This window comes from Lactuca virosa, chromosome 9, assembly GCF_052849685.1.
Source record: "Lactuca virosa cultivar CGN04683 chromosome 9, Lactuca_virosa_CGN04683_v6, whole genome shotgun sequence".
Lineage (NCBI taxonomy): Eukaryota > Viridiplantae > Streptophyta > Magnoliopsida > Asterales > Asteraceae > Lactuca > Lactuca virosa.
The window spans coordinates 49,700,656-49,772,744 of NC_136434.1; the positions used below are offsets into that span (position 1 = coordinate 49,700,656).

At 34.5% G+C, this 72,089-nt stretch overlaps 3 protein-coding genes across 4 annotated transcripts; 2 read left to right on the top strand and 1 right to left on the bottom strand.

Moving 5' to 3' along the window:
- Positions 1-13,956: 13,956 nt before the first annotated feature.
- Positions 13,957-15,673, top strand: LOC145137968 (uncharacterized). Its single transcript, XM_079072109.1, has 6 exons — positions 13,957-14,067; positions 14,656-14,732; positions 14,805-14,900; positions 15,018-15,121; positions 15,207-15,343; positions 15,425-15,673. The coding sequence occupies exons 2-6, from the start codon at positions 14,673-14,675 to the stop codon at positions 15,505-15,507; spliced, it is 480 nt and encodes a 159-aa protein (XP_078928235.1). The 5' UTR covers positions 13,957-14,067; positions 14,656-14,672; the 3' UTR covers positions 15,508-15,673.
- A 15,879-nt stretch (positions 15,674-31,552) lies between these two features.
- On the top strand, positions 31,553-43,684 carry LOC145139122 (neuroblastoma-amplified sequence protein). Its single transcript, XM_079073055.1, has 12 exons — positions 31,553-31,797; positions 31,874-31,922; positions 33,138-33,311; positions 33,454-33,655; positions 33,808-34,031; positions 34,127-35,048; positions 36,358-37,274; positions 37,342-37,424; positions 38,182-38,541; positions 38,736-39,849; positions 40,596-40,861; positions 41,040-43,684. Exons 1-12 carry the CDS (start codon positions 31,693-31,695, stop codon positions 43,572-43,574), a joined length of 6,951 nt encoding a protein of 2,316 aa, XP_078929181.1. The 5' UTR covers positions 31,553-31,692; the 3' UTR covers positions 43,575-43,684.
- Positions 43,685-46,084: 2,400 nt separating this feature from the next.
- Positions 46,085-48,920, bottom strand: LOC145140722 (vacuolar protein sorting-associated protein 26A). 2 transcript variants are annotated; one of them, XM_079074126.1, is made up of 12 exons: positions 48,801-48,920; positions 48,494-48,552; positions 48,315-48,389; positions 48,138-48,212; positions 47,965-48,037; positions 47,838-47,882; positions 47,595-47,706; positions 47,395-47,458; positions 47,263-47,307; positions 47,082-47,137; positions 46,524-46,699; positions 46,085-46,442 (listed from the first exon to the last, which is right to left on the bottom strand). In XM_079074126.1, exons 2-12 carry the CDS (start codon positions 48,494-48,496, stop codon positions 46,261-46,263), a joined length of 906 nt encoding a protein of 301 aa, XP_078930252.1. In that variant the 5' UTR covers positions 48,497-48,552; positions 48,801-48,920; the 3' UTR covers positions 46,085-46,260. The 2 variants fall into 2 exon arrangements, with proteins under 2 accessions (XP_078930252.1, XP_078930253.1); XM_079074127.1 differs by having other exon boundaries at positions 48,494-48,562; positions 48,801-48,908.
- Between the last annotated feature and the right edge of the window lie 23,169 nt (positions 48,921-72,089).

Consider the following 72,089-nt stretch of genomic DNA (forward strand, 5'->3'; position numbering starts at 1 on the left):
CATCTAGTTTTCTTTTTTTACATTTTTGACTATCGGATGGTTGTTTAGACTTCTTCTCTATATTTTTACAAACAATAAATATAATTTGATTCTTTAAACACTTTGGTTTCTGAATTCTGATATTCTGATAAACAATTATACAATAAACATAATCTCATAATTTAATTTCAGTTTCTAATAATCTATTTCAGAATCATTCATTCAGCATTGTTAATCAGTCAATCATATTTCAATCTTATAAACATAATTTGATTCTTTTTTTTTACGTTTTTGACTATCGGATGGTTGTTTAGACTACATCTCTACAATTTTACAAACAATAAACATAATTTGATTCTTTAAACACTTTGGTTTATGAATTCTGAATTTCTGATAAACAGTTATACAATAAACATAATCTCATAATTTAATTTCAGTTTTTAATAATCTATTTCAGAATCATTCATTCCACATTGTGAATCGGTCAATCAGATTTCAATCTCATAATATGACAATATGACATAGTGATAAACAATTAAGCATTCATGAATCTGAAAAATTAAACAATTAAACATACCATGAATCTGAAAAATTGATAATCTATTTATTCTAAATTCATTCAGACATTCAAGTATGCAATTGACAATTATAAACTGATAATCCTCATTCCTCATTCCTTAATTTCTCATAATCTATTACAGTATCCGTATTACCGATTAGCAGGACCAAGAATCAAGAATGAAGAATCATTAATAAAGTGATAACAGGATAATCGACCCTCACCTGTCTCGATGAGTTGTTGACTTGTTGTGGGTGTCTCACTGAGGCCTGATGCCCTGGTCCGCTGATTTGCTGATTGTTGTCACTGGAGTCTAGACGCCTGGAAGTTGCGATCAATTTTTTTTAACGACAACAAACACAACATGATGTATTGATCGTTGTTGGCTTCTGTTTGATGTTGCTTCTTCCGATGATGCTGGATTGCTTGGGCATTTGATCTGAACCGATGCATCATACATACTATTAAAAAAAATTGGGCCCCTTAAAATTATGGGCCCTGTTCCATTGCCCATCTTGCACATGACCTAAACCGGGCCTGAATCCGAACGCGACAAGATGTCATGTTTTTTCTCTAACATGAAAACGACCAAACTAAAAAAACAACAAACACGACAACACGACAAAAATAACATAATCTATGTCTTTTTAATTAAATCATACTAAAAAACGATAAACGCAAGAACGCAACAAAAATGACAAAAAAATGCATTTTATTTATTGAATTCATTCTTAAAAATACAAATACAATATCACCATAAAAATAACATAAAATATTACTCAATGTACTCAGACTTGTGACATAAAATAAAAATGCATTGTTCTCTTTTCATTTTTACATTAATTTCGTTGCCTTTAATTTTAACTTCTGCCTTAACTACATTAACATCTTCAAATTCTTCTTCAAGATCAGTATCCTTAAACAAGATATCAAAACAAGCAGTGGATAAAAAGTAATACCATGTTGAAATACATATAGACCAACAACAACAGAACGTTGGTGTTTGGTATCAAGTTTTGCCCTCTTCATATTATGAGTAATAAACAACAACAAACCAACAAAAACTATCTTCATATTATGAGTAATAAACAACAACAAACCAACAAAAATTAAAGAAACGAGAAACTAGAAAAAAAATGAAAAATAAACAAAGTAGGAAAAACTTAACATTCAACAAACCAACACAAAATCTTTATGTATACGATGTGATGAACAGTAGAATAGGCAACAAACCAATAAAAAAATATTTTAAAAGTTCTCAAGAAACAAATCAGTAAATTAAAATATAAGGCTATTATGTATAAACCAACCACATAGTTGTTGACTTGCCTTTGGATTTGGAAAAAATGGATAAAAAAGGAATTACCAATCGATTCGATTAAGGATTTTAATGGGACACCTATAATGTAATTATAACCTATTTTGATGTTGACATTAATTTTTTATTCATATTAAAATAGATTGATTGAAAGACAACTTGATTTCAAAGTTTCATTTGAATATTTCATGAATAACCCCTTTAATTTGTATAGACGTTTCATATTATACTCATATTTTGATGGGTTTTGATACAAAATATAAATTAGTTTTTCATAAAAACTACAACGGAAACTTTTAAAAATAACAAGTTTATTTTTGACTTTATAACAAAAGTAAACCATATAGGATGCATTTATAGAGGTTAAAATGATATTAAAACAACCATAGAGTGTTTTAGAATGACAACCATTTGAGCATTTGAACCAACTTGGTTTTCGGGTATTGATTAAGATAGAAAGATCAAAGAAGATGATATTATCTACAAGTATACACCATCAATAATAAGGCACTTGGAATGTTAATTCATTCTTGTATTCTTGAGTGTCTTAAGCCTTTAAGCACTTAACTCAAATAAACACTAAATGAGACAACTCAAGGAATCTTTAACACCAAACTAACTTAAAAAAAAAGAGGAAGAGTGTAGAAAATAAGCTACGACTTCTTCATTATGGAGAGAATCCAAGACCAAAAAAACTAGCAAGTTTTCTTCATGAGACTCTCTTATATACTCCATGAATGCAAAAGGTTACTCCTTATTTTATTCTAAATTGATACCCTAGAAAGGAAGGCATGGGAGACAAGGTATGGAGATTGAGAAGCAACCTCCATGCCTTTTGAAAACTTTTAGCCATGTGATCAAAGTAAGAGACAAAAGGCTAGACAAGTTTACTAACCATGATATATTAGCTCATTAACTTAATCATGGATAACTAAGGTGTTCAAAACTTTGTACATGACTTATTATATCATACCATATGATATAATAACTAGTTACACTCTCTTATAACTATTATTTTCACAAAACAATAATTATTCTCTAACTAAATACAAGAATTGATATTATTTATTAATAATCATATTAATAATAAATATACAAAATGTGCCAAATTGATAAAGGTGTGACCCTATAGGATCATATATTATTATCAATATCACTCAAAAATGATTCTTGGGCATATAGATTCAACAATCTCCCACTTACATAAGATTCATTACATACTAACATAGACAGTAGTTGGCGTCTAGCAACAGGCTACTGCCCCTAACAACATATAAATGGTGCCATCTTATCAACAACCAATTCCAAGAGCTTTAAGCTACAATTGTTACTAAAGGTGTGGTATCAGTTATTCATTTGTCTCAGATATCATGTTGAACATGAGATATGGATCACCATCAATCTTATTTAATGTTCAACTTTTAGTAAGACCTTAGATGTCTATCTCTCAACGAATAAGAGGAACAAATCTCATCTTGACTACATACTCCCATCATGTAGTTCATGTTATACTCAATGATGGCCCTTATGACCGCCTTTTACGGAACACCATTAAACCATGTCAAAGTAAAACAATTCCTACACTTCAAGTCCTAAATATGTACCTCGGGTCTAAGAATACAAAGATACAACCTTGATCAAAACATCACTCATGACTAGGATCCATAAAGTGATTTTGATGCGGGTCAGATCCAATACTTATTCTCCAAATCAAGTACCTACGAAGTTGGTAGCAACTCTTGCTATTCTCATTTCCATGAGAATCAACCAATCCACTCATATTAGTCTTACCTCAAAGATGCTCTCACAACTATGAACGACTATGGACATTTAGAATAACCTAGTTATTCAATGATTAAACATGCTAATATAAAACACAACAATTATTTAATTAAAGATTATATCCAATATATCAAATCATTACAATATATGTTGTTTGTATTGTTCCAATATCCAAATATTAAATTTCAATCAAATACATCTACCTTGGACAACAAGGTCTTATAGCACCAACTTGACTTCATGATTTAGATAATGAAGGAGCTTAGTTAAGTTGATTTGTATAAACTTTGCGAATACAAACATTTTCAGTTTTATATATAACTCATATATAGAGAAAACTATTGAGAATGTATTAGATGCTTAAATATGACTTAGATACCAATACTTGCGTAATGAGATTATTCATAGTCATAATGAACTATACATTAAGCATCTTTGTATGTGGTTCCCCGAACAACAATGTACTATAAGTCTGATGTGTAACCGAATTAAAATCTACATAAAACTACTATCCATGCAACTTTCTCATTCATTTAAAATGAGGATACGCCTGATTGAGAAGCATCTCAATTTATTTGCAAGTTTAGCATATGTGCAACAACTTAAACATAGATTCCTTTCAAATACTCCGCAGATTAGGAATATTTTTTAATTCTCGCAATACTTTAAAATGTTCCTATAAGTCATACCATGACTTATTCTCGGATTATACTAGCATCATTCGACATGCTATAAGCATACGACTTATCTGGCCTTCATGCATAATCATGATATATATATATATATATATATATATATATATATATATATATATATATATATATATATATATGATTAATCCAATTGCAACAGTATATGGAATACAATCATATTATTTAGTGCAATGCATTGTTCTAGGATTTTGAGGAGTGCTCAAAATCATGTCATGTGGTATATGAAAGATGACTCTATCATGGTCCTTTATATATATATATATATATATATATATATATATATATATATATATATATATATATATGTGTGTGTGTGTGTGTGTGTGTATGTGTGTGTATTAACAATGAAATATACTCTCTCCGTCCCATATTAATAGTCCATATTTCTTTTTTAGTTTGTCCCAAAATAATAGCATACTTCTAAAAATAAATATCCTTTTTACCACAATACCCATCATTATTAGTTAACCTACCATGGGATTAAAGGCAACAAAAAGGTAAGATTGTCATTTCATTTAATAAAGTTAGTGACAATTAATGTTTTTCTTAATCTGTGTGTTTTTTGTCTTCGGACAATAATTTTGGGACGGAGGGAGTATAATTTAACAAAGTATATTATATCGTAAACCAAGATGAGAGTGAAGGCCGGCGATGAAAGTGTCCCTATCGGTGAGCTGTTGTCGGAGGTCGGAAGACTCTGATTCTAAATCGGGAAACTAGATCTGGTGTTTTGTTGATACAAGATTTGGAAACGAGATCTTATTGTCGGTGAAATGAGATCTGGTGACGGTTTAGGAAGAGGAGAGGCGAATGAGGTGGTTTCCGACAATGGGAGGCAGAGGGAGGTGGCGAACAAGCGATCCAGAGATAGTGAAGAGGCGGCCATCCAATGGTTCCATAGACATTACAGTAGTTCCGACGACTTTACAGTGGTTTTGACGACGGTGTAGTGGTTCCGGTGGCGTATCGATGACCATTATAATTGTCATATTTAAGTTCAAGATGAGAGAGAAAGAGAGAGCGATTGTGAGTGACATATCATGTTTATAAAAAAATGATAAATATATAATTATTTTTTAATAATAATGAAATATTGTCTATTAAAAAATATTTAAAATTTAAACATATAAAAATTATTGGCCCAAATTTATTTTCACGTTCTTAAATTCGATAATTGTTCTCATTTAAACGTGCACATGCACGTGTGCACGCACGCATACACAAATATATATATATATATATATATATATATATATATATATATATATATATATATATATATATATATATATATAGAGAGAGAGAGAGAGAGAGAGGTTCAGGTGTTTAATGTATTTATTGTGTTATTGTATGCATAACTGTAAGTCAATCATTTTTAAGGGGTATTAATGTAATATCACTATATAATTTATATTTTTTCGAGTTAATTAAAGTTTGATTGATATCAATCAAATTCCTAAATATCATACTATTAAATATGAATCTTATCAACGAAAATTTTATATATATATATATATATATATATATATATATATATATATATATATATATATATATATATATACGTTTTATTCGATTGCAGATTCATCGTTCATCATCTTCATATCATTTTTCTTATTCTGATATTTCATTAATGGAGGTATGTTGTTCATGCACGTTTTTATTTTGATAGTGTTGAATAATCGTTTATCATATGCATATAAATTTTGTTCTATTCATAATTCAGAATAATCCTTCATCAGATTCATATCATATTTGTTCTTATGATATTTCATTGATGAAATTCATATTTTGAATTTTATTTTTGTATTTTTCAGAACAAAGATAATATTGATAACAATAACAAGGACTTTTCTGATAACAATGGTCGGAATGTCAAGCAATCCCAAGTGAGTCAAGATCGGAAGAAAATAAGAAGATATGAGATTTGTTTTGGTGTTGGTCATGATAGGAGGAACTGTCCTCAAGCAAGGGTCAAGAGAGAGTATATGTTTATTTCGTCAACATATTTTAGGAATTGAATAATGGTTTCAATTTAGTCTTATCGGATTTTATGGAGTTTTATTTCAGTCTAATAATGATATGAATTCATGAATTTTAGGGGTTTATCCTTGTAAGTTTATGTTTTCATTCAATTAATATTAATAATTTTCATTTTGAGTTTGATTAAAATTCCATACATTTTCTTATTTATCATATGCCTACAGATATGTTGTTGTAAATGTATTTTTGTTATCATATTTTTCTATAAAATAATTCTTCGTAAATTATGTTATACATAATGTTATATGTAAACATTCTGTTAGAATGATGGTTATAAAAAGTATTAGAATGTAAATGTTGATTACAAGATACATAATAAACAAAAACACAATTTAATGTATGTTTTTTAATTCATTTTGTTTTTCTATTCGTATAGAATAAGTGTTCCCAAATTCGTTTTAATTAATGATTAATCAAAGATTCTGTTAGAAATCTTATTATCAAATTTTTCCAGAATGTTAATTTGTATTACAATATACAGATCAAACATGAGCAAAATAAATTTAGTGTAATTCTTATTACATATATTCTTACAGAATAAGACTGTGGTATAATGAGACTGTGGTATAATTATGTCTCTGTTAAGTTGTACGAGAATATACAGAACAAATGTGTGAAAAATATTTTTTTGTAAATCTTGTTTCAAATATTCTCACAGAATAACAGTCTGGTATATTCATTGATTTCTTAGTATATGCGTTTATGCCATAATAAATCAGAAATCATTTGTAAATTCATAATTTTTTTTTTAAAGTTTGCTGAATAAATTAATTAAAAGTCTAATTTAAAACGCATGATGTTTCGAAGTCTTATCTATGGAATTTATTATATTTGGAATATGAATATGTCAAATATTTATAATATCATGATGAATAATACGATTTTGTGTTGATTCTTATCTTTACAATGTTTCTAAAAATTTAAAAAACTAAATAATTGAAAACAATGAATGCAGATATCACGCCTTTTTAGTTACATATCAATTACACGGTTTCTCCTTTTTTAATATATACTGAATTCGCTCAAAATTTGTAATATTGAATTTATTTTGCTTTCTCCAATCAATTGGTGTTCAATCGTGCTGTAAATTATCTTATGGATGATAGAGTATCAGCTGGTGACGATCATATTCATGATCAACATGAATATCCTAAGGATTATGCACATGATTATGAAGATTTCGGGTTAGCTGATCATGATTCTCTACATAATATCGATTTTCAAATATCCGAGAATAGCAATCTAAATTTAGGTGAATTTACTTTATAAGTTTTTATACTTGTTAATTTTTATAATAATAATGTTGAACTTTTATATTGTTTTCTGCAATATGGCGTAACTTGCACTTGCAAAGATGAGGATCCATTAGAACACATTCAAGATCATATATATGACAATTCTGAATATCATTTCGGTGATTGTAGTAATCATAACCCAGGTGATGTATATATATATATATATATATATATATATATATATATATATATATATATATTAAAAATACAACATAATCTACCGCTTTTTTGGTTGATTACAGAAGATATACTTTGATTTTGTGTTACGATACAGAGGGTAGTGGAATCCGGGTTCATGCGAAGTTATAGGGATTATGCAGGAAGTTTTGATAAATAGAGTCAGTTTCCTATTTTAATGGAGATGACAAATGTACACATATACCCTTACTCGTCCGTTAACTTTAAATGTGAAGCCTTTTTCATTTAATGGATATCAAATTAATGTTAATCATTTTCCTTTAAAAATTAAATATTTGATTGACACACATTTATGCATATAATAACACAATAATTACTTTAAACAAAATAACCTAAGCCTATATATATATATATATATATATATATATATATATATATATATATAGAGAGAGAGAGAGAGAGAGAGAGATAGGTTCAAATGTGGATTGACATCTATTGTGCGGACGTGTGGACATTGTTATTCTGTGAGAATAACAAAGAAAATATGTTGTTTGATAATGTGAAGACGTTCAATCTTACATAACTATTGTCATTATCACACATTCTCACTAATTAAATCGTCTATAAGGTTATTATAGATTTTTAATTATTATCCTTATTCTGTCATAATGTTGCTAGAATGTTTATTGAGTCGTATTCTGTAAGAATGAAAATGAGTGAAAAACGATGCGTGAGAACAAAAATGAATAAGAATTAGTGAGAATGCACGAAAATGACGATAGTTGTATGAGGTTGAACGTATTTACATTACTAAACAACATATTATCTTTGTAATTGTCATAGAATAACATTGTCCACACGTCTGCACAATAGTTGTCCATCCACATTATAACCTAGCCTTATATATATATATATATATATATATATATATATATATATATATATATATATATATATATATATATTGTATATTTAAAATGTTCTTATATTTGATGTTTATGATTGATAAGCTTTGATATAAATATTTACCATATTAGTAAAGTTTAAAGTTTTAAACTTATGTTGGTGTGTCCAAATTTCCTCTACCACTTATACTTATAAACTCATAGTAGAAATTAAGAAAATCATTTTGGATCGAATTTTCAATTTCAACCATTATAAAACTTTCATTCACAAAACCCTCATTCAAGTTTCACAATGCTCAAGTAAACGATGATCATCATCCACAAAACCCCCATACATGTTGGTATATACCATTACCAACATGTATCAACCGAACTTATTAGTACCCAAACAATTTGGTACCAACTATACTTGATACGGTAGTGGTAGAAATTTTTTTGTACCAACTATAATTGGTACGGTACATGTTTAGTGAAAAAATGACTGGTATCGTACCAATTCCACCCGTAGTTTAATGTTATATGGTGGGATTAACAATACCAAACACATAAATAAACAACAAAAGAGTGAGATTTAATCGTTGAACCAAACTAACCAAAGCATAGGTGGTGTGATTAGATTAAAACCATATTGATGAAGAAGCAGTGAAAAAACATACCTTATAAAGTTAGGGCTTTATGAAGATGATGACTGAGAGGAGGAGTATCGACTCTTTGATGAAGAAAGATTTCAACGATAACTATAAGCATCGATGAAGAACAAGAGTGCAACGATTTGTTTGAACCGTGATTACCGTAAGAGCTAATCATCGCTTCTGATTATATGGTATATCGTGACCTTCAAGCCTAAGACTAGCAATTAGTGAAGAGTACAGACTATCTACGACTTTCAAGAATCGATTTTAAAGCTATAACATAGGCCCTAACGTTTGGCCCAACAAAAACAAAAATATATAAAACAAAATAAAAAGAGTAAATGCAAAATTGGTCCATATGGTTTTAAAAAAAATACAAAATTATATAAATGATTCATATGGTTTACCAAAGGTTACAACCTTAGTCTCTGCCACTTTTTTTGACAAACATGGTCCATGTGGTTTATAAAACTTGCATGGTTGGTCCTAACTCATGTAAAAAGGCTTCTTTACCCTTTTTATTTTATTTTTTAATTATTTTCGTTTAAATGAAATATACAAAAAAGGAAAATATAAATAAAAAAACACCCACCCCTACCTGATACCCCCACCCACTCATTTCGTAAGTAGTTATCGCGGTCGAAATTTCAATAGCAGTCACATGTCACTGTTTGAAATCACGTTTATCGCGGTGGTATAACGGTGATATAGTGGTTTTTTGATATTATATATAATTTGTATTATATATTTATACAAAATTTATGGATTAGAGTACTAATACTACATATAATTAATATAATAAAAAGTCATATATAAACATAACATAAACCATATATAATATTCTAATATAATAATATTGAAACTAAAAAGTGTTAAAGTGTCATAGCAACTCAAGTCGTTCGTGGTTTTTAAGTACAAAAATAAACGAGAGAGAGAAGTTGTCATTCGTTGCTTTGTAGTTTGTAATTAATTAAATTTGTTATTTGGACTTATTAAAACAAAAAGTGCAGTGGGTTAATTAAAAAAATATAGATTTAATATTGAAATAGTCTAGAATATGTTTTTTCTTTGTCAAAGTAGTCCAATGTGTACGAATTTGTAAAAGCGGGTGTAGCGTCGCCATAGCGCTGATGGAGTTCGCGATAGATTACGGTCAATAGTGCCACCACTATCCGTAAACGCTATTTCAAAATAGCGGTTCAGTACCACCGCAATACGTTATAGCACTGCTATAGCACGCTATTGATAACATTACTCCTCTATCTATCTCTCTCTCTCTCTCTCTCTCTCTCTCTCTTTTGCTTACCTTTTATCCCCTTGTCCTCATTGATCTCAAAATCTAGGGCTTGGTCTAGACGACGAAGTTGGTGATGGTATAAGAGAACTAATGTGCGTCAACGGTGCTCACAACCTCCATCTTCATCTCCATTATTTCCTCTCAATCGAAGATTTTTTGAGAATCCATCATAAGAGTTACGAAATTCTAATCATGGACGGGGACGTTATAGATGGAATCGAAAATAATGGTGACAATAATAAATTAGTGGCCAAAATAGGGGGGGGGGGGGTGTTCTTATTCTATTATTTTTAATAATTAAATTCAGTTTAAGAAAAAAGATAAAAGAAATTAAGAAATGATAAACAAGTCGTTTCATGTAGCTTATAAACTGTTGATGCACGTTTTGGAATTTCAAGCTTTGTTGTCCCTGAAAGCCTCCATTACACCTGGTTTAGCGTTACCTGCGACTCTCGACGTCACGTCACCGCCTTAGAAATCTACGGTCTCAACATCACCGACGTTCTTTCCTCTGATATTGGTAGCCTCCACAACCTCATTAAGGGTGTGTTTGGGATTCATTTTCAAACAACTTTTTGACTTTTAACTTTTTCAAAAAGTTAAAAAATCTCAAAAGTTGTTTGGTAAATACAAAAGTCCTTCTAAAAACAACTTTTAGCTAACAAAGAAAAAGTAGTTGGACAAAAGTCACAAATTCCCATCTTTTTGTAACTTTTGGCTTTTGCCCCTTAAAACCCTTAAAAGCTAATACAAACACATTTTAAAACACTCATTTTGGAAAAAGTTCTTTTACAAAAAGTCCTTTTACAAAAAGGACTTTTAAGCTAAAAAAAGTAATCCCAAACACCCCCTAATCTCATCGTTGCTGCTAACAACTTTTTCGGACCTATCCCACCGGAGATTTCGCTAATCCCACTGAAGATTTCGTTAATCTTTGGTCTTTGTGTTCTTAAACAATGATGATGGTGGATAAGGAAGAGGAGAAATAACATGTTAGAGAAGTGAAATTAGTGGTGTTGGTGATTGTTGCTGCAATTGCGGTGGTGTTCGATGCTTGGTGGCGGTGATTATTTAAGGTTATTTTTCGTTGGTTGAGGAAGAAGATAATTCGTCAGTGGCTCTATGTCTAGGTTTTGGGTCTTGAATCCAAGACGAAACACTCAATCAGCGGAGAAGCAGATCGATGATTTCACTGCAAACCCCTCCCAAACATTGAAGTCGCTGCCCTACTTGTCGGAAGCCTCTCACCCACTCTCTTTATCTAGGTTTCCATCGATTTGGGTTTTTTCTTCAAACACATAAACACACACACACATATATCTATAGAGTTGGGTCAAATGATCTCTATCATCAAGGAAAAAGAATGTGTTGGCGATGATCAGAAAACTGAGATAGGGAGGAGGGTACCGTTGTAAGGATGTTGTGAATGCAGGTGATGGGTGATGATTGATGAAGAAGAATATGGGAAAAAGAGTCAAAGAGAGATGAAGATAGAAAGTGGGTTATGATGGAAAGGGGTGGGATGGGTTCTACTTTTATTATTTAAAATTTTTTTTAATCCTAAAATAAATAAAGGTAATGTAAAAAATAAATGATAAGGGAAAAATAGTCATTTTAAATCCATCAAGGACTAAATTCATAGGAAATTTTTGATTTTGGGATTAAATTTATGAAAAAGTCTTGATTTTGGACCTTAAGTTGAAAATTTTTAAACCTCATCCATTGTTTTTTTACGGACCACAAGGACCAAAAAGTTTTCGGTGTTGTGTTTGGGAAAACTACAATAAAGTCCCTACATATTGGCCTTATAACCGATTTAGTCCCTATATATTTTTTTTATTCAATTAAGTCCCAAATACCGGTAATCGTATTCAATTTAATCATTTGACCCGGTCAACAGGTCATCCAACTTTCAAAAATTACATTTTTGGCCCAGATTTCAAAATTTATTATAAATTTGGTCTAAAATTTACACTTTTGGCCCATATTTTAAATTTTGTTACAAATTTTGTCCAAACTTTACCTTTTTTGCCCAAATTTTAGAATTTTATTATGAATTCATCCTAACTTTAGTTTTCTTTACAACTTTTTTTCTCAAAGAATTGTTTCTAATATGTTTTTTTAATATAAAATCATATTTATACAAAAAAACGTATTTTCACTTAAAAATCTTATATTTTCTATATAAAAACTTTTTTTAAAAAGTTTTTTGTATATGAAACATCTGGTTATAAAAATAAATATTTATTAAGTATATAAATATATAAAAATCGGTTTTCATAAAAAAAATATATACAAAAACGTATTCTACAAAAAAAATGAATACAAACACATATTTTATTTATATTTTTTTTATAAAATCGTGTTTGTTTATATTTTTTTTTTATAAAAACATGTTTGAATAATTTTTTATATAATACGTCTTTGTATACATTTTATAAAATGTATACAAACACGATTTTATAAAATATATACAAGCACGTATTATATAAAAAATTATTCAAATACGTTTTAAAAAGATGTATACAAACACGATTTTATAAAATGTATACAAACACGTATTATATAAAAAATTATTCAAACACGTTTTTTATAAAAAAAAAATATAAACAAACACGATTTTATAAAAAAATATAGATACACACCTATTTGTGTTCATATATATATATATATATATATAGGTGATAGGCGTTTGTATACATATTTTTTGTAAAATACATTTCTGTATACATTTTTTTATAAAAACGGATTTGTATATATTTATATACTTAATAAATATATATTTTTATAACTAGATATTTCATATACAAAAAAATTTTAAATTTTTTTTTATGTAGAAATTATAAGATTTTTATGTGAAAATACGTTTTTTTTTGTATAAACATGATTTTATAAAGAAAAAACATATTTGAAACATTTTTTGAGAAAAAAAAGTTGTAAAAAAATTTAAAGTTAGGATGAATTCATAATAAAATTGTAAAATTTGGGCAAAAATGGTAAATTTTGGACCAAATTTGTAACAAAAATTAAAATCTGGGCCAAAAGTATAAATTTTGGACCAAATTTGTAATAAATTTTGAAATTTGGGCAAAAAATGTAATTTTTGAAAGTTGGATGACCTGTTGACCGGGTCAAATGGTTAAATTGAATACGATTACCGGTATTTAGGACTTAATTAAATAAAAAAAAATATATAGGAAGTAAATCGAATATAAGACCAATTTGTAGGGACTTTATTGCAGGAAGGACCAACTTTGCAGTTTACGCATATAAAAAAGAAAATATAAAATAAAAAGCTTCAAGTGTGGTGGCCGGTGGGTTCCTTCACTATCGCCTCCCTTGAATTTCATCATCTTTCTCGGCCTCTCACTCATCTGCACTAGTCTTTCCGCCTCTCAAGTTTCAGGTAAGTATAACCCAATTCATGTTTTTCTAAATTGTTTGATCTAATTCTTGTGATGTGTATGTTATTGTATATACCCTAAACTATCTAACCTAAGTTTTGGGGTTAATTTAGTTTTATATTATATGTGGTTTTTTACTTTGTGAAATCTAGCCAAGCAATGGTTATCGTTCTATTGTTTTGTCTGAACATATGACAAAACCTTGAATTAATTTGATGACTATAATGCCAAAAACAAAGGGGAAAAGACCTTGAACTCATTTGATGACTAAAAATGGCAGTCTAATTTCAAATGCGAACCTGTTACACTGCTCTTATATTGACCTCAAATCCTTTTTAAGCTATGGAATCAAGTTTGAACATAGCCTAAAACCGTTGAGTGAAACTCCAGCTCAAAAGCCGTGTCAGTTTGCTTACAACCTTAAACCAGACTGCTTGCTATTCAGTTCATAAATATATTTGACCCAAGCATAATAATGAAGATATTAGAAGAATTTTGGGCATGCTTTTATGGTGAAATTGTTGACTTGCTAATAGAAACTTGTAAATAAGTTTTTATTTCAGTAGTAACTTGTTGAATGTTGATTTCAGACTAGCAATAGCACACAATGGGATGGAAAGCAGCTCAGAAGCTCATACATCACTGGAAGATTTTGAGAGGAGATAATGTATAAGAATTAAGAAAACTTGCTTTTTTGCTCATGTGTAAGTGTAAATGATTATTCTTTATTGCATTTCAGGTAATGATTATTAGGGGCAAAGATAGAGGGGAAAGTGGAACAGTTAAACGTGTGATTCGCTCCCAGAATCGTGTTATTGTTGAGGGAAAGAACTTGGTAAATAGTCTCCCAAATCCAATCCCAGTTTCTTTTATCTTTGCTAATAATGATTAATGCATAAATATTAGATATTACATAACCAAACCTTCAATCTGAATTTGGTGTTATTTGCAGGTAAAGAAGCATATAAAGCAAGGGCAAGGGCACGAAGGTGGGATTTTTACTGTAGAAGCTCCTCTACATGTCTCAAATGTTCAAATTGTCGATCCCATGACAAAGTACAAATACTTGCATATTTTTTATTCCATTTAACCCTTATATAAGATGATGATGATGATGATGATGATATATTTTAAATTGTAGGCAGCCATGTAAGGTTGGGATAAGGTATCAAGAAGATGGTAGTAAAGTAAGAGTTTCAAGAGGCATAGGGGCATCAGGGTCAATCATCCCTCGTCCTGAAATTTTGAAAATTAGAGCTACTCCACGCCCAACAATCGGTAATATCTCATTTATTTTGTTTATGTCATAAATCACAATAGCATTTCTTAGAATTTTTCTCATTGTGTTTTTAACAACAGCTGGTCCAAAGGATACTCCTATGGAACTGGTGGTGGAGAAGACGTATGATGCTAAAACCGGGAAGGGCATGCCGGATCTTTAATCACCTCTCACCTTTTTTTTTTTTTTTTATTTATTTATTATAAGATGCCATTTTTGGGCTTTTGTTGGTTAACCAATAAATTCTCTTTGAAGATTCGAGTTCATGGGTTATAGAATGACATCATATATTCATATTTTGCGAGAAATAGAAATTTTATTTTTTAAAATTTTAAGGTTTGGAGACTGTACATGTCCGAATGTGGTATGTGTTTGGGTGAAGTTGTTCCATTGGTGTAAAATCCCTTACCAGGCTTCTCCAAACTATACGTTACAGGTCATAATGGTGTATTTGGAAGGCGAAAAATAATCATGTCTCCAACCGAAGACACTCCTCCCCCTCTTTTATCTTGGATTATATTGTTTCTTTAGTGTTTATATGGTTTAATATGTAGGCATTTGATAAAATTATGATTTTATATGATACAATATAAATTTGAACGTTCTATATGTGTAGTTCTATATGTGTAGTTCTATATGTGTAGACATTTGATAAAATTATGATTTTATATGATACAATATAATTTGAATAGAGTGAAAAAAACACAATCAATCATAGAAATGACATTGTTATACCATAAATTAAAACATACATAAACACAACTCACTAAATTACAAATTAAATGATGAATGGAGTGCGATTTACTTTAAATTAAAAAAATATATATAAAAAATTAAAATATACAAATTGTTTAAAAAATTCTCTATACACAATATTGAAAGGTTTGTTTATAAGTCTACCATCCTTATCTAAAAGGAACAGTTTTAATCATTATCTATTTTAAAATGTAGTTAAGACAACATATGTAAAAACAAAATCTTTGATAGTTACTTGCATGAAAGTCACCAGGTACCACTAATATGTATTTATGATGAATAAATGTGTGAACTTAATGTACGTCTAATTAGTTATTTACTAAATTTATGTAGGACTCACACCGAAAGATATATGAATAAGCGATTGTATATATGTCGTAAATTGTAGTTATTAACTAATTTTATGTAGGACTTGCACCGAAATATACATGATTAAGTGATTGTGTAAATGTCGTATATCGTAGATTTTTTGTTTATGAAATTAGTTACAACATAATGTTTTTTGGTTTTAGTATTGCTAAATATGACATTTATAAAACAACTAAAAAAACCGTATGAAAGATACATGAATAAGCCATTAATAAGCGATTGTGTATATGCCATAAATTGCAGATTTTTTGTTTAAGAAATTAATTACAACATAATATTTTTTGGTTTTAGTATTGCTAAATATGACACTTATAAAACAACTAAAAAAACCATATTAGTTGCCAACGACTATATAATTTATTAACTTTTAATAATTAATTGTTTAAAGTTTTAACTATTATCGGAAAACAACACGTTACTAATGAATCATATAAATTTTCTGAATTAAAATTTATATTTACAAAAAAAAAAAATTATGATTCAAATTAAAATAATATCAATTTACGTTTACAAAGTGAATTAAAGATAAAACAAATTCTAATTAGATTACCATGTGTGTTAAAACTACACGGGCTAATAAGTATCTTTAATTACATCGATGGAAAAAATCCATTATACATTCTGATTTTTTAACAGACAAAAAGAGGGATACTTGTAAGAAGATCGATCTGCGTTCAAATCCTTGGGAAGAAAAAATCGTGCACAGTGGCTGCGTGGTCGTCTAAATTTTTGGTATTACGTGGAGGCACTATTCGGATATGTTGTAAAATACGACGGATCCAAATTGACTTAAATAATATTAGCTCAATGTAGAATAGGATCAAAAATTATCAAAGCGTAATAATCACAACGAAATACGAATAAAATAAATAGAATAGAGACACAGGAATTTACGTGGAAACCCAAATCGGGAAAAAACCACGGGCGGAGGAAGCTGAGAAACAATTCACTATAATTTGCAGTGTTTACAGGGATTATGAAAGAGATTACAAATAGAGTGAGAGAGTTAAAATATACGGTGGTGTATCAATATATATATATATATATATATATATATATATATATATATATATATTTGATTTGGTTCGTGGGGTTATGTTGTAATGAAATGGGTTAGGTTATTTATAGCCAAAGGAATACCAAACGAATTGAACTACATATGCCGTCCAAAGAATTTGCGCCTACCAAATTAGAATAACAAATAGATATATATTACTATTTATGGTCAAAAGGTTGGCAATGTGAGGCGTCTCCATTTATGACCAAAATTGTTGCGCCTCCATCTTCTAATTCATATATATTAGTCAAAGTCTCCGTCCATTATTATTTCACATTTCTTATATATTACTATTCATAGTCAAACTATGAATAGTAAATGATAAGTTACAGAAATAACCCCTGAACTATTTGCCACTTGCTAATTTTGGAGGCAACTTTTCCACAATCTCCACCTTGACATCAAAATTAAGCAAGTCATGCTTTACGATTAGTCAAAACCTATAGCTCATCAAACTCTAAAACTTCCATAAGAACCTGCAATTTTATATAGAGAAAAATTGTTTCCGAAAAATAAATAATACTTCCTCCACCACGAGCCTTCAGGCTCAACTGCGATCAGAAACACCCATCATGTCCAAACATAATTTGAACTTGGCTATAGGAAGACTTTTAGTGAACATATCAGCGGGATTATAATCTGTATGAATCTTGTCCACAACACAATCACCTTTTTCAATGATATCCCGCACAAAATGATAACGAATATCAATATGCTTTGTTCGGTCATGAAACATTTGATCTTTACTCAAGAAGATAGCACTCTGGTTGTCACAGAAAACCGTGGTCACCTTTATTCTATCATCGAGTTCTCCAAATAACCCCTTCAACCAGATATATTCCTTAACTGCTTCTGTAATCGCCATGTACTCTGCCTCGGTAGAAGACAAGGCAACTGTAGACTGTAACTGGGCTTTCCAACTAATAGCACAACCATTTAGAGTAAACACATACCCTGTAATTGATCTTCGTTTATCCAAATCTTTGCCATAATCTGAATCAACATATCCGAACATCCCAGTGTTAGATTTACCAAAACGTAAACACATAGAAGACGTACCGCGTAAATAACGAAAAATCCACTGTACTGCTTTCCAGTGTTCTTTCCCCGGGTTCGCCATGTATCTACTAACCATGCTAACAACATAAGCCAAATCAGGGCGCGTGCAGATCATAGCATACATCAAAGATCCAACAGCACTAGAGTATGGAACACGTGCCATGTAAGCCATATCAGTCTCATTAGTAGGACTCAAAGCGGATGATAGCTTGAAATGACCTGCAAAAGGTGTGTTGACAGACTTTGCTTCGTGCATACTGAAGCGTCTTAGGACTTTCTCAATATAACTTTTCTGAGAAAGATGCAAGATCCTAGACTTCCTGTCACGAATAATTTCCATACCTAAAATCTTTTTGGCAGCTCCTAAGTCCTTCATTTCAAATTCAGCTTTCAACTGGTCTTTTAACTTCTGAATCTCCTTCATATCTTTCGCTGCTGAATTTGTGACTGGTCATGAAAGAATCGAACCTCTTGTACCATTGTCTAGGAGACTGCTTGAGGCCATAAAGAGATTTGTTCAATTGCATACGTAGTTCTCCTTTCCAGGAACTGCAAAACCTTCAGGTTGTTGCATAAAAATCTCTTCCTCAAGCTCACCATTTAGGAAAGCTGTAGTGACATCAAGTTGTTCTAACTCAAAATCGTTAGAAGCAACCAACCCCAACAATGATGGGTTTAGGCCATAAGAACATCCTATGTGCTCATACAAACCCTAATGCTTGGATCTAGGTTTCTCTATTGTACATGCAATTCATCCAAGACTTTAAACCCTAGATCTAGCATGTGATAATCAATATTAACATATGAATTAGGGTTTAGATCATACCTTAATTGTTATGTAGCAATAACAATCTCAAATCCTCCTTGTAATGGCTTTAGAAAGCTTAGAGTCACAAGTGTCACTCCTCTAATGGCTCACAAACACCAAGAGCAAGAGGATGAAGAATGAAGAAAGAGGAGGCTGCCCAAAACGTCCAAAAACCCTAGTGGAACTCTTCACCACGTTTTTGGGGCTTAAGGGTACTATATATACATGTAGGCTATTAGGGTTTTCAACTAGGAAACCCTAATCTGACTGCTTAAGCCCTAAGCAGCCCATGGACCCTTTTAGAATATCCCTTGGGCGATTTCTAATGGGTTTCCCCATAGAATTCGTCCAACCTATTATTCCAAGGTGATCCATAGCCCAAATGCAATTATCTTATAATTACAGTTCCAGTCCCTTAAGTTTAATTAATCTCTTTTAGCCACAAAATTAATTATCAATTAATTATTGACTAATATTAATTAAACAATATGATTTCTCCTTTAATATATTATTCTCATAATATATTAATAAATCATAATTAATCATTTCTCTCCATAGTTTATCCTATCAAGTTGCTTTGGTGAAGGCAACCCAAAAGGACCATGCACCATCGGGTCAAGTACATACCAAAATAGTTATGGACTTAGACACTAATCCAACAGTCTCCCACTTGGATAAGTCTAATAACTATTCTGCGTATGACTTCAGATCCTGATCTGCAATCGTAGCTTTCAAAAACCGCTGTCAACTCTGATCCTATCAGAAGCGTGTCCTTTAGATAAGGGATCATATATTCCTCCATTCTAGATATCGTATAGACTGAGACATGGATTTAAATCATTATCTCTGTCTATGTGTTGTTTCCCGATTTCCGATTTATGACGACTGACAACAGACTACAATTGAACACATCAAATTAGTCCCGGCTTGGCCAAGCGCTTAGGTGTCATCACTAAATCATCGAGGGGCCCACAGATATCGCTTTCATCCTACTTTGGATAAAAGGAACGGATAAACTTTGATTCAATGCTTGCTTGCACTCACTTACCGAATCACACACAACAATATGTTTTATGACACCAAGTTACTGGTGCGTTTACATATTATCAATGTGTAACCGACTCACAAGATACAACTCACACATCTCGGTTTCAAGAATATAAGATATTATCGTCTCACCAGTCACTCGTGATAAAATCCATGAAGTGATCCAAGTGAGCGTGGGTTTAATCCAATGCTCAAATCATATTCATAAGCACTCATGAACGTTGCAGCAAACATTTGCTTATGTCTAATACACTTTAGACAATCTACAAACCAATTCATGACAGTCTTCATTCATACCTACTTCCAACATATGAACGACTGTGGACTATTCGAATAATTTGATTATTCTGAAATAATTTAATTATTCAGGAAGTCAAAACATGCAAAGTGAAACACAAGAATAATACTAATCCCATATGGCCCCAAACTCTGGGTATAAATAAAACATTTTATTAAATCACCATATTGATTACTCATTATTTGTTATTTCGAGTAATCAACTTCTTACTTGAATTATTACTACACTTGTCCCATGCTCTCAGCATGCACACAATGTTTACCTATGGTCCTTTCTTTGTGAAATAGATCAAATGAACACATTTCCAATCATATTCATTTCACAACTCCCAATCCTTATCACAAGTATAAGAATATCAAATTCTTGTTACTTATGCTAGATTCTAACATTTTAATGCAATGATTCTTTCGTAAAGTCACAGCTCAAAATCATCAAGACTCGGCCAATCTCTATCAGAAACAATTCTATAGATATGATGTCTCTCACTCAAAGTACATTCCTTTGAACATCCTTCTTGCATAAAAGTTTCTAATCTAGATACAGATTCTCAATATCCAACTCCCAATATGGAAACATTTCCATATTTGCCATATGACAATTCATTCTAAATAGAATCTTATCTATTCATAATAATGTCATCCAATACCATACTTCCAACTACTCACAAGCGATCAATCCTCAACGAGCTTTGGATCGTCCTTTGATAGTTGTTTAATTATTTTAGTCAAAACCAATTCTAGTCCTTTTTCCCTCTAAATGCGCTAGACATTTTTGAAAATTTTAGAATGGTCAAATATTATAGCACTTGCAATCGATCCTATACCCGAAGCGTATGGAACACGATGCATAATGTCTTACATAAAGATATGATGCTTTATCCATCTTCTGCCATAATATTTTATGTGTCTCGTTCTTACAATTCGAACTATGAAGAGGGATGCCGTAATCATAATCGAAATTTAAGAACACACTATGTATTCTTTGACTAAATTTATTAAAATTTCTCAATCTAAGCTTTAGATTTTGAAACAAAATACAATATTCTCTCCCTTAATTATAGCAAAACAACTATTCAACCCTTACGACTTTGCAAAGTATGACTCTTGTTTTCTATAATTAATATTGCTAACTTGCAATACTTGCCTTAATAATCATACAAGCACAACATTTATGCTCCCACTATCATGATGATTATTATCATATAAGCATAACACTTATGCTCCCACTAGCTTTGACATGTTTTAGAAAACAACTGAACTTCCAGAAAACAATACTTATTGAATTTCTGAAGTTCATATTTCTAATACCTAATGCTTTGATAATCCTTTATCTAAGCTTCTTAAACTTATACACCTTTGCCTTAGATAACTCATATGTGTGTCTAAACAATCCAGACTAATTGCCAAATCTCACAATCGAATTATGGAAAGGGATGTCGTAACCATAATAGAATTCGAGAATACAATTTCACAATCATTATCTTCTTAAAATCTCTCTTAGTGAAAGCATTTCCTCACAGTCATTTTCATGAAGGAGGGAATCTTATGACACTTAGATTTTAATGGTGTATGTGTTCCTATCCATGCGAATTTGTCAAAACCAAAGTTTGCGACAAATCCAAACTCATATGGACTGGACTTTCTCAATCTTGATTTCTTGCCTTATGGTAACACGAGTGCCCACCATGTCTTCCAAGTAGTTAAGCAGCTCACCCTTTCATATCAACGTACTTTTCATTGATCAAGGTGCTTGCCTTTTATGCGTTCAAATGAGAACTCATAGAACTCACATGCATAATTAACTTGATTGGAATGGCACAGAAATAAAATAATGTCAACACGATAGGTTGTAAACCTCAAGTCGTGTGCTAGTGATGATCGATAAGGTTTATTCTCGATTAGTTCTTGAAACTTTTCAAGACCATTAAGACTCCCACTGACTCCTTGACATATAAGATTCTTTTGTCAATAAACATTTCTCGACAAACAAATATTCAAGAGTTAGTGTAGTTTTTATCAAGACAAAACACTTCACTAAATTGGCCCTAGTTGGTCTTTGTCTTATCCAAGACATCACAACTTTCCAATTGTGCAAGAATAAGAAAACCTTTTCAAATTTCACATTTGATGAATGTTATAAACCTTCTTAAGACTTGTCACTCAATTCACAATCTTAACTCTAAGACTTGGTTTTGGAACGAAGTATGATTGACTTCTTGATTTAACCATTTCTTCAATTCTTGATTCCTCTTCTCAAACATACAATTGCACTAAGACTCACTTAGAGGATCAATTGAGATATGGTTCTTAATCATTAAGACCTATCATAAAACATAATAAAAAGGTACTCTCCCTTCTTCTTAGAATAGAGAAACTTTTATCTTTCTGCCTACTTGATTCTTCTTATTCGTTCTGCTATTTATTGAAACTCTTTCAATCAATTGAGAATTACACTTAATCTCATAAGTATAATCATATTTACTTAACCTTAGTAAATCATGACGAATATCTTTGTTACTCTTGTGATGGACTTGATCAACACACAACCTTGTGTACTCGATCTCCTAGTTCTTCACTTGACACTTTGTCAATGAATTAGTCTAATTTCCAAATATGAAATTTCTCATTCATCATGCAACCAAGTTGTATGATTCCAAGTTTCTGTCCAATTGAAACTTGGGCGATGAGAAACTTTCCCTATTTGGTAAATTCTTGACCTTTGCACAAATAACATAATTAAGAATCAAATCCATTATTGCTAATAATAGAAACTTACATCAATTTTTTCATACACGCCATTGCAAGGATAAATAAATAATATAAAATCAAAATTTATATTATTGCGGAAAAATTTGTCCTTACAATGCAATTCAATTGAAAACCTATGTTAATACATATTTCTTAGCAATCTTATTCCAACTCCAAGTAGTAGCTCAAGATTCTAATCTTCAAGTAATGCGATCGAAATCCATTTCTTCACGATTAGATTCCGCTCACTTCTTCCCTTAAGCTTCCTCTCTTTTCTTTGATCCTACAAAACATCGAAATGTAATCTTATCACATCATGTATTAAGAATCTAGAATAGGAACTTAAAAGAGTTAGTTAATGGATTTTACCTAAAGTAGAGCCATACGTTTTGACTCTCCCATCTCTTAGATCTCTTAGGTAAATAAGGCAGCTTCGTCTCCAATGCCCCTTCTCTTGGCAATAAAAGCAAATTGACTATTTTGGAACAACACACGGAACTACTTCTGACTTTGCTTTCTCTTATGATCAAACTTTTCGATCATGGCATGCCTTTCGTTGCCATTGTCTATATCCATAGAGGTCTGGAAGGCAGATCCACCAATCAACTTTGCTTTTCCAGTGCTCCAAATCATTGCTGATTCAGCAGCAATAAGCATATAGGTGAGATCGATGAGGGTTACGTCGTAGTTCATCATATAGTACTCTCTTACGAACTCACTATATGAGTCAGGAAGTGACTGAAGAACCCAGTCAACAGCCAGCTCCTCACAGACAACAGACCCCAACATTCTTAACTTATCAATGTGCGACTTCATCTCTAGGACGTGTGCACACACTGACTTTCCTTCTTCATGTTTACTTGCCAAAAGGGCTTGAGTGAGTTTGAACTTTTCAACCTTTTGAACTTGTGGGTTAGGGAGAACAATAGGAGGAGGTGGAGGAAGTGAAGCATGATCTCGTGTTCCTCGATCGAATCGTGGAATATCATCTTCATGTGAAAAGCTTTTTCCACGGGATTTGGGAAGACCATAGTTGTCATACTTTGACATCTACAAAACGGGAGAAAAATTCAAGTTAGTTGATTGATTGAGTCCTTAATAAATCACCCAAATGAGATATTAAGGCTAGGACCCAACACAATACTCTACAACTTGGGAGAGGGATGCCGTAACCCAAATTGCAGAACATTTGAAGGTAAGTGAATGACGATTCACTAATTTCCACCATGAAAAACGAAAAAAAAAAAATTTAAGTTTTAAATCTATTGAAAATTCCTAGATCTTTTGAGATTCATTGAACATTTCAATGGCATGTTTAAATCTCGATATGCCCCTCGATTTGTGACTGGGATGCCGAGGATCACAAAACAGGGTGTGAATAACCATGCAAACTTACATGGTGCCCTCAAATGTTACAGTCACCTATTCGATGTGCCGGTTAACCACACACGCTCCACCGAACTATGACAAACAATGAGTCACCCTTTGCTACCTTTGCTTAGAACCATTTAGTGTGCCGGTTAACCACACACGCTCCACTAACGTTTTCGCAAGGGCACAAAGTGTAATTTCATGGAATTGCATCAATTCACTTTTGCCTAAAGTAACTAAGATTGGGAATTTTGTAAAAGCATTTAGTTACTTTTGTACTTCATTATACTTATAATGGAAGGTTTCTGTCCTATCCTACCCGTTCGGCTAACGACCCTCCACTAGTCAAGAGTGCGGTGGGTAAGAGTGGATACCCATTCAATCGCCATTTTATAGGCAATTTCCTTAAACACCCCTTATAGACTAGCTTCGTGAATGAGGCCTACTAACGGTAAGACTGACTGTTTACTCATATATATAATACTAGACTCTTAATGTTATATATAGTATAGGGTGTATTTTACACTTTTAAAATACTAGGTGGTCTAATTTAATAAAACATACTTTTAATTAAATGTAAACCATATCACTATGGATTTATTAACTCTCTTTTAATTATACACTTAATTAATTTAATAAAACCATAAGGGTGTGATTTGAACTTTTCAAAAACAATACTAGGGTTTTAGAATCTAACATTTCTAAATTAAACTTTTAATCAACTTTTAAATTCCAAAACTTGAGGGCAAGTTTTGAAACATTTCAAAACATTAGGGTTTAGAATTTAAATATTTCAAATCAAACCTTTTAATCAAAATTTAAATTCCAAAACTTGAGGGCAAGTATTTGAAACATTTCAAAAACACAAGGATCAAATAGCAAATAATTTAAATTAAACAATTAATTTAATGATTATCTAAATTTGACCTAATTTCAATTTCTTGCAAGATAAGTTACCCAATTAATACAAATAATTAATCTTTAATCATATAAGGAAGTTATTATCTAATCAATTGGTAATTATCTTTTGTTTAATCAAGGATATTCTCAAATATAAGATAAAATTCGAATATTAAAGATCCAAAACAATTAAGGCAAGTATCCTCAAGCAAAACAGTAAGAAATCCCAAATTTCCCTCTTTCTGACGCTCGAACTCGCCGAGTTCCTCTATGGACTCGCCGAGTTGGAGCAACTCGCCGAGTCCACATTGGAACTCGCCGAGTTCATCAGTCAGGGAGCCAAAAAAATCGATTTTGAAGCTTGAACAAATAACCAAGGCATCAATACAATAGAAACCAATCAAGGCTCTGATACCACTGATGGGTTTAGGCCATAAGAACATCCTATGTGCTCATACAAACCCTAATGCTTGGATCTAGGTTTCTCTATTGTACATGCAATTCATCCAAGACTTTAAACCCTAGATCTAGCATGTGATAATCAATATTAACATATGAATTAGGGTTTAGATCATACCTTAATTGTTATGTAGCAATAACAATCTCAAATCCTCCTTGTAATGGCTTTAGAAAGCTTAGAGTCACAAGTGTCACTCCTCTAATGGATCACAAACACCAAGAGCAAGAGGATGAAGAATGAAGAAAGAGGAGGCTGCCCAAAACGTCCAGAAACCCTAGTGGAACTCTTCACCACGTTTTTGGGGCTTAAGGGTACTATATATACATGTAGGCTATTAGGGTTTTCAACTAGGAAACCCTAATCTGACTGCTTAAGCCCTAAGCAGCCCATTGACCCTTTTAGAATATCCCTTGGGCGATTTCTAATGGGTTTCCCCATAGAATTCGTCCAACCTATTATTCCAAGGTGATCCATAGCCCAAATGCAATTATCTTATAATTACAGTTCCAGTCCCTTAAGTTTAATTAATCTCTTTTAGCCACAAAATTAATTATCAATTAATTCTTGACTAATATTAATTAAACAATATGATTTCTCCTTTAATATATTATTCTCATAATATATTAATAAATCATAATTAATCCTTTATCTCCATAGTTCATCCTATCAAGTTGCTTTGGTGAAGGCAACCCAAAAGGACCATGCACCATTGGGTCAAGTACATACCAAAATAGTTATGGACTTAGACACTAATCCAACAAACAATACACGAATGGAAGTATGTTTGACAACTGGGGAATAAATGTCAGTGTAATTAATACCAGGAATCTGACTGTAGCCTTTAGCTACTAACCGAGCTTTGTATCTTGGTTTATCATTTGGGTTGACAGGTTCCTTGATCTTGTAGACCCATTTGCATTTAACTGGTCTCTTCCCTTTCAGAATAGGAACTAAATTCCAAGTACTGTTTCACTGCAAAGATTCCATCTCATTTTGCATAGCGAGCATCCAATCATTTGAGTCTTCAGATTCGATAGCCTCGTCATAATTCGTAGGCTCCGTTGCGAACTCAATATTATCAGCAACAATAAAAGCATAGGCAACCAAATCAGATTCAGCATACCTCTTCGGAGGAATAATCTGTCTTCTCGGTCTATCTCTTGCAATGCTTGGAGTAGTAGCTTGTGGTTGTGAAGGTGTTGAATCTTCACCAACAACATGCTCATCCGACGAAGAAGAATCTTGATGCTGATTTGTACTCTGATTAGTGGTAGGTGAAGTAGGAAGCTCCACCTCTATTTGAGCATTCTCTTTATTTGCTTCGGATGATACATCTGATGCATCTGTTCTTTTAGAAGAGTCAGCAACTGGTTGAATTATAGCAGACTCATCAAAAGTAACATCTCTTGAGATGATAATTTTCTTCAAATCATAGCTCCATAACTTGTAACCATTTACACCTTGATTGTACCCAAGAAAAAAGCATTTGATTGCTCTTGGTTCTAGCTTCCCATTGTCAACTCGTGCATACGCTGGACATCCGAATGGTTTTAAATCTGAATAATTTGCAGGTTTATCGGACCATAACTCAAACGGAGTTTTCTTCTCGATTGCTCGTGACGGTGATCGGTTGATAACATAGCAAGCAGTCGAAGCAGCCTCCGCCCAAAAAGACTTTGGCAATTTGGAATTAGAAAGCATACACCGGACCTTCTCCATAATGGTGCGATTCATCCTTTCAGCTACACCATTTTGTTGAGGTGAATGGACTACTGTGCGATGTCGAGTAATGCCTTCCTTTTGACAATAGACATTAAACTCTTCTGAGCAAAACTCAAGTCCATTATCCGTACGAAGATACTTTAACACCAGACCTGATTGTTTTTCAACCTGAACTTTCCAATTTCTGAAGGTAGAGAAAACGTCTCCTTTATGTTTTAAGAAGAAAGACCGCACCTTCCTGGAGAAATCATCAATAATAGTGAGCATATAAATAGCTCCACCTTTTGAAGCAACTCGAGCCGGTCCCCACAAATCTGAGTGAACATAATCAAGTGGTCCTTTCGTTGTATGGATACCACTTGCAAACCTTACTCGTTTTGCCTTGCCATATACACAGTCTTCACAGAAATCCAAATCAATAATCTTTTGTTGACCAAGTAAACCTCTTCGACTCAATTCTAACATGCCTTGAAAACTCATATGGCCGAGTCGAAGGTGCCAAAGACGGGACTGACCTGGATCAGAAAGAGACTTTGAAACAACAACAGCATCACTCGAAATTGTTTGCCCGTCAAGAAAGTAAAGATCTGAGGTTTTTCGTTTGGCTCTCAGTTTGTCGGAACCGTCTTTGAATACCCTGAGAACTCCACCTTTACCAGCAAACTCGTATCCCTTTTTGTCAAAGGAACTGAGAGATAACAAGTTTCTTCTGAGGTCAGGAACATATCTAACATCCCCCATGGTTCGAATAACTCCGTCAAACATACGGATCCTGACTGAACCATGTCCAAGAACTGGACATGTAGTATTGTTACCCATCAACACATAGCCCTGGTTAACCTTTTCAAATGTGTAAAACCAACTTTTGTTGTGACACATATGAAAAGTACAACCAGAGTCGAGTATCCAATCACCAGTGGAATCCAGTTTATCTGAATAAACTGTCAAAAGTTCTCCAATACCTTCAACCTCAGCTACATCGGCTTCACCCGAAGTGCTAGCTTGTTTGCCATTTGCTGCCGTCTTCTCTTTTTCTTTATTCTTCAACTTGAAGCATTCTTCAAGCACATGTCCCTTCTTGTGACAATAGTTGCAAAACTTTCGTTTGCCTTTTGACTTGGATCTGGTTCTGTTGGAAGATTGAGAAGTTCTACTTCTCTCTGTTGTTCTTCCTCTGGCATTCAAACCTTCGGCTTTAGCATCACTTGAACCACCACCAGTAATATGCTTCATCTTCTCTTTGGAATCCAAACCTGTATAGACTTCATCTAAAACTAGAGTGTCACGGCTATAGATAATAGTATCACGAAAATGGCTATAGGATTCTGGCAACGACGATAGTAAGAATAGAGCCAAGTCTTCATCTTCATACTGAACATCCATATTCTCTAAGTTATTTACTAACTCTTTAAATGTGGATATATGTTCAGCTAAAGAGCCTCCTTCAATCATCTTGAGATTGAACAACCGTTGCTTCAAATGCAACTTGTTTGGTAAGCTCTTGGTCATCAACAGTTGCTCCAACTTTAGCCATAAAGAAGCCGCTGACGTTTCTTTTAGAACATCTTGCAAAACATCGTTTGACAAGTGCAAACGAATCTGGGATAAAGCCTTCAGATCTTTCATCTCCTTTTCTTCTTCGGTCCATGTATCGGGCATCATATTGAAACCCAAGAGCGCCTTGTGTAAATCCATCTGAATGAGAATGTCTCTCATCTTTACTTGCCACAACGGAAATCGGGTGTTACGATCCAGTAGTGGAATATCGTATTTTACCGAAGACATGATTAATTACTTGATAAAATGATCCCAACGAGCTAATATCACAACCTGGATGCTCTGATACCAATTGTTGTAAAATACGACGGATCCAAATTGACTTAAATAATATTAGCTCAATGCGGAATGGGATCAAAAATTATCAAAGCGTAATAATCACAACGAAATACGAATAAAATAAATAGAATAGAGACACAGGAATTTACGTGGAAACCCAAATCGGGAAAAAACCACGGGCAGAGGAAGCCGAGAAACAATTCACTATAATTTGCAGTGTTTACAGGGATTATGAAAGAGATTACAAATAGAGTGGGAAAGCTAAAATATACGGTGGTGTATCAATATATATATATATATATATATATATATATATATATATATATTTGATTTGGTTCGTGGGGTTATGTTGTAATGAAATGGGTTAGGCTATTTATAGCCAAAGGAATACCAAACGAATTGAACTACATATGCCGTCCAAAGAATTTGCGCCTACCAAATTAGAATAACAAATAGATATATATATTACTATTTATGGTCAAAAGGTTGGCAATGTGTGGCGCCTCCATTTATGACCAAAATTGATGCGCCTCCATCTTCTAATTCATATATATTAGTCAAAGTCTCCGTCCATTATTATTTCACATTTCTTATATATTACTATTCATAGTCAAACTATGAATAGTAAATGATAAGTTACGGAAATAACCCCTGAACTATTTGCCACTTGTTAATTTTGGAGGCAACTTTTCCACAGGATACGATTAAAGAGATGACCCTCCGATGAACAACAGGTAAATAATTAGGGTTTTTTTTTTTGGAGAAAATGAAAATCGTGTACGGTGGAATAGTTTCCATAGGTAGTATTTAGTGTTTAACATTACCCTTGTGGTGCAAAATTGAATCCCTATTAAATTGTCACCTGTATGCTGTATCTTTTGAAATTTTTTAATTCCCACTGGTGTAATATCAATTTTGTAAAAACTCGCGGTTTTTATAGTACGATGAAAACATGGTTTTATTTTATTATAATTCAATATGCACAAAGTTCACGACAGTAGTTTATATTTTTGAATATCGAAATTCATTTTTTGTCAAATTCCCGCTGTTAAAAATTCATTTTGGGTCAAATTTCAGCTTATGTATTCCGTTACCTTTTCTACATTATCATTTATTCGCTATTATAAAAGCAAGACCTTTCTCCATATCCAAAATTTCTTACAATCTTTACAACTCCTATGCAAAAAGGGATATGTTTAGAACTGTGTAGCGGGTATCAACTGTTACAAATTAGCAATTTTTTGTAATCGAGATAGCTTCATACTCCTAGTCGTTGGTATCAAAAAATTAAGAATGATGAAGAATCATAATAGGACCTCAATGTGCTCATACTATTTATTGCAGAAAGTTTTATTAAGATGTTTTTCTAAGTCCAGTGGCTTACGTTAACAACATTGATACCATAGACTCCTAGAAATTGTTCCTTTTTTTAATAGTTTAAATACAGATGACAGTTTTGCCCCTCGGTACATATGTTATTATTGTCTTTTTTATCAGATGCTTGATATTTGTTTAATGAACATTGTTGTTTCATGAGATTTTAATCATGTTATATTGGGGTTAATTTGGTCTTTCAGTCGCACACTTCAGTAATTTGACCATGTTTTTTTTTAACTAAAAAATCCATTAAATATATGAGAATAGGCTAATAAATGAAAAGATGGCCCAAAATACCGTCATGGGCCACGATATAGTGGTTCGGATCTGAGCACAGTTTTGGGTCCGCACTCTTTAGCCGACTAAAGGAGAAAAAAAAAACCCAAACGGTAATTCTGACCCGGTTTTTTGTTTCAATGGGATCGTCTTCGTGTCCCGTACGACATTTTTCTTCGTAAGATCTCCAGGGTAAAACCACCTGATTTTGATTCTGTAGAGCAGCAATACCAGTAGCAGTAGCAAGTTGTTCATATACTCTAAAATGGAAATTGAGGAGGAAAGAAGAACCATTCCTCAAGTTCTCTACGAGACTCGTCATCACGCGTCTAGACCTTACTCTCCAAATTACCCCCCTGTTCATCACCAGGTTCGATTTCCTTTAACAATGATCATTGTTCGTTAGTTCACGATTTTAATAAAAGTTTTTAAAATTGGAATTCCAGCTAAATGAAGCCACTAAAGGAGGTTTCCTCAGGTTTCTTTCGGCGCAAGGTGCATTCCGATCTTTGCCTTTTCTCTTAACTGCATTTAGAAATTCAAATTGGCTGATTATGTAGTATTTGATTTGCCGGCTTATCCATTGAAATTCTGATTGCTTCGTTGCACTTGGACTTTGGGCGTCATAGGAGTTGATTTTCAACTTCGAAATTGACGTGTAGTATAAACTTATTAAGGAAGTTCTGCTAACTACATTCCACTTGATATTAACTACTTCATGTAGAATTATATAAGATGCACAACAAGATTAAAAAACTAGTTTTGCATTGATATGTGCTACGTTTGTAAAATCGATGCCTAGGTCCTTGTTGGGAACAGAGGGATCTGGTCATATAGGATCAAAATCATTCACAGTTTCTCACAACTTGAAGAACGTGTAGTTCTTTTCTTTCTTTAATTGCTGATAGGTCTTGAACTCACATCCACTTGGTTTACGGGACTTGATACGTATCGGTTTGTGCGAACCAGTTATTATGAGTAGTTTCTAGAAGGTTCCATTAGCATGCCTGTCTTTAGTCTTTTACCCCTATTGTAGGCCACCAAGTTATTTCAGATAGTAGGCAAAACTGGAAAATATGTCATGTATTTCAGTATATTTCTGATGCAGTGGAATGTTAGGATAAGCTGCTGTTTGAATTATCTGTAGCAAGCACTTGGCAAACAACAAATTTGTCCATGTGTTGGAGACGAGTGATGGCACTATGGTGAGATGTGACTGATTCTGTGGTATTATCATTTTAATGGATAGAAGGGTCATGAAAGTAGCATTACACTCTCTAGTTCCATTGCCAGTTATAATGTTTTATATTTAGATCAGGGGAGAGATAATAAGTATGTTATGGTCTTGTGTTTGCTTTATCGTATTTTAGTGAACTTAGAAGTAATGAGACATGTATCACTATTTGTTCCTATCAATAAAGTCAAACTGAGGCTCTCCATGCTGCAGATTTTGTAGCTAAAAAATAATTACTGTCAACATATGAAAAGTTGATCCGTCACTGTCCCTTGCTTTGGATATGAGGAGTGCTCTATTTTCTCTTTTTTGTTATCTTTTCCATATATGATCTACATGTAAGTTTATGTGTTTTCTTACATGTGATGTGAGTTTCTCAAGATGATCTACAATGGATATGATTTTGCTTTTTTCATTGGTTAAATATGGTAACTATTCTCTTCTTATACCTTTATTGCTTCTACTGTACCATGAAGGTCTCAATGAGTTTAGGGAAAAATGGGCCACTAGTAAATATCCACAGAAGTTGAGCAAATGGATATCGATGTTTGTTTCTCCAAGTGGCGAACATGTGGCTATAGCAGTTGGAAACGAGATAACCATTCTACAGAGAGATGATAGTTACCAAGAGCCTTGTGGGATATTCACTTGTAAGATTCCTGGACATGTCTAAATGCTTGTCATTATATCTTATAGTTTACTTTAATACCATTATATACATGATTGTGGATCTTTTCTCTTTCATAAAAGAGAGCTTAATGACACACGACTAATTAAGCTCTGTGAAACCAGGCAGCTACCCCATTACATACACGTTTGGAGCCTGGTCAGAAGATCATGGTGTTCTAGGAATTTTTGATAATACCGATACCCTTTATTTCATAAGAGCAAATGGTGAAGAGATAACCAGAATTACAAAGCAGCATTTAAAAGTGCCTTTGCCAATTATCAGTTTTGTTATTCATGACGATAAGGATGTGAAAAAGTCTTGTTTGTAAGTACTATGGCTCTGACTCAAAACTCAATCTCTAACCTAATTTAATATTACCAATTGTGTTCATTTACTTGCATGCTTGTTTGAGTAATTTATGTGTGTTATTATCATTTTGAATGTCTATGTTTCTTAAAGTGAACACATTTTCACAGGTGTACGTTTAGCATCCTTGCATTAGATGGTTCAGTTCATGAGATTGAGATTAGTCAGGACCCAAGTGCCTCCATTTCCACAACAAGCAGCTCAAATGTTGGTGCATTGTTACAGAAGCAGTTCCCTCAAAACATTTCTTGTTGTGGGTCCCATCCAGATAACTCATTGTTTGCTGTAGTTAGTAGTGTTGTTAGCATCGCATCAACCTCCAGCCTTAGCATTGGTAACATTCAATACCTGTCTTGATTGATTATTCCTGTTTATAACTGAAAGATTGGATTACAAAAATGCTCATTTACTTTTTTTTATCTCTTCCAGGACCTTACAGTATTTCTCTTTGGCAATGGCGTAGACAATCAGGCTTACAGCAACTGGCTTCTGCTGAGTTTGAAGGTCTATATACCAAAACAAAAGGTTATACAGATCAAATGTCATGTCCAAAAGTTGTATTCTCACCACAAGGAGAATACATTGCTACACTGGATTTAAGAGGATGTTTAGTCATCTACAAGCTTGATGAAAAACACTTGCTTTCAGTAGTTCATTACAAACAAAAAAAAGACTTGACCAATATATTAGATTTCACTTGGTGGGCTGACCATATCCTTGTTGTTGCCACTAGAACTGGCAATATCACTATGATTGACATTCAAAGTGGTGTTAAAATCTTGGAAGATGATTCTGAATACTCTTTGCCTACTTTAGAAAGAGTAGCACAGTTGTCAGGGTGCATATTTATTCTAGAAAGCAAGAATTTTGAAGCATCAGATTTGGTTCTTTTTGAGCCAGTAACCATGGAAAAATACAAGCAGTTTGACTCTGCTAAATTGCAATGGAGCTTAATTTCATTTGCAAAAAGATCTGTTGAGGAACTATATGATATTTATATCAGCAGTCGGCAGTTCCAGGCAGCATTAGAGTTAGCTGATCGTCATGGGTTGGATAAAGATGAAGTGTTGAAAGCACAGTGGTTGTGTTCTTTACAGGGAACTAGTGAAATTAATACATTACTTTCGCATATTACGGATCAAGATTTTGTACTTTCTGAGTGTTTAGATAGAGTTGGACCAACAGAAGATGCAGTCAGGGCTTTACTTACTTATGGTCTCAATTTAACAAACCGTTGTAAATTTTCTGATGTGGGAGATGAAGAGGGTAGCCCAAATTGGGATTTCCGGTTAGCAAGACTTAAAATGTTGCAGTTCAGAGACAGGCTGGAGACATTTCTTGGGATAAGCAGGTAATAAGGCTATTCATTTCCCATAATTGCATCTTATCTTATTATCTGGTGCATAATCCTCTATATATTTTGAGGGCTAAATGCAAAAATAGCAACATACTTTCATCTATATGTGTACTAGAGGTCTATAGCATCCCACTTTCATTTCTTTCTATTACAGCATTGTACTTTGAAAAATTTACCCATCTATACCTTTGTACTTCAAATATCTTTCTTATTAGGAATTTGGACATTATACTTCAAAAAATGTACCCGCTTATTCATTTTTTTCCAATGTACATCAATGCTCCACATGTAATGAAAATGCAACTATGGTAATGATCAACCTCTGTTTTGAGATACTTCTATATACCCTTATTACCTGCTCATGTTTATAAAAACATGGCGTTGAACGCAAGAAATGGCAATGTACTTTCATTGATTTGTTTATTATAAGTTATAACACCTTACATTCATTTTTTTCCTATTACATCAATGTACATTGATGTAATAGGAAAAAAATGAATGTAAGGTGTTATAACTTATAATAAACAAATCAATGAAAGTACATTGCCATTTCTTGCGTTCAACGCCATGTTTTTATAAACATGAGCAGGTAATAAGGGTATATAGAAGTATCTCAAAACAGAGGTTGATCATACCATAGTTGCATTTTCATTACATGTGGAGCATGATCTTATATGTATGCTATATGTTTAAAAGGGCCAAATGCAAGAAATAGGACTGTACTTTCAGTTATCTGTGTGTAGGTGTGTTATAGCATCCCACTTTCTATTCTTTCTATTGGAGCATTGTGCTTTCAGTTGATTTCTTATCAAGGCATTTTACTTTGAAATATCTACCCAATTATAGCACTGTACTTTCAATATTTTTCTTATTAGGACTTTATAATTTGAAAAATCTATCCAATTATAGCAGTAAAAGTTGCTTTTTATGTGGATGACATTGCTATAATTGGATGATTTTTTAAAAACTACAATGTTGTAATAGGAAAAAGTGACGCTATAATAAACAAATCAATGAAAGTACATTGCTATTTCTTGCTTTTACTGTAAAGCATTGTACTTTGAGAACTACACCCAGTTATAGCTATAGATTGAACTCTAATTTTTTCATTAGGATATTATACTTTGAAAAATCCACCCAATTATAGCAGTGAAGATTGCTATAACTGTATAGATTTTTCAAATCACAATGCTGTAATAGTAAAAAATAAAGTAGGATACTATAATAAACAAGTCAACAAAAGTACACACATTGCTATTTCTTGCATTTACTGACTAGAACACATTGACTTAGCCTCTTTCAGATTTTCTGCACAAGATTACAGCAAATTTCGCTCATTACCCATCCATGAAGCTGCTATTGCACTTGCAGAAAGTGGGAAACTTGGAGCTTTAAATCTTCTTTTCAAGCGCCATCCTTACTCAATATCTCCTTCCATGCTTGAAATTTTGTCTGCTATCCCTGAGACAGTTCCTGTTCAAACATATGCACAGCTTCTTCCTGGATCTTCCCCTCTTCAGGTTACTGCTCTTAGGGAAGAAGACTGGGTTGAATGTAAAAAGATGGTAAATTACATTAATACCCTCCCACAGAGTGACATCCAGATCAGAACCGAACCAATTGTGAAACAATTAACAGGATTCACATGGCCATCTAGAAACGAACTATCTAACTGGTACAAACATAGAGCTAGAGATATGGATACCCTAAGTGGACAGCTGGACAACTGTCTTTCTTTAATTGACTTTGCTTGCAGAAAGGGGATCAAAGAATTGGAAGATTTCCACAAGCTTATTTCTTATCTACACGAGCTTATTTACTCTGAGGATGATGATGATCATGATATGAATTTTAGCATGAGTCTAGTTACATGGGAACAGTTGTCTGACTATGAAAAGTTCAAGTTGATGCTTAAGGGGTACAATGAGGAAAATGTAATAAAAAAGCTACGAGATAGAGCAGTACCATTTATGGAGAAGAATCATGGTCCTAGCGCTGACGTGGCGGACACTGTTGATTCGTTTTTGGTTAGATGGATGAAAGAAGTTGCTATGGAGAATAAGATTGAAGTCTGTTTGGTTGTTATTGAAGATGGGTGCTACTTTTTCAGAAATGAGGCTGAAGCAGTAGACTGTGCTCTTCGGTGTTTGTATTTCTTTACTGCAACTGATAAATGGAGTACCATGGGTTCACTATTGTTTAAACTTCCACATTTGCATGGTGAGCATTTTCACATATTTGTAATTATTAACATTTTCAAAGTACATTGCTTACTTTGTTTGGGCAGGTTCTGAAGTGGATGACCTCAAAAAGCGGCTTAAACTTGCAGAAGGTCATGTTGAGGCTGGAAGGCTTTTGGCTTTTTACCAGGTATTCATTCTGTTCCACTATATTATTAGAACATGAAACCATTTCTTGCACCAAAATGCTGTAATATATTGGTGCAAAAAGTGTTTCATCTCCAACCCTTGCACCATTTTCCAATATTCTCCAGGTATATTCTTTTTTTTTTCTAACTTATATATAGATTGTCAAGAATACCCTTATAGTTATTAGCTTTTTACAAATTTGACTCCCATCTTTTTTATTACTATAGTTTTACAAATTATATTATTAGGAAATTATAACCAAAATATATTATTCGCATATAGTTAATTTAGGATTATCATATCATTAAAACAACCATTTTATTATACAAAAAAACAATTACATTTGACACATATCTAAATAAATATTGCACATGCATTTATAAAAATATTATACATGCATTTACAGAAATATTCTATGTCTATCAGAAAGTATTAAATTTTTAAAAAAGTTTGAAACATGAAAAACAAATTTAATATATATCATCAATTTTACTTATAATATAAATAATAATACTACTAGTATATAGAATATCATTATACAAAATAATATACTACAAATGCATAGAATTCAAAGTTGAAGGACCAAATTATACAAAGAAATTTTACACCAAATTTGGTGTTGGGTTGGAGATGGCCTTATAAACAGATTAAAGGCATCAATTTAGGTTCAAAAGAACCTTTATTTTTTCTTTATTGAAGATTATTTTAGATATATGAAGCCAATTGCATTTCATTTATTAAGTTATTTTTATCTAAAGGTTCCAAAGCCAATTGCTTTCTTCCTGGAGGCACAATCAGATAGCAAAAGCGTAAAACAAATTCTTCGCCTTATACTTTCAAAGTTTATTCGTCGCCAGCCTGGCAGAACAGATAATGATTGGGCAAATATGTGGCGAGATTTCCAGTCCCTACAAGAAAAGGCATTTCCTTTTGTGGATTTAGAATACATGTTGATGGAGTTTTGCAGGGGGTTACTAAAAGCTGGGAAGTTCTCACTTGCTAGAAACTATCTAAAAGGCTCTGGTTCACTTGTGTTGCCTACAGATAAAGCTGAAAATATTGTCATTTTGGCAGCAAGAGAGTACTTTTTCTCAGCTTCAAGTCTATCTAGCTCAGAAGTAAGTCACGTTTGCTCCATTTTTTTATTAGGGTTTATTGCAAGAAATAGCAACATACTTATGTATTTATTATTACTATACATCCCGCTTTCATTTCTTTCTGCTATAGCATGGTACTTTGAAAAACCTACCCAGTTGGGTATTTCTTGAATAATTCTATTATATGAAATACAAAATTGTGGGACTTGTTTCAGATCTGGAAGGCGAAGGAATGTCTAGATATTCTTCCAAGCAGTAGAAACGTAATGATAGAGTCAGACATCATGGAAGCCCTAACAGTGAAACTCCCAAGATTAGGAGTACACATTCTACCATTACAATATCGCCAAATCAAAGACCCAATGGAAATAATCAAATTAGCAATCACAAGCCAAACCGGGGCCTACCTCAACATCAACGAGCTCATTGAAATCGCCAAACTTCTCGGCCTCAACTCTCAAGATGAAATCTCATCCGTTCAAGAAGCTATTGCTAGAGAAGCAGCAGTTGCAGGAGACCTTCAACTTGCTTTTGATTTATGTCTTGTCATGGCAAAAAAAGGACACGGCCCCGTTTGGGATTTATGCACTGCACTCGCAAGAGGGCCCGCACTTGAAAACATGGATATAAATTCCCGAAAGCAACTCCTAGGGTTTGCTTTGAGCCACTGTGATAAAGACTCAATTGGTGAACTTTTACACGCATGGAAAGATCTCGATATGCAAAGCCAATGTGAAAAGTTATCCATGTTGACCGGAGACCACCCCCCAGTTGACCAAGTTGAAGCAACAGATTTCAGCAGCATAAAAAAGACACTCTCTGATGTATCTAACTACGATTCCGATTCCGATTCTATGCTCAGAGAAAATGGTAAAATTTCATCTTTTTTGGGTTCAAGGCTCCCTTGGTTGCTTGAGGCGAGTCGAGAAGTGGGAAATGGTAAAAGGTTTGTTCCCGGAAGCTTCCGGGTGAGTGTTGGAATGCGAGCGATGGCGACTGTTGTGTCATGGTTGGGAAGGAATGATTTTTGTCCTAAGGATGATTTGATTGGTTCTTTGGCGAAATTGATTATGGAGCCACCTGTTACGGAAGAGGAAGATGTTTTAGGGTGTGCGTTTTTGTTGAATTTGAATGATGCGTTTTATGGTGTGCAAATCATTGAAGAACAGGTGAAGTCAAGAGAAGATTATGAGGAGATATGTAGTATGATGAATTTGGGGATGATTTATAGTTTGTTGCATAACTCTGGTGCTGAGTGTGAGGGTCCTGCTGAGCGGAGGGAATTGCTGTTAAGAAAGTTCCAGGAGAAATACTCTTCACTAAGTTCAGGTAATTCTTATATAACCATATTCTTTTTAGGGTTAAATGCTAATAATAGCAATGTACTTTCATTTATTCGTGTTACATTCCATCTGTTTTCATTTTTTTCTATTACAGCGTTTTACTTCCAATTGTTTTTTAAATAAGGCGTCTTTCTTTGAAATTTTTATCTAATTATAGCATTGTACTTCCAAAATCTGTTTCTTATAAGGCCAGTATGCCTTCAAAAACTACCCAATTATAGAGTGGAAATTGCTTTGTATGTTGATGACGTTGTTATATTACTTCATTGTGCTTTCAGTAGTATTCTTATTAAGACATTGTAATTTGAAAACTCTACCCAATTATAGTATTGTGCATTCATTTTTTTTTTAAATAGGGGAGGATTATACTTCGAAAACCCCACCTAATTATAGCAGTGAAATTTGCTTTGAATCTTGATGACATTGCTATAATTGGGTCGAGTTTTCAAAATACTTTGTTGTAATAGGAAGAATATGAAAGTAGGATGCTATAATAAACAAATCAATGAAACTATGTTTCTATATCATGCATTTAGTTCTTTCAAAATACACTGATGTATAGGAAGAAATGAAAGTAAGATGCTATAATAAACAAATCAACAGAAGTACATTTCTATTTCATGCATTTAATCCTTCTTTTTATGCTCTTGAAAGTTTTCTTTTAAAATATTGACTGCAAGTGAACTATCAGTCTTCTGCTATTTACATTTTACACCCTTATTTTGAATGTAGATGAACGCAACAAAATTGACCAAGCACAATCCTCATTTTGGAGAGAATGGAAATTGAAATTAGAGGAACAAAAGCGAGTGGCTGATCACACAAGAGCAATTGAGCAAATCGTTCCTGGTATTGAAACATCACGCTTTCTATCTGGAGACATCAACTATATGGAGAGTGTGATTTTCTCCTTCATTGAGACAGTAAAAACTGAAAAAAAGAGAATGCTCAAAGATGTCATGAAATTAGCTTCGGATTATGGCTTAGATCAAACCAAGGTATGCCACTGTCTCTGCTATATATAGCGCAAAATACAGAAACACTTTTATTTTCACCACTTTGTCAGTTTAGCCACTTGACTAGTTTTCTGTAGCGATTATATTTAAACCATTATACTTTTTTGACTGTTTATTATTTGTTAAACAATGTTCTCATCCTCATGTCCTTCAAATTCAGGTATTACTAAAATTCCTTTCTTCAACTCTTCTCTCTGAAATCTGGACAATCGATGACATCAAATCCGAGCTTTCACAATTTGAAACCAAAATCCTCCTCAATCACCCCAAAGACATCTTCAAAACAATCTCCTTATCAATATACCCTGAAATCAATGGCCAAAACAAAGAACGCCTCTCATACATCTACCACCTCCTCTCCATTACCTTCCCAATAATCGAACAAAAAAACAAACTATTTGACACCATCGCCACAGATCCATCACACCTATCCATCAATGAGCTTGATAACTTCTACACCCTCATGGAACAAGAATGCAGTAAACTTTCATTCATCAAAGACCTCAACTTCAAAAACATTGCGAATTTAAACGGTCCAAATTTAGGATGTGTTACAAATGAAGTTTACGCGCATGTCAATGAAGATACAGTTGAACAATTAGCAGACACAATGAAGACACTCACGGGAATTTATAAAGATCGTGTCCCCGAGGGTTTGATCCCTTGGCCGTATGTCTACGGATACTACGTGTCAACTTCGTTGACTTTCTTGGAAAACAGCGCAAAGTCAAACCACCATTTTCAAACACCCGAAAACCTTCGGTTCTTCATTAACGACCTCGAGCTTACATACGATAAATGCAAAAAGTACATCAAACTTATCGCATACCCTGGTGCTTCTGTGATGGGTATAATGAAGAAGTTTTTCAAGATAACTCCATCTTTGAACAATGGGTTTGATCATTTATCTCATGATTCAAAATGGAAAGACGATTTGCTTCTTCTTGTGAATTTCTGGCTCAGATTGATCGATGATTTGAAGACGTTTGTTTCCTCGAATGATCTCGAAGCGAAATTCTCTCCCGATTGTGTCTTGATTTGTCTTGAATCTTTTGTCGAATTGGTAAAAGACGAAAGTATCCCTACGAGCAACGGATGGGCAGCTATTTTTTCGTATATTAACTTCGGTCTCGTGGGCGATGTGTACACGGAGATTCTCACTTTTTGCAGATCGATGATGTTTTCCGGGTGTCGATTTAAAACAATCGCATGTGTTTATCACGCAGCGATTTCAAAGTTTCCACCCGACACAAATTTGTCGGATGAGATTCGAAGGCATTATGAGAACATCATGGATTTGTCGCGTCTTTATTTCAGAATCTTGGAGACGATTCTAAAGGATCTGGCTCGTGGGTCCCTCGACCACCAAAATTTATATCGCGTGTTGTCAAGTTTAAGCGAATTGGAGGGCGATTTGGACGAGTTGAAGAAGGTTAGAATCGTAATTTGGGATCGTCTTGCGGAATTTTCCGATAACATGGAAATCCCGAGTCATATTCGTGTTCATATGCTCGAAGTTATGCAATTTATAACATCAAGTTCTTTTTCCACCGAGCTTCAAGAAAATGTCGTCCCGTGGGACGGGTGGGGTAATATGGGAATTTCAAGTTCAAATACACCGAGGGTAACCGATTCATCAAACCGATTTACACATACTTTAATCGCTCTTAAATCATCACAATTACTATCAACAATCTCACCGACCCTCGAGGTATCTCCAAACGACCTCTCGACTATCGATTGCGCGGTTTCTTGTTTCTTGAATTTATCCGAACATGCGGTTTCGCGACCCCATATCAATGTTTTGATGGCGGTGTTAGGAGAATGGGATGTGCTTTTTGGTAAATTGAGCGTGAAAGAGGACGTTAAAAACCCGCCCCCTGAGACTCCCGTAAATGATTGGGGAAACGACGATTGGGATGAAGGATGGGAAGTAGAAGAAGATTTAGTCGAGAAAGAAACGAAAAAAGACGATAATACCCTTACGGTTCACGCTTTACACTCATGTTGGGCAGAGATTTTCAAGAAACTTACATCGTTGTCTCAATCCAACGACATTTTAAAAATCATCGACGATTCAAAACCGAAACAAAAAGGGGTTTTGTTGAGCGAGGATTCCGCTTGTGAGTTGACACAGTCTTTACTGAAAGTAGATTGCTATTTAGCGCTTAAGATTGCGGTTTTACTTCCTTATGAGAAGTTACATTTGGAATGTTTAACCGTGGTTGAGGATAAACTAAAGGAGGGTAACATTCCAACCGCGGTTTTAATCGATTACGAGGTGTTCATTTCTTTGTTGGCTTCCGGATTGGTATCGACTATAATAACGAAACCGTGTTATGGGAATATTTTCTCGTATTTGAATTATATGGTTGGGAGTTTATCTCGGAAGCTTCAAGAAGCGGATTTTTTGGTGTTTAGAAGAGTTCTTTTACCATGTTATTTATCGGAGCTTGTGAAGGGAAATCAGGTGATGTTAGCAGGATTAGTTGTGACAAAGATTATGCATACGAATGCTTCTCTTGGGTTGATTAATGTGGCTGAAGATAGTCTTAGGAAGTACTTAGAAACTCAGCTTCAAGTTTTAAGTCTCACGGGGTTTGAATTCGATTGTGAACCACTTGTGAATACGGTTGCGGAATTGAGTGGAAAGTTGGAGAATTTGATCAAATCTGCTTTGGAGCTGTTGAGTTAATTAATATGATATCATATTTTGATGTGTAGATATATTAATTAATATATGTTTGGATTTTGGGGGGATTGCAGTTACTTCAAAAGTATGTCATGAGTAACACTATTTCTTCAGTTTCTTGGATACAAAATGCGTATCAGTAGGAATATCATAATAAATATTTTGTTAATGTGAAAGATAATGAATGAACTATGATGTCATCATAAATATTTCGAAAAAAAAAAGGAGAGAAGTAAATCAAAATCCCATCAACTAAGAACAATTGGAAGATAAAAGAGCAATTAACATTGTAACAATGAGATGGTGAAGTTAATAAAAGAGATCATTATTGCGACTTGGAAGGATAATATAATCAGCTCCAAACAGCAATTACTATTATAAATATAATTTCACAATAAGCATACCTTAATAAAATTACATTTTAAAGATAAATCTGACAATTTTTTAATCTCAGAAATGTTGATGTAGACAAAAAAAAATGAGGATATTGCATAAAGTTACTATGTTTTGATCTTCTTTTTTGATTTTGATATTGTTCTTTTTTTCAACCAATTTTTTCAATTTGTTTCAATCTTAGACTACTTATCTGGATTGTTAGTTGAAGTGATATTTTTTAATGACATGTCATTATTTTGTAACATCTCTTGGTTGTCAAAATTGAAAAAAAAAAAAAAAAAAAACAAAAACAAAACAAAACAAAAAAAACAAAAAACAAAATATAGTTTTTTGTGATATTCAAAAGGAGATGATTTGTACACAACAATCGGTGCTTTAAAATGTTGTATTGTACACCTCTATAATACATATATTGTTATGTATGACAAAAAACTGTTGTGTACGAATCACTTCCCGTATCCAAAATGTAGTGATTTTTATACAATTTGGTTTCATCATAAAAATAATGAAAACCTCAACAAAATAAATCATGAGGTTCATTTTGAAGTTAGGCAATATACATGTTGTCTAAATTAGAGTTTCATATGTATAGTTTGTTGATTGTTATAATGTGATATTAATAAGTAACTAATTCTTATATACAACCCTTCGATACATCTTGATTTCCGTAACCCAAATTTTTTTTCTCATCCATATCATTGCCTTGAAAGAATAGAAGATTGAAAATCATCTCTCTCTTTCTCTCTCTCTCTCAAAACGGTTGATTGATTGTATGAAATAGCTCACCATTATTACGCCATAATATTCACAAATATAGATATGCTTGTGAGACACGAACACGTTGATCTAGAATAAAGAAAATAATATGTTAAATATTCTTCCAAACACAAAATTGTGTGCAAGCTATAACCATAAAACCCAATATGAACTATATTTGAAATACTTAAAAATAGAGAATAAATTTAACTAAATGATCGAGTTAAACAAAATGACTACAACGATTCAGCCATTCTAGATGATAGATTATCCCTTTAACCAAGGTTCTAAGGTACATGACAAAAATACCTTCACCTAGGTATCTTATTACAGAAAGACAAACAAAATCAAACTAAATGCTTCTTTCCCCTAGTGTACTCTAAATGACTTACTAAGGTACATCACCAAAATACTCTCATCGTTTGAACTTTTTTTTTTTTTTTTAATTTACATGTAGAGCAACAAGGGAAACCAATATACATGAAATGATTGGCTGTACATAAGAATTAGTTAAGTCATTATTATCACACCCGTAACAATCAACACACTGTACAAAGGCTCAGTCTAGGCGACGTGTATATTGTCTAACATTAAAAAGGTATATTGATGATTAGTTTTGTTGAAATCTTTATTATTTTTATGATGAGACCAAATTGCATAAAAGTCACTACATTTTGGATATGAAAAAACATTTTAGTTTTTTCTTTTTTTTTTAAATATTTTGACGCCCATAATATAATGTTACCAAATAATGATAAGTCGGCTGACAAACCGGGTGATTGGATAAGCAGCCAAGAAGAAACAAATTGGAAAAATAAGTTTCTTAATTAAAAAAGAAAACACATTGTCAATTTAAAATAATAATAATAATAATAAAACATAATTACTTTTATGCAATTTACCCTAAATATATCGGGTGAATTCGTATAGAATTGATTGTTATTATAGTAAACATACTTTTAGTTGGGAGTTGTTAGAGTCGTCTCTTTGTTATTATGTTGATCGTATGTTTGTTATTGAGATAATCGAACAAGAAGAATTAAGTATGTTCCAATTAAATCTAACATTCTTGGGTGGAGTATTAGATGTGGATATACTATTAAATTATTATCACTCAGGTTAAGATTTATCAAGAGGGTTTGATTTAGACTCATTAGTTTGTTTAAATTTTGAGGTAGTCGAGACAAAGAGCATGTATTTGCATCGTGTACATTTGCAAAGAAGTCGCGGTTTATGGTGGTTAGAAACTAACTAACTAAAAATACATCACTTATAACAAAGACTTAAATCAACTCCATTATTATATTAAATACTGCAAAAACAATCACAACCAATAAAAGTAAAACACACACCGCCACCCCTGACCTTTAATGGATTCATCTTTCCCAACATTAAAAGTTAAAAGTTAAAACCATATCCACTTACAATGTTTATTTGCTATTTTTCACTCCATAATACAAAAAAAAAACCTCCTCCAACATCAACAAACATCATCACAATATACAAACAAATCCCAAAGCCAAAAGCATGTGAATAATCAGGAAGCAGTCTCTGCAGTCCTGTATATTGTAATTTCCTGCTGCTTGAAATACCTGCGATCTTCTTCATCAACAAGCACCAGATTCAAATAATACTTCACACTAAACTTGTTGTTAATATTCTTATGCGTTGGTGTCAGTTCATATGGGCTCAAAAACAGCCTGATTGGTATCGATTCACCTGGCAACATTATATATAATTTTATTAATCAACTCAAACTCAAATCATCTGAAAATTAAACAAATAATATTAATTAAATACCTCTAACAGGAGCACCATCCATCAACTCAAACTTTGCTAGGGTTTCTGTCTCTACATGAGTGTTTGCCCCTGAACCAGTGGATTCCCTTCGCCTTATCTCAAGATCCATGTTTTTTAACTTTATTCTAACAAGTAGAAAATATATCTTCCCAATAATAACGTCTTTTAAATGATACCTGGATATTATTTATTTTTTTATAAAAACAAATATCTGTTAATCAAAAAGACGTATGTATCAAGTACGGAATCACAAAAGGAATGGAATGAATCATTACATTCCGTTGGTTGGAAGGAATGGAATGAGTCATTCATACATGTTTGTTATGTATAATTACAAAAAACTAAACTAATTAAATGGAAAAGAATTTATTTTACAAAATTCTTGTTAATTAAGATTTTTATATAAATAGAGATAATTACTAATTAAAATATATCATTCCATTCCATCAAGAAATGAATGAAAAGGAATCGCATTCCGTTGTAATGTTGCATTCCATTCCCTCTATGATTACTGCATCATATCAAACACCACCTAAATTTCATGCCCTATCCACTTACTTGCTCTTGTTATACTCAAACTCAATATGAAGACAGTCTTCTATTCCAACTTCCATCTAAAAAGGCAACATGCATAAAAGCCAAACTTGTCAATTACAATTGCCATTATCATCTATATAATCATATTCCCTAATATATAAACTTAAAAATAAAATATGAGACATGATAGCAGATTGATGACCTTAATGCTGTTGTTGATTGATGGAGGAGGGCTATAATTGCGAACCTGAAAACACACACACACACACATAATTATAAATAAGCCAACATTAAAAAGAAATCATAACATAATTGAGATCAAAAAAAATCTCACCACAAAATCTTGGTATTCTGTTATGTTACTATAGCCCCGACTGATAGTTACCTTTAGAACATACCTGAAAGCAGATAGTGTTGGAGATTTTAATTATCTTCCAAGAAAAAGAAATATTAAATGTGAAGATTTTAAAAAATTAGTACTTTTTACATGCGATTGTATTTTATTTGAAAATTTAGATATAAGATGGTGGTTACCTAAGTCGCACATTGACACCATTGTACGTCTCATAAGGCATTTCAACCGAAGAAAATTCAAAAGGAAATGTTTTCCTTTCATAAATTTCACCAGGAACATCCAGTTCACGAACTACATAACAAAGGGTAAGATAGTAAATTACTAATGATGTTGAATTATCAACTATCAATGAAAAAAACAACGTAAAAGTTGTCATTTCATCAAGAACATGTAAAAGTTAGCCTCCAAACAGATGAACTTACCAAGAGAGGTAAAGTCATAGAAGTTGCCTCTGTCAAAATAAATTTCTGCAAAAGGAAATAAAATACCAAAATATTATTAACATTGATTTGCGAGACAATTTCTACTAAAATTAAGTAGAAAACTCACCAATTTGACCAAGGAGTTCTATTTTAATGCCATTATGTTCAACCTTCTTCCCTTGCACTGGGTCTACAGATATCTGCAAAAAGGGCAAATAAGTAAATTCAACTTGTTTCAATCACTAGCTAGCATGTAAGAGGTTTATTATCCAACAAAATTACAAAACCATCAATAAATACCACTCCAGCAATGCTTTCTTGACTTTGGAAAAGAGGCACCATTGATATCTGACCATTTTCCCTCTTCAAAGGAACCTGATGATGAATTAGTAAAGAAGCATTATTATAGAAGGCCAAAGTATTGATATACTAAACAATAATCATCTATCTAGAATGAGAACAATAAGAATAGGATACCTGTTTGCGAGTTTTCACATCATTAAGTGCAACTGAAATATTACAAGAAGGCTTGAAAGCTCCTAAAATATAATTCTGATTAAGAAAAAATCGAGGGAAGCAAGTCATATTCCATTGCAATAAGAAATGATGTAGTGCAGATTACAGAAACAACAATCAAGGTTTAGCTAAGCTGTTACCATTCCGCCAAAAATCGATTCTCACCCCCAAAATCTTTCCTTAAACTCGCCGTTAAAACCTAAAAACAACTACAGTGTGTCATTCCACCAAATTTAAATAACAAAATCAATAATATAAGCTGTTAATCAGCCGGCGTAGACACATTACATGCCAGTTGGACGAATCAAAAGCTTAATTGATTGAGATTACAAAAAGTTTTCTCCACTTTCCGTTCGAAAACCTAACTTTATCTTGTATCTAGTGAAAATGCAATTGAGCTGAAGGCTATAAGCATACAAACGTAAGGAAGAAGGAAAATACGCTCACCAGAACGTTGGTCGGAGAAAACGGTTGCCGGATCTGTGCACTGCGGAAGTGATCTGATGAGTTGATTATGGCAGGAAAAGAAAAAAAAGAAACAAGTAGACAGATGGCTGTCACCACCGGTTCCCACAGCGGTGCGTGTATGTTACGAATGCGGGCGCGTTTGATCTGATTAGGCCCATTGGATCAACATGATTTTGAGGCCCATTAGACCAATATGATTTTGACGTCCATTTGACCAATATGACTTGGTAATGTTATTGCTTTTCATCCGCAATGTCTTCGGGTCTAGTTCTAGGTCTTGGTTCTCGAGCTTCGGGGTTGTCATCTAGCTCCTTAATTCAAACTTGCATCGCTTATATAAAGAATCATCATTAGAGTCGTCCTAGGGCTTATGTTTAAGTTACAGACTGACAATAGAGTTGAGAGATCGGGTAGGTGAATATGTGTGTGCATTATTAAGTCGCTTCATGACGAGAGTATATGAATATAGTTACTTGGGTTTTCCTTTCTTTGCTATGATTGAGGTAGATATAGGGTTCAATATATGGAGCTATAAAGTAAAGAGGCATTTTATGATGTGGATTACAGATATGTTTGAAACCCATATTATGGTGCACTTGTAAAAGGACGGGTTTGTATATAAAAATTGTATTGTTACAATCTACATGGTCTTTTGTGGGGCTACAATTTGTCTTATTACTAACATATGTTCAACTATGTGTGTATTAGTTATTATTGGTTTGAGTCTTGAGCCACCACTTCAAAGCAACCTTGGTTTGACCTTACGCAATCTGAGGCATTGTTATAGAGCGACTTTGGTTTGGCCTCGTGATGATCCAAGGAACTGGTCATGAGTTTGTCTTGGCTTTTCTCAATGTTGTTTTGAACTTGATGTAGAATCGTGTTGACTTAGTTTAATTTGGTTTAGTTCAACTGGTAGTATTAGAGATTGTTTGGCAGGATCTGGATTTTTAAGAGGCCTGAATTTCTAAGAGGGACTGAATTTTTAAGATCTGAATTTTTAACATGTTGTTTGGTTGGAACATCTGAATTGTTATCTGAATGATAAAAATGACCATTTTACTCTTCTATAGTTTTGTTTTGTGCTAAATGATAAATACATAATTGATAAAAGTTACAAATAATCATATAGTAACCAAATTAAACATAAATTCTTCCAAATTCACTTCTTTCAATCCGTGGAAACATAAACATCATACAATATAACTAAATTAAACATAAATTCTTCCAAATCCACTTCTTTCAATCTATGGCAGAAAAAAAACACCACCAATCTTATATGTATTTTACCCAATTTCTGAACCAAAGACCTACTTCCTACACACCAAAAATACTGATGGGCATTTATGATTTGATTAAAAGCCATTGTGAAAAAGTATATCCATTGAAGGTGTACAACTTCAAAGGCAACTGTGATGTTGTCATCTTTTTATTCTTCACCAAATGCTCTAATCCATATGTGAGCCAATGATGATGCTTCTGGTTTATGGACCTGGGTTTTTGTTGTTAGATCATTGGAGGTCAAAGATGAGGGCATTTTCTGACTGGGAACTTCACGAAACATACATTGATGAAGCTCATAGAACTTTTCACAAACAGTTGATGTGCATAAGAGCTTCAGTGAGTGAACTCATGTACCTTCATCTTTTCACGTTATACCTATAAAGATAAACTTGCACTAATGAGTAGAAAACATATAAATCGGCTCTCCTAAGAAATTGACTACGTAGTATACAATTGATCAAATGGAACATTGGATTATATTCTCTACAATAAGATATGCAAATAAAATTGATGCTCTAAACTCGATTTTCAACCATTCCTCTGATTTCAGAAAAAAAAATCCCTCTAAACTCGATTTTCAAACAGCATATGGATTTAGAAAAAGAAAACAAACGAAGCTCTGTGCTCGATTTTCAGGGGAAGAAGCTACCATACTCCATTTTCAAGCATTAAACTCGAATTAAAGATGAAGAAAAAAAGAAAAACATTACCTGCAGAAGATGTCGGAGGCGGATCTGTCGGAGCCGAAAGCGAAGGCGGCACAGGCAAAACGGCGGTGGTAGACGGGATCGGAGCTGGAGGAGGAGGGGTAGAAGAAAGAAGTGGCAACGTTGTCTGATGAGAAGAAAATAAATTGGTGGCGCGTACGAGAAAGAAAATAAAAGAGGCATGGTTTTTTTAGGGCACAAGCGTCTTTTTTTAATTCAAATGCGGATAGATGTCTGATTTTTTAAGAGGCAATTATTTAATTAAGAGGTATTTTATAAGATGCTACCAAACACCTCACATCTAATATTTTAAGAGGTTGCCTCTTAATTTTTCAATTAAGAGGTAAACAAAAAGCCCCTTAGTTTGTAACATTCCAAAATCACGATAAAATTTTTTATTTGTAAATTTAAAAGAAATCATTGTTTTCAAACAAAACTCATATCCAAGCCAAGTACCAAAGACAAATATCCCAAGATCAGTGTATCACAAATCCCAAAAGAAACATGCCATCGAAGGATGTGTACGAGCACACATTCGCCTTGTCACGATCATCTGAAGTACCTGAAACAATAAACTGAAACTGTAAGCCAAAGCTTAGGGAGTTCCCCCAAGTACCACCACACAACCTATAACAGCATGCATATTGGGTCCACAACTAACAAACTGGATTACCGCTGAGTCCACAACATGAGTATGGCTTGCCTTCCGGCCCACAGCTCATGTTTGGCTTACTCCCGAGCCCACAACATAAGTCTGGCTTGCCTTTCGAACCCACAACTTATGTCTGGCTTGCTCCCAAGTTTATTGGCTTCTGCACAAAGCAGCATTGCCTCAACCCATCCATACTATCTCGACATATACATAACAAATAACATATATCCAGCAAACAGATAATCATATATCTAGTCAACAGACTAACAAGCAAATCTACCAATCACTACCGTACAATAACATCCTATATACCAGGATACATAACCTAGTGGACTGACATTGGTGTCTTCGACCCACAAGTACAGTGAGGAAAACTCACCTCTCAATCTGAAAAGGTAGCTAAACATAGCACAACTCCGGACACCAACTCTATAGGTCACCTGTACAACAAACAGTGACCTAGTCTCAAACTATTGCTCAAAAATACCCAAAATACCCCTGGGTCAAACTTGGTCAAAAATCCTGGTCAAAAGTCAACTTAGTCAGTCGCCACGTCGTGGCTAGCCTCTAGCCACACCGTGGGGACTACATGACAAAACAGTCGCAAGGCCACCATCCGCCATGTCGTGGCGACCCTTTGCCACGCCGTGGGGACTGTTCAGAATTAGAGCAGCTTAATCCAATAAGCTCTTAATCTGTAAAACTAGCCATTCAATCTTCCCAAAAGGCATTCTCTCATCTAATAAACCATAAAAATCGTTTGTTTTATAGACATGAATGTCTAATGCATGTCTTGAGCTCAAGCTAGGTTAAATAGAGTAAAATGGGGCCAAAATCTCATGCAAGAGTTCAAAACTCTATAAAACTCCAAATGAAACACTCATAACCGTAAAAGAACTTTGGGGATCCGTAAAGTTAGCAACTTTATGGAATCCCAACACTTCAATGTGTCCCAACATGAAGACTAAGACATAGAAACCTAGATCTATGCACAATAAATCAAAAATCTTGGAACTTGGGGACTTACAAGAGTCCAAAAGATGCACAACAAGATGATGAGAAGAGTTGCTTGTTGAATCCAAGTCCAAATGACACCTTCTTCTTCTTTTAATACCCACAAATCAACACAAAAAGCAGAGAGCAAGAATGGAGGTTAGGGTTTGCTTGGAGGTTGAGAAGGTGTGGTGGAGGTCGAGGGTGAGCAACCCTAGCCATCACATCCCCTTAAATAAGGGCGAAAATCCCAGATATTAGGGTTTCTCTTTAAACAGTTGTCACGCCGTGGTGGTCATTTAAAGTTCGCGATACCTCGACCATCACCACGTCGTAGAATGCCTTCACCACGACGTGGTCCCACCCAAAATCCAAAATACAATAAACTCGAATACCAATAAGAATCAGGATGTTACAATTCTCCCCCACTTGAATCAGACTTCATCCTCGAAGTCCGCTACTGCAAACAACTTTGGGTAATGCTCCCTCATCTCTGCCTCGGGTTCCTAGGTCCACTCAGAACCCTTTCGATGCTGCCACTGGACCTTAACCAATGATACCACCTTGTTGGGCAAGGCATTCGTCTTCCTATCCAAAACCGCCACTGGTCTCTCAACATAATTCAAGCGCTCATCGACATGAATATCATCTAAACACTACAAATGAATCATCAGCCACACACTTCCAAAGTTGAGAAACATGGAAGGTGTTGTGAATCTGGCTAAGCTTATCAGGAAAATCCAACTGATAGGCCACCCTGTTAACCCTGACAATCACTTGAAACGGTCTGATATACTGGGCCCTAACTTGCCCCTTTTCCTGAAGTGTATTACACCCTTCCAAGGTGATACCTTCAGTAAAAGCATGTCGCCAACCTGAAATTCTTACTCGGATCGATGCCTATCGGCATAACTCTTCTGCTGACTCCGTGTTGTCTGCAGTCTCTGTCTGATCTGCTGAATAAGCTCTATCGTCTGAAAAACTACCTTAGTCTTCCCCATGACCCTGTGATCGACCTCTCCCCAACAGACTGGGGTACGACATTTCCTTCCATAGAGAATCTCAAACGGTGGCGCACCGATATTGGAGTGATAGTTGTTGTTGTAAGAAAACTCAGTTAGGGGAAGGTAGGAGTCCTAAATCCCACCAAAATTGATCACACTGGCTTGCAATATATCCTCGAGCGTCTGAATGGTCCTCTTACTCTAGCCATCAGTCTGCAGATGATAATCAGTGCTAAAGTGCAACCTCGTACCCAATTCCTCGTGGAACTTATGCTAAAACCGAGAAGTGAACTGAACATCTCGATCGGACACAATGGAAACTACAACACCGTGTCGAGCGACAATCTCGCGCACATAAACATCGGCCAATTTTTCGGCCGATGAGCTCTCTCGAATAGCTAAGGAATGGGAACCAAATCGACCAAATAACGCTCCCATACATCCTCAGAATACAATCCCTATAAACCTCCGAAACTCGTACGAATCGATCGTTCGCAATCTCGACCTCTAAAGGACAATCCAACATGCACGTAGAGTCAGCAAACCACTTGCTGAGTGCAAGAGAAACGAAAGATCGGGTAGCTCCCGAGTCAAATAACACCAACACTGGGATACCGTTCACATGGAACGATCCTAAAACAGAATACATGGAACATAAATATTAAAACTGACATACAATAAAAGATAGGGAGAAGAAACATACCTGTCACCACATCTGGTGCGACACGTGCCTCCTCGGCGGTCAGCTGGAATGCTCGGCTCCTCACCACTGCAGCATTTATCTTTCCCTGTCGGCCATCTGTGATCCACAGGGTCGCTGGAGTTGGTGCCGCCACTTGCGCTCCTGATACCAATCTCGGGCAGTTGGCCTTTTTATGGCCCCTCTGATTGCAATGGATGCAAATCAGGTATGATGTCTGAATAGTGGGGGTAGGGGCAGTGCAATCCTTGCTAAAGTTCCCAGTCTTGCCGCACCTGTAGCAGCCCGATCCCCCAGCTATGCACACTCCCTCGTGTGGCCTGCCGCATTTCCCACAGCGGCTCTGGCCCTACTGGCCCTTTGACCTCGGGTCGAATCCCTTGGGTTTCTCCACCGAAACCCCAGTCGTCAAAATATATCAAAGTGTAGTGTCTAATACAATAACCCGAAAAAAACCCCTAACTTATTTTAAATGACATGTAATTTTATTATTTTATCTATGTAATTAATTTCCTGCGCAACATGATGAGATTCACTTAGTTTTGAATAATATGATAAGATAACAAATATGAGTTTACACTATGGTATGGTGGGTCCATTGACCCACCTAAATTTTAAAAACATACCACAAAATATATACCAAAAATTTTAAGACTTGCCTTACAAAATATGAATGATCTACATTTTAGTATTTGGCAAAAAAAAGGAAGAAAACAAAAGAGATATTAAGACATACTTTATAGTATCGAAAAAAAAGTACAAACTATATACATTTTGTAGCATAAATGAGTCCCACATTGACTCCAAGAAAGAAAGTTGTGAATGATTTTCCATTATATATATAGATGATTCATTTTCACTCTTCCGCACCGTAAAGCTTGTAGAGTCCTTGTTCATACCGGCTTTAACCCAAATTTAAGTTGAATTTAGTTAAATTTTTTTAGGAATGATTGCTTTGGGCTTGGTTCTTTCACCACTAGTTTTTATACAAACTGAACCTGTGACAACTGAGACAAAAGCGTCACCAACAGCTATTAGAAATTAGCATAGACGGATATATATATATATATATATATATATATATATATATATATATATATATAAAATAGAAAAACAGTGTAATACTACAATATATTAACAAATATTATCGACTACATCCTTACAATATACGAGTATTTTGACTAATAGGCTCAGAAAATAAGTGCGCAAAAAGTTGTGTTATCTTATAAGCAGGTTAACGTATTCAGAAAATATGTGACACCGTGATTCCACAAATATAAACGTCTTAAAAATCCAACCTAGCATGGAGGAAATATGATTTTTATAATATATAAAAATCAATCGCACATAAAAAGTTACAACGTCCAAAATTACGAAGAGAACGGTTGACTTTTAGTCGGGGTCACCAAAATGAGAATCGTAGTACTTTTCAAAATAGAAATTTTAAGACAAGGAATATCAAAAACGTAACCCGTACAAGAGAGTTATGATTTTTTCAAAGTCATAGCGGGTATAAAATATAAGCTAAAATGAAAGTTAAAATTAGCCAAAACAAAAGGAAAGTAGTAGTAAACGTCAATACCTACGTGGGGATATAAGAAACGTCAAAAACGGAACTCGTACGCAGAAGTTATGAAATTTAGAAAACCATTTTACGTCACGTGAGCGCATCCGCGCACCACGCGCAATGCACATTCTGACACCCGATTTGTGAAGATTTGGATGAAGTGGACCACATAAAAAGGTGATACATGTCAAGCTCTGAATAGTGCCAACGTGCTCGTGGTCGACGCGCGCTCAATGACGCCGCACGCACCAAAATCTTTCACTATAAATAGACATCTCTACCACATTTGTTCTCACATCACTCACCTGAATCCTCTCTCTCTAAATGGAACCTCTTTTCCTTCCAAGCAATCTCCAAGCTTCTAAAGTTCCAGCACAACACACCGAGTACACGAAGCACGCTTCAAGGGTGAGTTCACGGCCCCACTTTTACAATTTTCAAATGTTTTATGGGTGGGATACATGTTATAATACTAAGTTATTTTATAAATATGGTTAATTGTAAAATATTAGTGAAATAACCATGCCTAAAACGTTTGGGTAATATTATGCCTGGTAGATACCATGCCCAACATTTATGGATAACATTATGCCTAGTCGTTACCCTATTCAACTTTTATGGAAAACATCGTACCTAGTCGTTACACTGACCAACTCTTAAGGAAAACATCATACCTAGTCGTTATGCTAACCAATTTTTCTAGGAAACATTGTACCTAGTCGTTACATTGGTCAGCTTTTGGGATAACATTGTACCTAGTTGTTACTATGCCCGAAGATCCTACTGAAACAGACTATACTAACTTAATTATATATTTAGGATTATATATATATATATATATATATATATATATATATATAACTAATGAAACAAGGAAAGCGAAACTACCGATACGACTACACGTTAATAGTTGTTAAATGAGACATTATTCATCCCTTGGATAAATAACCTTTAGCTAACCCTGAACTATAATCGTTAAATCTTAAGTGAGCGGTAAAGGTATGTATAGATCTATACGGGGCAGACACCCCCACCTGCGGTTGGTAGCTACAACCTTGACGGTTGAGTCACAGTGGGCATAACTTTCTAAACTTTTGCGACGTCCGATGAAGCGTTGATTTCGGTGAGTTGCAATGTCATGAACTCGATTATAGGAACTCATTGTAACATTGTTTAGCCTTAACTAAAGAAACTACTTCTGAAGGGATGCCTCAATCTGAGTTAACTCAGTTGACTTTTGACTTTGACCAGGATTTGATTAAGTTTGAACTAGGTTTTTTTTTGGTATTTTGAGCTGTAGTCTGAGTGTTGGTGTAAAGGTGACCAATAGAGTCGGTATTCGGAGCAGCGTGTTGTTGCAGGTATTTCATATGTCTGTGAGGTGAGTCTCCTCACCGTATTCATAGGTCGAAGGCACCAATGTCGACCCATTATTTTGTTATGTAGAATGCCAGCTTTTATGTGACTATTACAAATATGTGAAGGTTTTTGAGCATTTGAACACTCCTAAGGTGTACATGCAACCCTAGAAACCTTGGATCTATGTTTTACTAAGATACATGCAAAATTGATTTTCCAAGGTTCTTATCCTATCTAGCATAGCATGGGGAACTTTTAAACATAAATGCTAGAAGAAGAACATACCTTTTGTGGTTTGGATTCCTTGAGAACCTTGTGAGCCTAGCACCTCAAGTGTGATGCCTCAAATGTCTCACACAACACCACAACACTTGGAATAACCTTGAGAGAAGTTCACTAACACCTCAAAATCGTATTGCCCTCTATCTTGTACAAGTAGTAGTCGATTTTGCTTGCATAGGGTTCTTTATATAGTTGTGGTACAAGTAGGGTTACACCATGTAAACCCTAATTGTCATGGCTTTCCATATTCCATGATCCATGGGTTTGTAACCTCCATGGATTATCCATTGAGAACCTTATGGGTTTTAACCCAATCCATACAAACCATGGATCATTAGCCCACTATACAAGAATATATGATTTACACAGTCAACCCCATATATTTAATTAGTCATTTTTTGATCACTTAATTAATTCCAAATTAATTCTTTGATCAATACTAATTAAATAATATTATTAATATATTAGAACTTATAATATATTAATAAACCTAAAGTGTCCTTTCTCTCAATTTGGTCTATCCAAGTATTGCAATGCCATGCAACCCAAATGGACCATGCTAATCGGGTCAAGTACATTCCAGAAATAGTTATGAACTTAGACACCTAATCCAACAGTCTCCCACTTGGATAAGTCTAATAACTATAACTGCAAGAATGACTTTAGGAACCGATCAGCAATCGTAGCTCTTTCAAGGTCTCGCGGAACTGAGATGATGATGATACGCCATTTAAGATAAGTGATCATATAATCCTTTGTTCTAGATATCAGCCGGACAAATACATGGAACAATGTCTTACTTATTGTCTAGCGGTTTGTTTCCCGATTTCTGATTTGTTTGACATAGAACTTAATTGAACACATCAACTTAGTTATGACCGGGTCCGGTACATGGGTCAACACAAAATCATCGAGGGGACCAGATATCGCTTCTAATCCAAGAAGGAACATATAAACTTCGACTCATATGCTTGTTCTACTACTTGTTGAATCATACACAAAGGCACGTTTTATAACATCGAGTTACCAATGCGTTTTCGTACAATCAATGTATAACCAACTCATAGGCAACAAGTCATATCTCTAGGTTTGAAGACTTATATGATATTACCGTCTCGCGATCACTCGAGATAAATTCCATGAAGTGATACCAGCGAGCGTGGGTTGAATCCAATACTCAGAACTTATGACCACTCTTGAGTGTTGTAGCAACACTTTGCTATGTCCAGTACCTTGGACATCTACAAGCCAACTCATGACAGCCTTGATTCATATTTACTTCCTACATATGACCGACTGTGGAGAATTTGAATAATATGAGATATAATAATTATTTTGGAAGTCAAAACATGCAAAATGAAACGATAGTAAACGATTGACAAAAGATAGCAACACTTTACTCATAAATAAACACAACTTTTATTCATCATCAAAGGTCAATTACACTTTACACATTTCAAATCTATCTAACTACTAAAACTAATATCATCCTTCAGCCCTATGCGCCTCGCATGCTAGAGATGCTTAACCCTGCCCAGTCCCTTCGTGAGGGGATCTGTCGGGTTCTCATCTGATGATACCCTCTTTGCCACGAGGAGTCCTTCTTCTGTTCGATGTCTGATGAAATGGTATTTTCTGTCGATGTGTCTAGATCTCCCGTGATCCCTTGGTTCCTTGGCTAAGGCAACTGCACTTTCACTATCACAGAAAATCTCTATAGGCTCCTTTATAGCTGGTACAACTCCAAGGTCTCCAATGAAGTTCTTTAGCCATATAGCCTCCTTTGCTGCCTCGCTTGCCGCTATATACTCTGATTCGCAAGTTGAATCAACCAATGTCTCATGCTTGGAACTTTTCCAAGAAATTGCTCCTCCGTTTAAGGTAAAGACCCAGCCTGACTGAGAGCGGAAATTATCCCTATCAGTCTGAAAGCTAGAATCACTATACCCTAATACTCTCAAGTCATCACTTCCACCGAGGGTAAGGACCCAGTCCTTAGTCCTCTGCAGGTATTTGAGAATGTTCTTTACCGCAGTCCAGTGAGCATTGCCAGGGTTTCCCTGATATCTGCTGACCATGCTCAACGCAATGGCCACATCGGGACGAGTACAAGTCATAGCATACATCATCGAGCCAACAGAGGAAGCATATGATACTTGACTCATCTCTGCTATCTCAGCCTCTGTACTCGGGCTCTGAGTCTTACTCGGTCTGGCGTTACTCTGGATCGGTAACTCTCCTTTCTTGGAATTCTGCATGCTGAACCTATTCAGCACCTTATCCAAGTAGGTACTCTGACTAAGTCCAATTAGTCTTTTACTCCTGTCTCTCAAAATCCTTATCCCTAGGATATAGACAGCTTCTCCAAGGTCCTTCATAGCGAAACACTTCCCAAGCCATGACTTCACTTCCTGCAGAGTTGGGATGTCATTTCCGATGAGTAGTATGTCATCCACATACAATACCAAAAAGCTAACTATACTCCCACTAGCCTTGACATATACACAAGATTCATCTTCACTCCTCGAAAAGCCAAACTCTTTGACTTTCTCATCGAAACAAAGATTCCATCTACGAGGTGCTTGTTTCAATCCATAAATGGATTTCTCAAGCTTACACACTCTATTAGGGTACTCTGTACTGACAAAACCCTCTGGCTGACTCATGTAAGATCCTCAGCCAACTTCCCATTAAGGAAAGCGGTTTTAACATCCATTTGCCATAACTTCAATGGCTAGCATAACCCTAATAGACTTAATCTTCGCTACTGGTGAAAAGGTATCATCATAATCAACTCCCGGAGTTTGATAAAAGCCCTTTGCAACCAGTCGCGCCTTATAAGTGTGCACATTACCATCCATGTCGGTCTTCTTCTTGAAGATCCATTTGCACCCAACTGTCTTACGACCTGGTACATTGTCAACCAAGTTCCAAACTTGATTGTCATACATGGATTGTATCTCGTTGTCCATAGCCTCTTTCCATTTAGCAGCCTCAGAGCCTGCCATGGCTTCCGTGTAGCTGTTAGGTTCATCCAGACTTACCAGTGTGCTATCATTGATAAGTGTATCGCCTTCTGCAGTAATATGGAAACCATAGTAATGCTCGGGTGCATTCCTAACTCTCGTGGAACGCCTCAGAGGTATAGACTCTTCTGTCGGATCAACAGGAGTTTCCTCCTCAGGTTGATTGCTAGGGTTTGAGGTTCCTTCACCACTTGACTCTTGAATTTCTTCAAGATCAATTTGCCTCCCACTGTTTCCTTGGCTTATAAATTCTCTCTCGCGAAAGACTCCTCTCCTTGCTACAAAGACCACATTATCACTGGGTCTGTAGAAGAGGTAATCAAAGGATCTCTGTGGGTAGCCGATGAAAATACACCTCTCACTTCGAGGTTCGAGCATATCGTGAGACTCACGCCTCACAAAAGCCTCGCAACCCCAAATCTTGATGTGATCCAGATTGTGAACTTTTCCAGTCCACATCTCGTGAGGTGTTTTGGCAACCTTCTTGGTAGGGACTAGATTAAGGATATAAGCGACAGTCTCTAAGGCATACCCCCAGAATGATATTGGTAGCGAAGCTCGACTCATCATGAAACAAACCATATCCAACAATGTTCGATTGCGCCTCTCAGCCACACCATTAACTAAAGTAATGACATCAAATGAATAAATTATTCAAATAAAAGTAAGAGGTTACCGACACATGATACACTTAGCAACTCCATATTGGAATGTCTTCGCATGCACTCTTAATCAAGGACATGAAAGTGTTTGTTTATTTATCAAGTGCCAAGATCAGCTATTATTATTTAATCAAAGATTGTATCTGCAACTTTTTCTAAAAATTTAACGTAATTATTAAAGTAATACTTTTTGCATGATGCATATATATACTCTTAACTAACAAAAACGTCGAAAAGAATAAGGTTATAATGAACCTTCAAACGCAATAATGCAAAGTTGGTTGGTAAATTTATATCTCATTAAAAAAATGCCAAAATATACGTTTATTAATTAATTTATTAGTTTAGTTTATTTTTATTTTCTCGTGACATTGTAATTTGAAAAATCAATTCAACTATAGTTGTATAGTATAAATATAAAATCGTTGCGCTGTTATAATTTGAAAGCTAATAATAAAAACAAAAAAAATACATACATACATACTATAGCTTAGTAAATTTTTTAAAGTAATACCTTACTAAAAATAATAATTTATTATTTTAATTAAAAAAATATTGTGCTACATGGAGACAAAATTATATTTTATTTATTGAATTTAATCATTAATCAATTAACAAGAAGTTTGAATTAATAAATGAATAAACGATTCTCCAATAAAGCATACTTTGTTGACCAGATATATAAGAGGTTAAGTTTTCTTCTAGTTTTTGACCGAAAAATATTTTTTATAGTCTGATTTTTCAATGTACACTATTTTGAGTTTTTGACCGACACCAATGATCCAATATCCATAGTGTACATGAGTTCTAGGTTTTTTTGTTCAAAGCTTGTTATATTTCAGAAATAAAATTGGACTCATTTACATTTTAATTTTTAATTTTGATTTGAAATTTGTGCATATTATACAAATGCTTATATATTATTTAAACTATTAGTGTAAGGCAAATGACATTAAAATTTTTAAGTTACAGAAATATGTGGATTTATCATTTCACGTACTTTAGGTTTATTAAAATCTGATGTTAGCATTTTTTTTTTAATTTTATACTTTTTGCAGGTTTACCTGGTTAAATCGAATATTTCTATCAAACTTAAATGATTTAATGAACCAGAAAAAAAAAAAGTTAAAACCAAACATTTTTACAACACTTTCCGACTTTAATGAACCTAAAATACGCAAAAAAAATAAATGAATATATTTTTGTCAAATTTAAAGGATTTTATGTCATTTGCCCTGAAAGTCGTTAAGAGCATCTCCAACCCACTTTTATTTTCCATTATTTCTCCCATTTCCCCCCTATTATTCTCCAACCCTATATTATTTATTCCCCCATTTTGGGAGAAACGAATAATATTACACCAAATATTGTGTTATATTATTCATTTCTTTCAAAATATGGATGAATTTTGAGTTGTCGGTTTTAGTTCTTTATATATATATATATATATATATATATATATATATATATATATATATATATATATATATATACACACACACACAGTTTCTTTCTATCTACTAATTAGAATTTAAATGTAATATTTAATACTTATAATATTTTGTTATATATTAAATTATATTAATTAATTATAAATATAAAGTTTGTTTTTTGTTTATTAAATTTATATAAAAATTTAAATACATATCAAAATTTTAAAACACGATAACGTCTTTTACAAAAGCTTATAATTAAGTGTTATAAATATAATCTTATTTATTTAATATTATTATAATAAAAAAAATATAGATTGTATATTTGTTAAAACCAAAATAATAGAAGGGGTATGTTTGACAATCTATGTAAGTTGGAAGAATGAAATATTCTACGAATGTACTTTTTTGGGGGTAAAAATGGGATAAAAATAGAGTAGAGTTGAAGATGAAATACTATTTATTCTATTTTTTACTCCATTTTTGAAGAAAAAAAATGAAAGTGAGTTGGAGATGGTCTTGGTGTAATTTCACTTTTAATAAGTGACAAAATGGTTGGACCAATGAGGTTGGATGTAACACCGTAAATTTTCATACAAATTTTTCATTTTTAAAATCACATAAATATCATCAACACATATCACAAAATCTCAATATTTCAATTATCAAAAACATGGGTTCATAATTATTTAAATAAAATCCAGGATCCTCGAACACAACTCCATCTCGTGTGTACAATCAAGCCGTCGCCTTCCCGTGATCCTGAGAAGTACCTGAAACACATAACATATAACACAGTAAGCACGAAGCTTAGTGAGTTCCCCAAAATACCACATATAACACATATTAGCCACTCGAGGCTATAACTCTGTGGGCCCACTGGCCCTAACTCTGTGGACCCTCTGGTCCTAACTCTGTGGACATTCCGGTCCTAACTCTGTAAACTCTGGAATACATACAGCATAAATCACATAGAAATAATGCAGTGCAACACATCACATACATAGCATACAAGATACTCTGTCACATAACTCTACTTACCACTCAAGGTAAAGTATAGTGAGAAGACTCACCTCGGGTGGCGAACAGATCCTATAAATGTTGCTGCTACACTCCGGCTTCTATCACTAAGCCAAACCCATAAATAACCCCATTAGGATCTAAGACCATCCTTCACATTATTAGGTCTAAACATGGTCCACCAACCTCGTCCATAAATAACTCAAGTCCATTGGGCCCACCAAGGCCCAACCATGGCCTAATTTTCCAAATTAGGCCCAAACCCTCATATGGGCCTTACCCTAAAGCCCATCTAAATATTCTAGTCCACATGACTGCTCTTGGATGGCCCATCAATGGCCCAAATACTAAAGCCCGATAGGAAGGCCCAACACAAGGCCCAAGCAAAAATTAGGGTTTTCACATAAAATGACGATTAGGGTTAAGTATTTCTCACTTAACCCATTAAGTCCATTATTCCACTAATATATCATATAATAAAATTGTCATGAGTTTTATCTTCAGTCCACTGGTCCAAACGCGGGTCCCAATAGGCCCAAATCAACAAACCCAAAATTAGGGTTTTCTAAACCCTAATTAGGGTTTCTAGCCCAATAATGATACAGTCCAGCCCAAGGTTAGTGTTTAGGTCCTTTTGGGTTCCATCGGGCCGGGCACCACCCACTGCCACCTCGGGCGGTGGTGATCGGCGGCGGCTCAAAGCGGCAGACGGCGGCATCCACCATTTCCAATGGTGGTGGTGATGGTCGCTGTCCAAAAAGCACATAAATGACCTCACACATAGAATACACACATCCACAGCCACCACCCACGGTGGCTGGTGGCGGCCAATGGTGGCAGAAAACGAAATGGGTGGCAGCCACCACCTTGAAGTGGTGGTGGTGGATTCCGGCTCTAAATAGTACAAACAACACCAAAAACAGATTATAGCATAACAAATACTCGAGCATCTAACGTCCAGCCGCCTTATACATGGCTGTTGTCGCCGGAAATGACGACCACATCACCCCAAAAGCTACCGGCGGCAATAACAAAGCAAACAACTTCAGTCGGGTAGAGAGAAGACGGAGAGGAGAAAAAACCGATCTTACCGAGTGTTTCCGGTTATTCACGACGCCATGCAAGGACGAACGTCGCCAGGTTCTCGATCTTCAGTGGTCTTCTCGGCTGCCACGGTAGTACCACCTCACCTTGACTTCGCCGGCGACAAGAGCGACAGCGGAGGTATTCGACGGCCATGCGACAAGGAGGTGTCGATCTATGGAGTGTGAGGGCACAAGGGTGGCGGCTAGTCTTCAAGCATGGCGGCTGTATCACAATGTTAGGGTTAGGGTTGCTGGAGCATCTTTACACGGAATGAACTGCCGAGTCCATATCCCATGATCTAATCAAACTTGCCTTCCATTTTTCCAATTTCGGCCCTTCCTCCACAAATCCTTTCAAAATTAATCCGTCATTTACACTTTTGCCCCTAATTCCATAATTTCATTACATAATAAGCCCAAATTACCAAGCAGCCCCTTATCTATAAATTATTTACAATTGCAGCCCCCGCCTTCATGAATATTCACAAAACCAATTCGGACTTACGCTTTTAACCCCCAAATTCTAAAATTATGACGGTTAACTCCCCAAAACCAACACCTTATTAAATTATTAATTATTTTAGGGTTTCTACTCATATTAACCCTTATCTATTTATTTATTTAATATTCGGGATGTTACAACTCTCCCCCACTTAAGTTAGATTTCGTCCTCGAAATCATTCCTTACCATCCCTTACACGCCCGACATCTTGAACGGCATGGCCACAAGTCCGAGCATAACCCCAGTCGTTCAATCCAACAGAGCTATCTCGACCAACCACATTGTACATGCAACCACTAAGTTCGCTTTACTCCAAACCGTATTACAACCGATCTGTAGTCGCACATCATTTCCGACCTTAGTCGTCTAACACCCACTAACTCCATACATGTTGCGGTCCTTCTCAAACTAGCCGAACCGACCCTCCCATGTCTAGAACATTAGATGTAAACCATACCACTCAAAATGAAATCCATTAGGGATCTAAAATCTCAACTTATCTATTCTTTACACAGATAGGGCCAAACTCAAACTCGAGAGTCCGGTTCAACAGCAGAGTTGGAATCACTCGTCTCCAATCAGATACTCGACTCACGACCCGTGATCTGCGAATCTACGCATACATTACCCGTGATCTGTGAATCTACGCAGAGAGAGAGAGAGTGAGAGTTTCTCCAAGAAAGAGAGTGAAAAATGAAGAAAAAAAACGTTTTTATACTAGATCCCACGAAATCGCAGATAAACTTCACAAAATCGCAGATGGACTTCACAAAATCGCAGATGGATTTTTCCATCTGCGAACGTACAAGTGCCTAAAGCATATATGTGCTTTAGGCACTTGTACGTTCGCAGATGGAAGGGCAAAATCACAGATGACTTTAATCCATCTGCGATTTTAAGGGCTATTCTTGTAATTTGGGTTTTTCTTTTCGTTATTTTCCACAAAATAATTAATGTATTTGGCTAAATTTTCAATTTTCTCATATATATATATATATATATATATATATATATATATATATATAACATACACGTTTTGAAATCGTGTTATGTAATTTGAAAAGTTAATAATATTATGAAATATTATGTGAAATTGAGTGTTGAGTTCTAACAGATAGTTTTTACTATAAATGAAGTAAAACTATGTTTAGAATCACTCATAAAATATTGGAAGTCTTATGAGATTCCAATTAAAAGCCAAATAGTGAAATTTAGCGAAAATATAAAATTTGAAATAAGTAAAATTTTATTATTTAAAGTTGTAAAGAATCTCGTTAGAAACATTTAGGCGAAAACCTCGTCGAAATCCGAGTTATAACGAAGAAGTTATGACCAATCGAAGATCCGCGACAAAACCGGCACGGCACCGAATGACGTAAAAAGTGAGTTTTTGATAAACTACTTTTTAGCCTTGGTGATCTAAATGAAAGTCGTAGTATTTGTTAAACCGAGAATTTTCATAAAGAGAACGCCAAAATCTGACTTCGTATGAGGAAGTTATGATTTTTCTAAGTTTCAGCTTAGCAGTAGACAACTAAAAACTCGAATTTTAGATCGAGTGATTTTTCCCTACGCGTGCATATAAAGAACGTCAAAAACGGAGCCCGTATGCGAAAGTTATGGATTTTAGAAGGTTTGGGTGCAATTTCTGAGAAATTCGCATGGATTGGAGTCGGCCACGTCACCCTCGCGAGATCACGCCTCGTGTACGACACGTGTCGCAGTCCGGTTCGCCCAGAGCTTCGGTCCAATGCGCGTCCGACGCGCCTCGCCCCGTGTCACACTTCCGAGCCTCGCACCCGGCCCCTCGCATGCGCGCCACCTGCTTCGCTCTGCTGCTGCCGCGTGCCGCAGTCCGGTTCGGCCGACCTTCGCACCCTCGCCCTATAAATACAAGGGTTGCGAGATTACCCGGGTAAAATGGGATTTTTGCCATTTTCACCCCTAAATCCATATTTTTACTATTTTGACATCCCCGAAGCCTCAGTATCATTTTTAAAGCCCGATATACGTTCCGAAGTGCCCGGAGAGCCCGAGAAATTTATCTTTTCGGTTTGAAGCTCTACCTTCGCAAGACCCGATTTTTCAATATATCTCCCGGTTTTCAACGAATAAAGTCATATTTAGAGCCGAAATGCTGCACAAATTATTATTTTGACCCCCGGTTATTTCAAGGTGAGTTTAATATATAGGAACAATTGTATGTTATGTGTTATATGTGCTATGTGCTTTTCAGTGTTATTATTCCGGGTTATTTTCCCGTGTTATTTTTATTCGCTATTTTTAATAGCAAAGTTATACCTTTGACCATGTGATCAGTGAAAGGACTTAGATTCACATTGGTACTGGTATGTAGCCTCTGGCCATGTAGAACATGTCTCCGTAAGAGAATGATTTCTATTCTATGGTATTGGCAGAAGGTTAGACAGGGCTATAAGCCTGAAATCTACCAAAATGTTAATCCGAAGTTGTATGTCTTCTGTGCCATTTGGGCCAAAGCTTTATTGATGTATATCAAGTATGGAAATTGTTATGTCTCATTTATTGTATATCTTTGAATCAAATCAATGATTGATATGGAAAGTTTGTCACATGATTCACATATGCCTTTGTTGTTCCTTGTTCGTCTTTGCTTCTGCCATATTGAAGTATATATATGGCATAACGTTATATTGTATCTATTATTGAACTCACTAAGCATCACCGCTTACCCCTCTCAGTGTTTAACAATTGCAGGAAATAAGTAACCAGTATGGTTATATACTGTCGGAAGATGTAGAATAGTTTTTACTATTACTTTTGTATTTCGGTTTATGTTTGTATAAAATTACAATATCCTGGGTAGTTATGTAAAATATTAAAAACATAGTCGGTTTGTATCCAATCATTTGTAATCACTTTATCAATGTAAGATATTGTTTTATAAATATGCATGTAGCATGTTTTGGAGTAACAATTGTCAAGTATGAAAGTTTGGGTCTTTCAGAAATACGAAAGTTTAGAAAGGGGTTCTTTCAATATATATATATATATATATATATATATATATATATATATATATATATATATATATATCATCTTCGATGCTATTTTATGTTTATACGAAAAAAAGTAGCTACCATATTATTTTTCTGTAACTTATATATATATTAACAAAAACATCATTCTATTTATTAACTTTTAACAAATATGTGTTTTCGTTACAATAATTTTATAAATTGTATTATACAAAATTATAACAAATAAATTATACATATAAAATATGTTACAGTGTTTTGATTTTTTTAAAACATATTCAAATTTTTATTTAAATTCGGTACATAAAAATTGTCACACCCCAGAACCGGAACGGCGGAAACGTTCTGGGGTGGAGGACGTCATGCGTAGTATCATAACAATTGTATCATACCAAACATAGTAAACACAACCAGACATTGAATACATATATGAAAAAGGTTTACGTTGTTTAATACATAGTTTTGTTCATATCAAAAGTAAAATGTAAAGACGTGACTCTAATGCTCCGACTTCTCCAAACTCCTGGAAGTACCTGTCTGCTAATTCCCTGAGAATACAAGCAGTTTGAAAAATGTCAGCATAAAGCTGGTGAGTTCATAAGCATTTAGTTTTGGTGGAAAAATGTTCTTTGATCCTTTTGAAAAGTGTTCCTCAAGAAAATCCTATATTTTCTTATGAAAAACGTGTTTGAAAACGCGTTCCTCCCACGATTTCCAGATTCATACAAGTTATGTACAATCCATGGTGTCGTGGAATTAATGTGAATATCTGTGAGTTACATGTTAACAATTCGTTTTGAAAAGCCGAGTTATCCCGGGAAAATCCGATATCTTCCCAAAAAGTTGATGATTGGTTATCCGTTCTGAACTGAGGTGTACAAGTATCTACCATACTTATATTGATCAACGTAGTTTTCTTTTAAAAACCCTGGTTACTCCCAGTGGGGTATATTAGCCTTATTACATAAATAAAACTAAGTAAAAGAAAACGTGATGAACTAAATCCTGAAGGTATTATTAATACCCTCTAGTAATTAAATCAGTTATTACTTTGAGATTAGTTCACTTGATTCATTATTACCAAAGTAAATTCGTGTTATCTACGTTGCGAGTGTCATGACCATAACTGACTGGATATGGCACGTATCGGGGCCGATATCCTTTATGACTTTGTCACCAGTAGACCTGCCAGTCCTACTGTAGCTAGCAGTAAGGTGCGAGATTGTCAGTCCCATATAGATCTATACACAACAGTCACGCTCTCCCTACAAGAGATTCTGGTCACGAGTACTATTCCTCCACTTTGTTTTTCGGTGGTGAGTGTTACCGAGGACTTGTCTCCAACTAGGCTAACAAATTTACAGGTAATAATACTGAAAACCCTTTTTGTAAATAACATGAATTCTTTACAAAATGATACATTTTACTTTATGATTCATAAGTTCATTGCCTTAGTTCTGAAAACTGTTTCTGCGAGTTGATTTCATAACCGTTTGATAAAACTGTTTTCCATGTTCAAAGTATACTGAAAATATATTTATCTTAAACAAAATAATGTATTTTGAGCACAAGATTCCTTATGCTTTTGCCTGTATTCCCTCCCCCCCCCCCCCCCCCCCGAAAACATGAAAACTCGGAAAAACGTAGGGGTATGTGATGGGTTTGAGCCATAAGAACTTTCCTATGTGCACATGCAAACCCTAATGCTTGGATCTAGGTTTCTCTAATTGAACATGCAATGTATCCAAGGCTTACAATTTTAGATCTAGTGAATACAATAGAAACATAAAATATGAAATTAGATCTAGATGAATACCTTTTGTAGCTAGCTTGAATCTTCTTGTTCTTAAAGCTTAGAGTCACAATTGTCACTCCTCTAATGGCTTACAAACACCAACTAGCAAGAGGATGATTTGGAGAGAGAGGAGGGATGTAGAAATCGGCTCTAGGGTTCCCAAGGAAGCAAGGTGGTCGATTTCTCCAACCCATGGGGTTTATTTATACTGTGAGCTTCTAGGGTTACATCCTTAACCCTAATTGAAGGCAGCCCAAAAGGAAACCCAAAAGGACCATGCACAACCGGGTCAAGTACTTACCAAATATAGTTACGGGCTTAGACACTAATCCAACAATCTCCCACTTGGATAAGTCTAGTAACTATAAATGCAAGCCTAATCCGATTAGCAATCGTAGCTCTCAAAGACATTGTCAAACTCTGATCTTATCAGTAACCTGTCCTTCAGATAAGGGATCGTATAATCCTCTGTTCTAGATATCGTGCGGACAATTACATGGAACATTGTCATACTTATTGTCCAGCAATTGGTTTCTCGATCTCAGATTCATTTGACATAGAACTTAATTGAACACATCAATTCAGTCCTGACCGGGCCCGACACATAAGTCAAATCAAATCATCGAGGGGCCCTGATATCGCTTTTACCCTCTTAGGATAAAAGGAACAGATAAACTTCGACTTATATGCATTTATTATCCACTAATCAAATCATACACAACAATGCGTTTTATAACATCAAGTTAATGATGCGTTTACGCATTATCAATGCACAACCAATTAGCAAACAATAAACCATATATCTAGGTTTTAAGACCATATGATATTACCATCTTGCGATCACTCGTGATAAATTCCATGAAGTGATTCCAGCAAGTGTGGGTTTATTCCAATGCTCAAATCAAGTTCATAAGCACTCATGAACGTTGCAGCAAACTTTTGCTATGTCTAATATATTTTAGACAATCTGCACACCAATTCATGACAGTCTTCATTCATATCTACTTCCAGCATATGAACGACTGTGGACCGTTTGAATAATTCGATTATTATCAAATAATTCAATTATTCAGGAAGTCAAAACATGCAAAATGAAACAATAGGTAAATGATTAACATAAGACAGTAACATTACTAATAAATAATACTCTTTTATTTAATCATCAAATGTTAATAACAACTTATCTATTACACGTTTCCAAATTATCTAATTGAATAACTTAGGCCCTAAGCAATCCAAGGATCCTTCTAGAGTAAGGCTTGGACGAATTCAAGGAGCCCATACTCCTTAATTTCGGCCACCCAATATCCATAAGGATCCATAGCCTAAAAATTTAACTATCACACAATTGACAGTTCCAGTCCCCTTTATTTAATTAACCTCTTTTAGTCACCAAATTAATTCCTAATTAATCTATGACTAATATTAATTAAATAATATGATTATTCCTTTAATATATTATTCTCATAATATATTAATAAATCATAATATCTTTTCTCTCTTCATAAATCACCCTGTCAAGTTGCTATAGTGAAGGCAACCCAAAAGGACCATGCACAACCGGGTCAAGTACTTACCAAATATAGTTACGGGCTTAGACACTAATCCAACAGTATGAACTCACCTCGGGTGATTTGAATGAAGGGTTGACACAAAATGGTGGATGTTCAAGTGAAGCCTTGAACACGATTTGATCCTAGTTAACATGTAATGACACATAAAGGAGTCAAATGAAGGTATTTCACCACTAAATGTGATGGAGAACCACTCTAAGAACTTGGAACTACTTGCACTAAGTGTTAGGACCTTAAAGGATTACATGAGGGAGGTGTATGGCCACCTTAATGGTGTGTGCGGCCCAAGGGGTGTGCGGCCGTACACTCATGTTGGAAAGTGTTCTTGGGGTGATTCAAGGTCCATAATTGCAATCCATGAAGTGTCCTAGGTCTATACTCAATTGTAGTGCAAGTTAGAGGTCCTAGAAGTGGGTTTGTGGCCCTAGGATGAGTGTGTGGTCGCACACTAGGGTGTGTGGTCGCACACTTGAGTGTGTGGTCGCACACTAGGGTGTGTGCGGTCGTACACCCCACCAGATGATGTCCAAAATGTCTTTTCCAAGGTGCAACAAGGCTAGGGTCATATCTATCTCGAATATGGAAGTCAAACTCTCACTTTGGAGG

Coding starts and splice junctions, on each gene's coding strand:
- LOC145137968 (XM_079072109.1), top strand. CDS start 14,673: ATGGGATGGAAAGCAGCTCAGAAGCTCATACATCACTGGAAGATTTTG. Junction 14,901..15,017: donor TTGTTGAGGGAAAGAACTTG/GTAAATAGTCTC, acceptor TGTTATTTGCAG/GTAAAGAAGCATATAAAGCA. Junction 15,344..15,424: donor TACTCCACGCCCAACAATCG/GTAATATCTCAT, acceptor TTTTAACAACAG/CTGGTCCAAAGGATACTCCT.
- LOC145139122 (XM_079073055.1), top strand. CDS start 31,693: ATGGAAATTGAGGAGGAAAGAAGAACCATTCCTCAAGTTCTCTACGAG. Junction 31,798..31,873: donor ACCCCCCTGTTCATCACCAG/GTTCGATTTCCT, acceptor TTGGAATTCCAG/CTAAATGAAGCCACTAAAGG. Junction 33,656..33,807: donor GATGTGAAAAAGTCTTGTTT/GTAAGTACTATG, acceptor ACATTTTCACAG/GTGTACGTTTAGCATCCTTG.
- LOC145140722 (XM_079074126.1), bottom strand. Junction 47,883..47,964: donor AGAACTCCTTGGTCAAATTG/GTGAGTTTTCTA, acceptor TTCCTTTTGCAG/AAATTTATTTTGACAGAGGC. Junction 47,707..47,837: donor CTATGACTTTACCTCTCTTG/GTAAGTTCATCT, acceptor TTTGTTATGTAG/TTCGTGAACTGGATGTTCCT.